Source organism: Balaenoptera borealis (genome assembly GCF_965194805.1).
Source record: "Balaenoptera borealis genome assembly, chromosome: 20".
Taxonomy (NCBI): domain Eukaryota; kingdom Metazoa; phylum Chordata; class Mammalia; order Artiodactyla; family Balaenopteridae; genus Balaenoptera; species Balaenoptera borealis.
The window spans coordinates 29,794,939-29,867,027 of NC_138879.1; the positions used below are offsets into that span (position 1 = coordinate 29,794,939).

Below are 72,089 nucleotides of genomic sequence, written 5' to 3' on the forward strand. Positions count from 1 at the left end.
GGGGACCAGTAGGGGTTCCCTTTTGGCCCATTTAACCTTAGGTAATGTAATATCAAAGCCTTGTGTTTTAATCACATAAATGTCCATTTTATTTATTCCACTCTAAATAATAATCTAAAGATTTCTTTATCCATTTGGGATGTCTTTTTAAAAATTTCTACCTTGTTGGAAAAAGTATCTAAGTTTTTCTTACAGGTTTTTTTCCTGTTAACATTAGTTACTTTTAATTTTTTTTTTTTTAAGCATCTGTATGTCACCTACAAATTGGCACTTGCCATCTACTTCTACAAGGATCAAATTATGAGCCACTGCAGTTGCTGACCACCAGGGAGATCAGGAATGAGGCCCTCTTTGCTCTGTGAAAAACTGGCAGAACAGGTCTTCAGATAGTTAGATATTTTCAGGGGATGATTTTATAAGTCCAATTCTTGCATCTCCTCATATCTAGAAAAGCACTAAAATCCTTCATGGTGATGTCTGCTGCTTGTAACTAGCAGTAACCTTCACGAGCCTAGCAGAAACTTTCTGTAAAAAATACATGATTGATTGCATGTACTCCCCCTTCACCAAAATCACATATATACTGACCTTCCCCCCTACCTCTTTGGAGCAGTTTCTCAGAGCTGTCTGAAATGCTCTCTCCTGGGCTATAGTCTTCATTTTGCCCCAAATAAAACTTAGCTCTCACACTGTGCTTTTTTTTTCCCAGTCAACATGTAAGATCCATTGAGGGGAAGCAAAGACCACAAATAAAGCTTCTCAAACTGTTTTATTTTTTTGTTTGTTTGATTTAAACTAATGGAGTTCTTAGGTTAACCATTAGATATACTTCTTTTTTTTTTCCACTTTTAGTTTGATTTTTGTTTATATAGGTACCAGTAAAACAGTTGTTTATAATGAGAGCTCTCTAAAAAAATTACCAATTTAGAAGATTCTCCAATTTAAAAGATCCATCATTTGGCTATTAACCAATAAGATGCAAGTGGCTTTCACATAAGAGCGTGGGAAGGATGCCACCTAAATAAAAGATCCAGAAAGTGTACTCCCCAAAATAGCGTGACAGAGATCAATTTTTTTTTTTAAACACACACACACACACACACACACACACACAACATCCTAAGAAGATCAGTATAATATTTACATCTCAAAGACACAAGAAGAGAAATGCAAGTTCCCCCTAGAAGGCCTTTGTTTAAAGTCAGAATTCTGAAAATATATTTTTATCAAGCTGGCTTTTAAAACTTAACTGCATTCGCAATAACAGAGCCCCTTCTTTTAGGATGAGATTTCCTTTAATTCCCAATTAAGTAAGTATTTGTAAGTGTAAGTATGTATGTACATAAACCTGGCTGGGGTATTAGTTGGAGGCTGACAATCTGTCGTTCCTTTTTTGTTGTTTGTTTTGAAAGCTTTATTTCTCATTCTGAGGTCGGTTTGTTGATTGATAAACTTGCTAATGCTGATCATGTGGTGGGTCAATGTGCTGCTTAAGAGCTTAACTCCTCTTTTTCCTTTTTTTTTTTTTTTTATTCTTCCAGAGTTGTTTTAGCTCCCTTTTACGTGTCTCGGGTTTTCCCGGTGGCAGCGTAAGACAAGCACAGGTGCTCAGATCACGGAATGGCCAGTTCTTATTCATGTCCCTGGTTGAGCAGGTTGTTAATTAAAACGAGTGGGTTTCCCTACAGGGACGGCTACACAAAGGCATGAGGCCTTTGACTTCACCACTCTTCAAAGTTTCTCAGTCCCCTGAGAAAGCCATTGCCAGCCGGGATGAGAGGATCCCTTCTTCAGAGATAAGAAGTTTTCATAAGATTTAAGTTTTATTTCAACAAACTATATTAATGTAGACAATTCAAGGAAAAATGATAGGCCAGTCTTCCCCCTAATTACCCAGTCCAACCCTATTCAGTGTTTAACTGAGCAAAGTCTTCCTAAGTTTTTTGACTGAGGATAAAACCACTCAGTGTCTAAACTGAGCCTGAATGTGTTTCAACCAGGCTCCCCTAATCTTTTTCAATTAGGGGGCATTTTCTCCTTTTTCAACTGGGCTCCCCTAATACCTTTAAATTAGAGGGTCACTCCCCTATATCTTTCAATTGGGGAGCCAGGTACATGTTAGACATTATCAAATAAAACTCAGGATCATCAACCAAAAATTGGGAGAACCAGGAGAAACTCAATTCTTCTGGACTCTCCAATGAGGCAGATGGGCACAAGAGGCCTCTGCTGGTACCAAGGATCCAGTTCATCATAGAGTTCAGGTGAAGGAGATACATCTGCTCTGGGTCCTTTATTCATGGTATTCAAAACTGTTGACTGAAAAAAAATGTACAACTTAAAAGTTAAGAGTTATGTTTTATTCAGTGGACATTCTTAGGACTTCAAGCCCATCAGATAGCATCTCAAATAACCCTGAGAAAACTGCTCCAAGGATGCAAGGGGGGAGCCAGGATATACCAGTGTTTTTGCAAAAAATACCAGGTAGTTGGAACGTCAAAGATGATTGTTAATTAAAGAAAACCAGATATCTCAATTTAAATAAGTTAGTGCTTTTCTATGTATGGGAAGATGCAAGAGTCTGGGATCACTGAAATCATTCCTTTGATATGCACCTCAGCTATCTGGGGTCAACATCCTTTGTTTTCTCATCCTGAGTTTCCTCAAGCTGCACCATTGTGGGTGGCTGCAATCTGATGACTGCTAAATGGCAGGCATTCCTTGTTTTCATCCTGAGTTCCCTCAGGGCTCACTGTCAGGGGTGGCTGCAATCGCTGATGGCTGTGACATCATTTGTTTACTATATGGCAGGCAGCATTCTTAGTCCACTGTTGCTGTTTCTTCTCCTGGCTTCTTTGTTGGTAAATGAATTTATTTTGTTGTGAATTCATGCATGAGTCCAAGTATGAGGGTCTTTCTGAGTTATGGCTAAACATTTGTAGGAAAAAATGGGAAAATTTATGCTCACTTGAAACACAAGAATTCTCTTTTGGACTTTTTTTTGGAGACCCTGCGGCAGAAGGCAGAAGCAGACAAGAATGACAAGGCCGTCAGGGACCTGGTGGTGCTGCTGTTCGAAACTACACTGCTCTCTTCCGTAGAATAGAATTTGTATCTTTTCAAATTCTATTGTTTGAGTGTGCCACAGTTTATTTATCCATTAACCCACTGAAGGATGTCTTGGTAGCTTCTAAGTTTTGGCAATTATGAATTATGAATAAAGTTGCTATATGGACATAAGTTTTTTGCATGGACATAAATTTTCAACTCCTTTGGGTAAGCACCTAGGAGTGTGATTGTTGGATTATATAATCAGACTATGGTTAGCTTTGTAAGAAACTGTGCTTTCCAATGTTGTTACTGAATTAAGTTGTACGTATTTCTGCTTGGGCCTTAGACCTGCTGAGGCCCTCTGCCTTGGTGGGGAGGTTATTTTTCCATTCCAGTTCATATAGCTGAAAACAAAACTGAAGCTGAGATTGAAGCACCACAAGCTTCATTCAATGGCCAGAGGATGGAGAAGTGAGGTCATGGTTCACAAATACATTTCTCACCTTAATGGAGAGAGGAATTTCCTTTTAAGGAGTAAGGACAATGGAGGGAAGCAGAGAGATTAATGATGGGGAGATATATAAATAGTTTTCTGGGTAAGAGGCAGGGTTTTCCTGGAAATGGGGTGCCCCCCCTTCTCTGTCTTTCTCTGTCAGTGACTTCTTGTCGTGGTCACCAGTTGGTGTGTCATTTAGTATGCTAATGTAGTAAAATCAGTATAAAATGAGACTCGGGGTCTGTTGCAGGTCAGATTCATCATGTTTTTTAAAAAATTTATTGAAGTATAGTTGATTCAGTGTTGTGTTGACATGTGTTAACACCTTCTGCTGTACAGCAAAGTGACTGTATATACAGATACATATATACAGACATATATATATATATATATATATATATATATATATATATATATATACAAACATATATATATTCTTTTTCATATTCTTTTCCATTATGGTTTGTCACAGGATATTGAACATAGTTCCCTGTGCTACATAGTAGGACTTTGTTATTTATCCATCCTATATATAAGAGTTTGCATCTGCTAATCTCAAACTCCCAGTACTTCCCTCCCCCATCCCCCTCACCCTTGGCAACCAAAAGTCTGCTCTCTATGTCTGTGAGTCTCTTTCTGTTTTGTAGATATGTTCATTTTTGTCATATTTTAGATTCCATATATAAGTGATATGATACAGTATTTGTCTTTCTCTTTCTGACTTACATCGCTTAGTATGACCATCTCTGGGTTCATCCATGTTGCTGCAAGTGGCATTATTTCATTCTTTTTCATGGCTGAGTAATATTCCATTATACACACACACACACACACACACACACACACACACACACACACACCATATCTTCTTTATCCATTCATCTGTTGATGAACATTTAGGTTGTTTCCATGTCTTGGCTATTGTAAATAGTGCTTCTATGAACATAGAGGTGCATGTATCTTTTCAAATCACAGTTTTGTTTGGATCTACCCAAATTCCCAGGAGTGGGATTGCTGGATCATATCTATTTTTAGTTTAATGGAAACATCCATAATGTTTTCCACAGTGGTTGCACCAATTTACATTCCCACCAACAGTGTAAGAGGATTCTCTTTTCTCCACACCCTCTCCAGCATTTATTATTTTTAGACTTCTTAATGATGGCCATTCTGACTTGTGTGAGGTGGTACCTCATTGTAGTTTTTATGTGCATTTCTCTAATAATTAGTGGTGATGAACATCTTGTCATGTGCCTATTGGCCATCTGTATGTCTTCTTTGGAGAAATGTCTATTTAAGTCTTCTGCCCATTTTTTGATTGGGTTGTTTGGTTTTTTGTTATTGAATTATATGAGCTGTTTGTATATTTTGGAAATTAAGCCCTTGTTAGTAGCATTATTTGCAAATATTTTCTCCCAGTCCATAGGTTGTCTTTTGTTTTGTTTATGGTTTCCTTTGCTGTGAAAAACTTATAAGCTTGATTAGGTCACATTTGTTTATTTTTTGCTTTTATTTCTATTGCCTTGGGAGACTGACCTAAGAAAATATCATTACAATTTATATCAGAGCATGTTTTGCCTATGCTTTTTTCTAGGAGTTTTATGGTGTCTTGTCTTATATTTAAGTCTTTAAGCCATTTTGAGTTTATTTTTGGATATGGTATATGGGTGTTTTCTAACTTCATTGATTTACATGCAGCTGTCCAACTTTCCCAGAACCAGTTGCTGAAGAGACTCTCTTTTCCCCATTGTATATTCTTGCCTCTTTGGTGGAAGATTAATTGTCCATAGGTGTGTGGGTTTATTTCTGGCTCTCTATTCTGTTCCATTTTATGTTCCATTGCATGTGTGTTTTTGTGCCAATACCATGATGTTTTGATTACTGTAGCTTTGTAGTACTGTCTGAAGTCTGGGAGGGTTATGCCTCCTGCTTTGTTCTTTTTCCTCAGAATTGCTTTGGCAATTCTGTGTCTTTTATGTTTCCATATAAATTTTAAGATTTTTTGTTCTAGTTCTGTAAAAAATGTCATGGGTAATTTGATAGAGATCACATTAAATCTGTAGTTTGCTTTGGGTAGTATGGCCATTTTAACAATATTAATTCTTCCAATCCAGGAACATAGGATACAATTCATCACCATCTTGATTTCACCTGGTTTTATCCAGTTTTTCTTTTTCTCTTCCTATAGCTTCCTTTCTCTGTGTTCAGATTCTGTGACTTAAAGACATATGTTAAGTCCTAATTAAAGAAGAGGTTGGTGGATTTTGAGCAAGGGTCTGTTGGCAACTCTGGCAACAATGTGACTATACCTTTTCTCATTCCCACCAGCAAAGAATGAGAGTTTCCATTGTTCCACATCCTTGTCAGCATTTGGTGTTGTCATTATTTGGGGATTTAGCCATTCTAAGAGGTGTGTAGTGGTATCTAGATGGTGTTTTAGCTTACAATTCCATAATGATATATGACATTTAGCATATCTTTATATGCTTATTTGTCATTTGTATGTCTTCTTTGTTGAAGTGTCCATTGAGATCCTTTGACTAATTTTTAAAACTTTTTTTCTTATAGTTGAGTTTTAAGATTCTTTGTAAGTTTTGGATACAAGTCATTTATAGGTTATATGCTTTGCAAATATGTTTGCTGTCTGTGTCTCTGCCTCTTATTAATTGTGTGACCTAGGCTAAAACTCTTAACCTTTCTCAGCCTTAATATCCTCCCTTCAGAAAATGAGAATGGCAATATCCAACTTACATTTTTTTTTTTTTAATAGATGGAGTTGACAAGTTATATGAAAGAACCCAGTCCACTGCCTGGCTCAATAAAAGTTAGCCTTGTGTCTGTACCTTTTCTTCTCCCATCCTCCAAGCATACATCCATTTAATACTTCTCATGTTTTATATGTGGTTGTTTTTATCAGTACTTTTCACACTTTAATAAGCATAGAAATTGTAGACTCTAATTCAGTAAGTCTGAGGCAGAGCCTGAGATTCTGCATTTCTAGAAGACCTAAATAGACATTTCTCCAAAGAACATATACAGATTGCCAACAAATGCAAGAAAAGATGCTCAACATCACTAATCATTAGAGAAATGAAAATCAAATCTACAATGAGGTATCACCTCACACTGGTCAGAATGGCCATCATCAAAAAATCTACAAACAATAAATGTTGGAGAGGGTGTGGAGAGAAGGGAACCCTCTTGCACTGTTGGTGGGAATGTAAATTGATACAGCCACTATGGAGAACAGTATGAGGGTTCCTTAAAAAACTTAAAATTGAACTACCATATGACCCAGCAATCCCACTACTGGGCATATACCCTGAGAAAACCATAATTCAAAAAGAGTCAGGTACCACAATGTTCATTGAAGCACTATTTACAATAGCCAGGACATGGAAGAAACCTAAGTGTCCATTGACAGATGAATGGATAAAGATGATATGGCACATATATATACTATGGAATATTACTCAGCCATAAAAAGAAATGAAATTGAGTTATTTGTAGTGAGGTGGATGGACCTAGAGACTGTCATACAGAATGAAGTAAGTCAGAAAGAGAAAAACAAATGTGGTATGCTAACACATATATATAGAATCTAAAAAAAAAAAAAAAAAAGTAGTTCTGACGAACCTAGGAACAGGACAGGAATAAAGACGCAGATGTAGAGAATAGGCTTGAGGACACGGGGAGGGGGAAGGGTAAGCTTGGACGAAGTGAGAGAGTAGCATTGACATATATACATTACCAAATGTAAAATAGATAGCTAGTGGGAAGCAGCCGCATAGCACAAGGAGATCAGCTTGGTGCTTTGTGACCACCTAGATGGGTGGGATAGGGAGGGTGGGAGGGAGACACAAGAGGGAGGGGATATGGGGATATATGTATACATATAGCTGATTCACTTTGTTATACAGCAGAAACTAACATAACATTGGAAAGAAATTATACTCCAATAAAGATATTAAAAAAGATAAAGATTGTAAGTGATGTTGGGGTTACTGTTCCATAGAACATACTTTGAGTAGCAAGGGTTTAGATTTCTTTCTCCTCTTATAAATCAATGCTATCAAACTTCTTTCTTGACCTATTAGTGAGATATGAAATCAATTTTGTCAATTGGCAATCATCACTTTTACACACATAGAATACAATAAAAAACATCACAGGGAGTTAACCACTAACAATATTGTTTCATGAAAAAACATTGTGATGCACAATATAAATACTGAGGTCAAAGTAAAGGGTATTTGACGATTTACTGTATTATACTGAAAGAAGGCTAAAATCTTGCTTATTCATACACATGCTGTCAGCTACTGGAACATGTTTTTGCAACTGATAGGTAAATTAATACTTGTTTATTTCAACTGGGATGTAGAGACAGTAAGATGAGTAAGTTTTGTATAGTCTGAATAATCCTCATGATGAAGCAAAGACATGGATTGGTTTTTGAGGAATACATAGGATGCCACTTGGTATAAAGGAAGAGAGGAAGGTGGAAATGACTCGAGTTATAAATAGAAAGTGTACAGTGTGGGCTAGTCTGTGGTGTGGAGCCAGGGGAGAGAATGGTCCAGGTGTGGGAGGAAACAGGGAGCTGAGAACGTCTATAGTTGCGTGTTTAGAATTGAAAGATAAAAGCAGAAGCACACAGTGGTTTAAAAGGAGTGGGGACAGTAAATGGAACTGAGGCAGGAAACCCAGATAAATTTCTCCTCTGTTGTATTAATACAGGAATAAACTGATAAGAGCCTGAGTTAAGTTAATGACAGCAAAAATGAAGATCACAAATCATTCTAAGGATAACTCTGCCCCAACGTTACCCTTTATCCATACTGCTGTGGGGTACCTTAATTAAGTGAAGAAAGTGGACCCCTAAGCTTCTTTGCCTACATTATCAGATGTCATGTGTTGATGGTGATTGATACCCAGCAGGGCTCTGTGGGGCTCCTGGGCACAAAGCCTTTCTGTGTCCCCCTTTTCTTTGATTACAGGAAATAGCCTCCATCAGTCTCCATGACCTTCCCTGAGTTCCAATGGGCAGATTCAAGCAGTTGTTAATTAGGTAATGGAGAGGATATGAGACAAGAAAAAACAAAGTCAAGAGAAACAATAGTTCAGCCTTGCAGCAAGATCCTGGTTCCTCAAAAACGGACACACACAACAATATCTTTGAGCTGTTTTGCAGATACTGAAAGCCCCTCCAGGCAGGAAAAGTTAATGATTAACAATACTGTGCTGCCTACAAGCACATAGACCCCAGACCAGTTGGAACCAGAAGGTTGATGATGCTGACTCCCACTTACCTCACTACCAACAAATCAGAAAAACATCCACGAGCTAATCACGTCTTCTTTGAACCATTTTTATAAAACTTCTCACTACCCTCTCCAAGGGGCACAATTTCTGGAGGTGCTAGCCTGCTGTGTTCCCTCTTTGCCTGGCAAAGAAATACAGCTACTCTTTATCTTTCCCTCAAAATTCTGTCCCTGTGTTTCTGTTCAGCATTTGTGCACAGAGAGCCACTATTTTGGCATCAAATTTTGGGGGGCTCATCCAGGATCTGCTCGCAGGCAAGTGGCCCGACAGGGCCCCTTGGCTTGATTGAATGCTTGGGGATTTCTCTCCATGCCAACCTCCTCCTGGAGAGTGGAGGTTTGGAGGACTTCTCTGAGGCCAGATAGCCAGGGTTCCCTGCTGGAGGACGGTGCCCCAATCACACCAAACTTGCTGACTCGGTTGTGGATCTCCAAGGCTGGGGTGGAGAATGAGGGAGAGGTTGGCCTAGCAGCTGCTGAGGCTTTCTTTGCTTGAGGACATTTTCTCTTGTCCATGCCAGTCCAAACTTTCACTCTGAGAAAGACACCAACTTCTTGAGGACCAGAAAGAGGGTATACAGAAGTTGCCATGCAGCTGTCAGCACCTCTGGTGAGTCTCCTGGAGTGCACACCAGAGACTTTGACTGTACCCATACAGAAACTTCAGTTTCAATTTGCACATTTCCCTGAAAAGGGAAATCCCAGTGTGGAATTCTCTCAGCAAAGGGAAATTCTGATGTAAGACACCACTTAGGGCAAAGGTCCAGGTCTAGTGGGACTTGGAAGTCAAGTTTGTGTGGGTTTCCACCATATGTTTTTCTTTTTCTTTTTGAGCATCTCTTTGCTGTTTCCTCTTATGGTTTATGTTTTATGTGTGGCTTCCAGCTGTCAAGGTGAATGTTTAGGTTTTGATTTGAGCACGTTAACATCTAAGGTTTATAGCCAACTGCTCAAGCCAAAATGGGAAACATTTCCTCTGAGGTTCCACCCCGACCTGGGAGCCCCTTGGGAAAAAAATTTTGAATGACTGGTTGACCTATAGTTATGATCCACTGAAAAAAAGAAAGATTTGTTTTTGACACAGGATAGCCACAGTATTCTTTAGACTCTGGAGAAAATTGGTTAAAATAAAACTTTTTTAAAAACTACAAAATGAGTTCTTTTTGCATGTACAATTAGCGGAAGCTAGCTTACTGAAATACTTTTTCAGAATTCTGACCCTGAGAGGACAAAAATATTCTTAGGAGAAAAACTTGAAGTTAACTCTTATCATGTCCTTGAGATACACAGCCCACTTTGCCTGAAATTTCAGCCTTGAGTAAATTAGTAAAACTTCAAGCCCCCCCCCTCCAAAAAAAAAGAGAGAGACAGAGACAGAGACAGAGAGACATTTTAAGTCTCAAGCAGAAAGCTAGGTCTCTCACTCTGTCTGTCTGGATATATGTATATCTCAGTATGTGTCTTTGTATTTGGATAATATTTCTGAGGTTAATTTGTAAATGAGCTCCATTTAATTGGTTTAAAGAAAAGTAAGCTCTTACAAATCAAGCAATTCTAAATACAAGAGAAATTAAGCTAAATAAATTTCAGGTTCATGTGAACTGGGAAATATTCAGTATTAAATTAATACCTGGTATTAATGTTTAAGTTTGTTGATCTAATTAATATAGACATGTCTTTAGAGTCATCAACATTAAGTATAATATTTTATTGTATCTAGGCTTAATATAAGCTAAATAAGATCTTATTATATCTGTTGCAAATTTTCAGCAAGGAAAGTAACTCAATGTGAAGAAACTTTTAAGGAAAGAAAATGCAAATCAGATAAGAGCTTTGGGTGAAATTTTTAGGAACAATTATGTTTTAGGAATGTCTACTTAAGAATAATCTCTCCAGATATTTGACAACTTGAAATTTTAGAGTTGTGCTAAATTAAGTTAAATGATGGAAATTTATTGAATAACTAGGCCATTTCCAAATAAAATAAGATACTGAATCATTAATTACTGAACACTGGTTTACTTTCACAGATAAACAAAGGTTTAGATTGATTTATAAATCTGTTTCATGTCACACTGAGATATTTTCTATAAGAAAGCACATTTTTCAAGAAATTATTATTTGGTTTTATGTTTACCAATCTACAGATTGCTGATATAAAGGACAGTTCATGGTTGTTTAAGGAAAGAAGGATGTGTGTTTTCAGTAAAGAGAATATGAGGAATGGAATTGCATTGTATTAAGGGAAAAGAAAGTAGGTCTGACTTACAACTGGCTGTTTCTGGATGGAAAAATAAAGTGATGGATACAGAAAGTGATGAAAGTTTTGTGGAAAGTGGACGCCAAGGAAAGAGTTTTGTGCATGGTCAGGGTTGACTAAGTTTAGAAAAAATTTAAGTGAGTAAATAAATTTTAAATGTAAACTGCTGCAAAACTTGAAAGTGGCTTTTCTCTCTGTTCAAAGGACAAGTTTTAAAAAAATGTTGAGCTGCCTTTGATAACAGATTTTAAGTTTCTATACTTTTTAAGTGATCTGTATTTGCCTTTGAAAACTTTTATTGCCACTTTGGCTACAAAAATAACTATTATTTCACAGTGACCTATAATCCTATCTGACTAAGTGTTCTAAATCCTTTTTGATTTTTTTTTTGACAAAACTTCCAAGTCAAACTGTAATGAAGTTTCTTTGACCTCTAGCTAACTTTGGGATGCTTAAAGGGGCCCCTGAAGCATCCCAAAGAGAGATATTAAACTAATTATGTTCACTTGGTATGTTAAATTACATGAGCAGTATTGTCAAATGTGTAATAAATCTGCTTAGATTATATTGTATGGTAAATGTTACTAATATAGATATTCTAGAAATTAGATGGAGTTTCTAAAATTCTGATATGTCTTGGTAAAACGTTATCAGTCATAGTTCTAGTTATTATCTGAAAGTGTTGTATGTCACAGCAGTAACCAAGTTAGTTTGTCAATTGCATTGTAATCAGATTTTAAACGTGCCTTCTTAAGTCTTTCGTCATTATAGACATTTATGGTTTCACCCTAATGCTTTTGCAAAAATTCTGCCTCTTCAAGAAGATTTATAGAAAGGACTTTTGGATAAATACAAGTTTCTGATTTTCAGACCATAATGTTAAACTGGGTAAGAAACTGAAGAATTCTAATGGGAAACCTGATGGCTTCATAAAACTGTTAACAAAAAGGATTAGTTACATAGGCCTGAGTGAACTGGTGAATATGGTTATAATTTTTATGGTTTGTATCTGAAAAATTACTTGTTTGAATTTGTTTTCCAGGTATAAGGAAATCCTTCCCCTCAAACTAATTATGGTTTACAGTAATTCGGTAAATGATACCTTTAAAAGCAGAATTTATCTGCTTTTATCTGAAACATTTATCTTTTTTCTCTATCTGCTCCCTTCAGAGATTGGAAACTCTTAGGTTCACAGCAGCTTTGTCAGATAAATTAAGAAAGCTACCTCACTAACAGGTACAGAATTCTCAAAGTATTTTGGGGACCTTGAAAAGGGAGGAATTCACCTAGTTCTGTTAGGCAAAATCTGTGACAAGCCCTTGGCGTGATTTTCCAAGCCCTGAGAGGTCTTTTAAAAGTTCAGTCTGAAACTCCTTATAAAAGTTTCATCAAAGTAAAAAAAAAAAAAAAGCCTATATGGTCAATTACAGTTATATAAATCAACAGGCCAAGTTTATTGAGACCAGACTTATTTTGCAAACAAACTAGTCTTAATTTTGTTATATTTGGTAAAAATTAGGGTAATTTTAGAGAGAAAAAGATTATGTTTCAGTAAATATTACATTCCAGTTTTGTTAATGGAGGTCTGTATTTACTAAGACTCACCTCCCAGATAGTTCCCCATTGTTGTGTTATATTTGTAAAGTTTAATTGAATTATTAAAGGACACTCTGTTTCTGAAGCTTATTTTAGTAATCTAACTTTGGATGAAGATCAGATGCCTCATGACCTGCAACCAAGGGATTATGCATACTGGAAAAATAATTTAAAGGACTATCTCCAACCTAGACACAAGAACTCTTATCAGGTACTCTTAACTAGCTCATACACCATGAAACTGAAGGGAATTGACTCTTGGATTAATTTCTACTCACAAAGGGCGCCTGCACTGGACTGGCCTATAGAGAGGACTGCTGACCTCAAAATCACCTTAAAACAATGCTCAAACTGAGAAGAAACTACACTCACAACAGGATGAGAAGAAGATGACATCAGAAGTAGACAGCTAGCCCAAGATCCTGGACCTGACTCGAATGATCTTTTATAATGTTTTCTTGACTTCTTGGACCTTTGCATATGAATCAAATGTTTTTCTATTATAGGCATGATTCTATGCTAGTTTTAAAAATCAATCCAATTGTTGGGTTTGTGGCCAGTTACCCATGTCTAGCACTTCTGGGTTACCTTGGTGGATTTCTCTACTCCAAGGCTCTAATTGGTTGGCTCTTAGGAAATTTATTTTAGAAAAAAGAAATTATTGTCCTGCTTAGGCCACTATTGATATTACTAAGTGGGATTGGGATCCCCTCACCTGGCCAATTAATAATATCTGTTCTGACCCTGACCATAAATATGAATTTTCCTCTATTACTCAAGTTCAATCAGAGCAACAAGCAACATTTCAGCCAAGAAATAAAACTTCCCATGATTGTGTGATGGATTTATGTAGTTAACACCAGGCTATGGTAATTTAAGTTTAAAGACACCTCTATGCTGAGAACATTTAAATCATACTAAGGATGATCAGTCTAGTAACACTAGGAAACTGGGCTGGGTGCCTTATGGACAGTGCCAGTATATAATTTCCCTGAAAGATAAGGATGGTACAGAACAGACTAAGTCAGATGACCTGGGATATACTGGGCAGCACCTAATAGAAGTTCTTGAATTACATTCTTACTTATGACCTTACTAACTATATTGACCTTACTAGCTATATTGTTTCCTATATTGCCTTTTTTCAGAAAATTGTTGTTTCTTACATTACCAAATGTGTGACTGAGCCTCTGGTAAAATGACATATAGTTCCATGTGAGATCAGTGATTGTAATAGTGTAACTTTAGATATGGGAAGAAGCAACAAGAGGGAATATTTTCCTGGACCATAAGAGACTAGTAAGACAGGTGGTCCAGAGACTTTTTGCACTGTTAATAAGGACAAGTCCAATAATAGCACATTGAGTGGCCTATAAATGAAATCTTCACCAGACCTGGGAATGAAAGTTCTTAGCACTGTGGGATGAAATGGTCATTAAATGTCCCCCAAACCAGGGTCAAAATTATGACCCTGAAGGGGCCCTGCCAACAGGCAGAAAATTGGCACTTGCCTTCTGCCTCTGCAAGGATTAAGTCAAAGGCTACTGTGTCCACTGACCTTCAACACCCCGTGAAATGAATTCAGGGTGGAGAACAGAAATGAGTCACTCCATGCTCTGAGAAAACTGGCAGAACAGGCCTTTAGATATTTTCAGAAGATCTTATGAGTCCAAATTCTTGCATCTTCTCATATCTAGAAAAGCACTGAAATTAATAACAGTGACATCTGCTTTAACACTGCGGAGGGGAATACATTTGAAAGTCAAAATGGAGTAACTATGGTGAAACTAGGTGACAATTGTGGATATGATTTCAAACGCATTCATTCCTGTATTTTTGCAAACTTGAATTCTCTGAGCTATGCCACAAGGATTTAAATATTCCCCTACCCTCTTCAATGAAATTTGGCTAAAGATTTGAGAGGATTACTCCTAGATCAAGGTTGAATAGAGGCCTTTCCAGTCAGAACAGAAAATGCATCGGAAGTGACAAAAACTCTTTTAAGGACATTATTAAGAAAACTCTCACCAAGCTATGCCAGAAAACTCACCCAAAATGGCACAATGTCTTGCCAATTGCTCTTCTCCATATACTGATGGCTCCTAAAAGCAGGCTAGCATTGAGTCCTTATGAAATTATGTACAGGAGACCATTCTTAGCTCCTAAGAGTAAGGAAAGAGAAACATTTCTAACACAGAAGGAAAAAGGAAAATCAAACAGTATGTTCAACAGATTGGTCAATTGTTAACCGCTATGTATGAGATTGTGTTCCACAGGTCCCGCCTTCACCTAGAAGCTCTTTTGCATCCCCTCAAAGCAGGAGACTGGGTGGTGCTGAAAGTGAAAAAGAGCAATGACCTAAGCAACCATTTAAAGAAAAATGGAAGGGATCCTATGACGTTTTTCTTACTACTTACACCTGTCTAAAATTGGATGGAGTAAAACTGTGGGTACATCACACCAGGGCAAGAAGATTGCCTACAGCCAGCAAGCAGACTCTTGAGAAACAGACATCTCACCCTTTGGGAAACTTAATTATTTGTTCTTACAAGAGGAATGAAAGTTCTGTTGTCTTATCTTTTCTCATAAATTTTACCTATATATAGATTCATATACTGATTCTTTTGGTAATTCTAACTGCTAGATAAGTAGTCAGCTTCTTATTTCTGGATCTTCAGGATTGCCTTGATGGGTTTCCCCATACAGGGAATGGTTTGGAAACAACTGGCTACAATTAGTCTCTCTGAAGTGCTGATTCCAGACTGGGCTTCAGACTTACTCTCCTGAATTCCTAAGGAAATCTATTTAGTCTACTAAAGTTCTAGTTATCACTCTTCTTACCTCTAACTGGGTCTATTGCACCAAAATGGTGGAACAAGGGATTGAGATCTTAATAATATAACACTCGGATCCAGGACTTGAAACTCAAATATTTCTAATTCAGTATCTATTCCCCAAAATTTAGGCAAGACTACACCTCACCTCAGGAGGAAGTAGTTAGAGAAGTCACCACCCCATTCTCTGAAGGAATTGGGGAAAGATAAAACCAAAATGAGGATTAAAACCAATTCTCCCTAAAACCGAGTTTATGATTAACGTCTCTATCCAAAACAATTATTCCCTTCCTTGTCCAACACCTGTTCTCCTCAAGATTGAGGGAGTATCAAAAAAGGGGGTGGGTTCATACTGAGCAGTGCCCTTTGGGGCTCCTGGGCACAAAGGCTTTCTGTGTCCCCCTTTTCTTTGATTACAGGAAATAGCCTTCATTCAGCCTCCATGACGTTCCCTGAGTTCCAGCGGGCAGATTCAAGCAGTTTTTAATTAGGGAAGGGAGGGGATATGAGACAAGAAAGAAACAAAGTCAAGAGAAACAATAGTTCAGACTTGGGGCAAGGTCCTTGTTCCCCATCAACGAACACACACAATATCTTTGAGAAGTTTTGCAGATACTGAAACCCCCTCCAGGTAGGAAAAGTTAATGATTAATGATATATGCTGCCCACAAACACGTAGACCCCAGACAAGCTGGAACCAGAAGGTTGATGATGCTGACTCCCACTTACCTCACCACCAACCAATCAGAAAAATGTCCAAGAGCTGATCACGCCTTCTTTGAACCATTATTATAAAAACTTCTCACTATCCTCTCCAAGGGGGCATAGTTTCTGGAGGTGCTAGCCTGCTGTGTTCCCTCTGTGCCTGGCAAAGAAATACAGCTACTCTTTCTCTTTCCTCCAAAACTCTGTCTCTGTATTTCTGTCTGACATTGGTGCACATGGAGTCAATATTTTGACATCATTATTACTCTACTTCTATCCCTAGGGTAGACCCAATGTGTCAGTGATGGAGGGCACAGAAAATGAGGTGTAAGAAGAAAGGGGTAGGGTGGGAAGTCTGAAATCCATCCGTTTCTTTATCTTTGTAGTACTCTTATCAAACCTATCCTCCACAGTTTCTCACAGCACCAAATAAGTAAAGACCCCATCTAAACCAGCGATTACATACCAAAGTTTTACCGTGTTTACAAGCTTCCCACTATGCACTAGGAATGTAAGAGCTGAAAGGAACCTGAGGTATTTTGCAGGCTGACGATCTAATGTTGCAGAGAAAGAAAGGGAAAGTGAGGGTTCATATAGTCATCAGCATAGCAACTGGCAAGCGACTACTCCTCCACAGATATTTTCTGAATGAAACAAATTAGATATTTACAGGGACAAGATTAGACCCAGAAACTCTGACTTCTGGACCATTATGCTCTTCTGCTTACCCCTCAGCTGGCTCTTCACAAAACTATTATATCTGAGTAAAAATCCAGTCTCTAAATATTGAGACCACACAAGGAAACTAGAGTTCATCCTAAGATTCACTGCGAGTTCTGCCCTTTTAGTAAAAGGCATGGATAGTGTGGAAGACAAGTATATGGAAACACCATGAAATTAGATACATTAAGAGCTCTGAAAAAATCTGGAACCACTTGTGAAAGATTGAAATAGAATAATTGATTGGACTGGCCACCGGGCACCAAATGTTCATAGAGAGGAATAAGTGCTAAAGATACCAAGAAGAAAACCATTTCTAGGAATTCCTCAAAGCCAGTGGTACTTTGTTTCCTACAACTCCACTTTTACCTGGTTGTGTTTTTCACGTTGTTTCAGGTGGGGCTATTTTATTAAGCCCATGGTTCCCTCAGACAGGTTATGTAGCAAAAGGGTGAAATAAAAGGAGAAAAAAATTTGCTACACAAGGAGAAAATAAAGGAAAGGAATATATTTTTGTTGGGAGGATCTGGAAACCTCAGGTCACTATATCTATGCCTACTCCTTAATTTTCTTCCTAGTTTCCAGAAGTTAAAACTACAGGCAATAGGAAGCCCAAAGGGAAGCTTTGAAGAGGGAGTGGCAACACTTCTTGGTGTGTTGGAAATCCTAGAACTTGTGGGTCAGGAGGAAGGCTGAGGGGATCTTTTGGCTCTGGGAAAATAAGATTTACATTCCTGGGTCCTGAAATCAAAAAGACCAATTTTGACTCTTGGCTCTGTGATCTTGGGCAAGTGCATAACTTCCTCATTCAGTTTTCATTTAAAAAATGGAGATAATGATCATGCTTATTTTATACAATGTTTAAGGATTAAGTGGGATAATTTATGTAAAGTGTTGAATATAGTCTGGTGCCCAAGCAACACAAAGCAAATGATGAAAATTATTATGATTACTAGGGATTATTATCATAACTAGGGAGCTTCTTGGAGCAGCTATGGGGTTGGCAGTATTGACAGTGTAGCTGCAGCATTGGCAGCAGATATAGATGGAAGAGGGGAATAAACCAAGATTCTGACCTCCAGAGTTTTGGGTTTCTGTCTTAGCCCTAACACCTTCCAGGTGCATTTATCTTGGAAAAGCCACCAACCCTCTCCAGGTCTTGATTTCTTTATCTCTGAAGCGTGAAAAATTTTAAATAAATGCCCCAGGGAGATTATGGGCTGGATAGAAACTTTTATATACTGAACAGTGAGAAATGGAATATTTCCTGCCATATCAGTAAACTAAAGGATGCCACAGTCATCAGCGGTTGAAGCCACAGCCTATGGTGAGCTGGTAAGCCCTGAGGGAACTCAGGAAGGAAAGAATACCTACCATCTAACAGCCATCAGACTGCAGCCACTCCCTAGGGTGAGCCCTGAGGAAACTCAGGATATGAAAACAGAGGATACTGGCCCCAGATAGCTGAGGTACATATCAAAGGAATGATTTCAGTGAGCTCAGACTCTTGCATCTTCCCGTACATAGAAAAATGCTAAATTCCTTAAATTGATATGTCTGGTTTTCTTTCATTAACAGTAATCTTTTGATGTTTCCAATTACCTGCCCTTTGTTGCAAAACTTCTATATATCCTAGCTCTCCCTTTGCCTCCTTGGAACATTTCTCTCAGGGTTACTTGAGATGTTGCCTTCTGGGCTTGAAGTCCTAAAAACTCCCACCAGATAAAACATAACTCTCAAATTTTAAGTCATGATTTTATTTTATTTTTTTTAGTCAACAACTGTTATACAAGCAAATAATTTTTTGTTATTTGTAGCAAATCTGGTCAGCCTTTTCCCTTGCATACTCAGCTCCCTGCCATTATAACCTTTGAAGCCAATTTTAGAGTTGCTACCCAGGGTGATAATAATCATCAAGGTGAAAATTGACTATGCCTTCCTGTTTGCTTGCTGTGGTGACCCACACTGAGGTTTTGTTCAAATTTATTGTCACATCATACATTCTCCCAGAGGAGATGTGGGTCACTTATCCTTATATCTCCACCTTTCTAACTCTTTCCACCTGCCGCATCCAAATAGCAAGGGGACACTATCCCACTGCCTATGAACCAGACTCATGTCACATGGGAGGAGCCTCAGTCACTCAGAGCAGGAAAAAGGGATGCCTTTCAAGAATGCCAGTAAATTTGATAGATATAAACACTATGCTCTATAGATCACCAGAACTTATTTATCTCGCATAGGCTAACAATACAGTATAATATGCTTAAAGTTTGCTAAGAGGGTAGATCTTATGTTGAATGTTCTTACCATTGAGAAAATCAATCAGTCAATCAATCAATCAATCGGGCAGGAAGAAACTTTTGGAGGTGATGTATACGTCTATGGGTTTGATTGAAACTGAGCAGGACACTCTGGGGCCTTCCCAGGATAGACCCCATCCCCCATATCTCTGCTGTATCTCCTCTCTGAAGTACCTAAATAATGGTATCTGATGTACATTTCCTGAGTTGTTTTACAGATGCTAAAACCCCCACCAAATGGAAGGATTTGACTGCTTGATGACCATGAGCACCTATCTCCCAGGCCTCCTGGCACCTAAAGATTGATAATCTTAACTCCTGTGACGCCACCCTGTTACATCGCCATCAGCCAGTCAGAGAATTGTGCACAAGCTGATCACATACCCCTGGAACTGCCCTCCCTCACCGTGCCTTTAAAAATGTTTTGCTGAAACCTATTGGGGAGTTTGGGTTTTTTGAGCATTAGCTGTCCTGAACTCCTTGTATGGTGCTTTACAATAAACATTGCACTTTCCTTCACCACAACTTTGTGTTAGTAGATTGGTTTTACTGTGTGCAGGCAAGCAGACCCAAGTTATGGTTTGGCAACATGATGGTAGTGATGATTTCATGGTTGTATACCTAGCTTCAAGTCATTGAGTTGTATACATTAAATATGTCCAGGTTTTTACGTGTCAATCATACCTCAATAAAGTAGTTTAAAAAAAAAAAGAAAGAAAGAAAGCCATCCTGTGCTGTGTTTGTAGCAGTGTGGCCTCAGTTCTCCTTGGCTGGTTTATACAGTCTCCTTTAACAGACAGATCTGTTTCTGAGCCCCTGGGAAGGAAAATAAAAGCAGAGAAATCCTGTTAGCCTGGGGGAAGAATCAAACTTGCAGGTTGAATTTTGTGCTCAGGCAACATATTGTCAGCCAAGTCATGCCTATTTGCAAAGGTCCTCAGATCAGAACCCTTAGAGGTGAGTCTGCATAGGATTCATGTCCCAAAGTAAGCATCTGGGAGGTTGAGATGAGCATAAGGCAGAGAGACTGCTTTTTAGACAAGTCCAGCACTCCAGCATCAAAAATAATTGTACCCTTCAAAAAAAGATACTACCAGAGGCTAGTACTTATTCCCTTGTTGTTATACTCACTGTATTAATTCTCACCATGTAAAATATTGGAGATTTTTCCTTTGGTATGGTCCCAGAGGAGGTTATAAATTACAAACAAAAAATGGCTCATCTTACATTTGATTGCCGAATTGTATTGCCCAACTTTATCAATAATGTGACTTATTTATTTTTTTCTTGAAAACAACAATATATAGAACTTATTAAGTATGTTAAATCACTGAGCTATGTGTTTTCCAACAATTTTCAAGGTCGGAACAGTCATCCTGGAGATAATCCCCAGCTTTTAGTTGTCATTTCAATAAGCTTCTCAGTGTAAAGTTGCACTCAGAATTTTTTAATTCCGAAGTTAATAAAATTTCCATTAGGGCAAAGTGATTGTTTCTCTAAGTTTCAATCCTTCTTTGACTGATCAAATATTACCAGAGAATGTGCTATTGGGAATTCCAAAAGCGGTTTTCTAAAATATAGCTGGCTTTATTGGAATAAACTTTTACACTCACATAATGTGTAACCACTTTGAAGGAGGGGTTGCTCATTTCCTACCACATATTTCATGTGTTTATTTGGAAAAATGATTTCCACTTCAATTCTAATCTATGGGTTTTCCTCTTATTCTGTCTTTTTATTTTTAGCCTGAAAATAATTTCTAGAATGTTTGTTAGAGTATATTTATATTTATTCTAGAATATTTATTAAGGTATATCTTGTTGCCTGACTGGTTCAGGGGACAATGATGAAGTCTTCATTAATTCAGCACACTAGTATGCCCAGGTGCATACTATGGCTGCAAGTCATATCCAACGCAGCTTTTCATATCTCCAAGCATCCTTCCAGTTGCCCTTTATCTGATGGTTGAGTAGTCTTCTACCTCAGAGATACTACTGACCAGCCCTCTCACCAAATACAACAGAAAGTCAAGCATGATAAATATCTAAAGATGATGTAAATTGCACCAAAGATCAGCATTACAAGTGCTTACCAAAAAGCATAACCCAAAGTTAATGAAGTAGGTATGAAGGAATCTATTACAGTGCTTGGCACGGAGAAAATGCTATAGATACTGATTTTTTCATTTTCTTTGAATTGTCTGCTTTGCATCTCGTGTATATATGAGCTAAAAGATATATTGTTTCAGGAAAAATACTCTAAGGGGGCATGTTGTACTCCTATAGATATTCTGAACTGTATCTCAGAACCACCTGGATTGTAAATTCACATTGCCTAGCCTCTTGACCAGTGATTATCTACTCTGTTTCAAGAAACTCAAAAACTTCAAAAATTATCTTCCAGAGTTTCATGAAAGCCTTAATGGTTTTAAAAGTCATAGATCTTTAATCCATTTCATAACATTGGGATAAAAATCACTGCTGCTTTGAACCAAACTGTTACGTTGGAAGGACAGGGAGTCTTGAAGATCCAGCTGACTTCAGTTCAAATTCCAGTTTCATTGCTTACCTGCTGTATGATCTTAAGAAATGTATTGTACATCTTTATGCATTATTGTTCCTCTGTGAAATGTAGATATCTTTTTTTATTTCCACTGGGCTGTTGTTACAAGGATACACACACACATATACATATATACACACATACACATGTATATATACATATATATTATATATACATATATCATATATCCATATGATATCATATGTTTATGTATCTATATGTATATTGAGAGAGAGAGAGAGAGTGTGAGAGAGAGAAGATTTGGTAAGTAGATAATGGTAGGGAAGAGAGAAAAAGAAAGACTCTATTCAAGGTATCTGTTTCCCTCATTTATCCTGTTTGCTCTACAACTAGCTCTCTAATTAGTTTGCTCTGCAGCTAGTTCTTTATGCATTCTGGATATCAACCTTTATCAGAAATGTGCTTTGCAGATATATCTTTTCATTTTATAGGTTGCCTTTTCACTCTGTTGATTGTGTCTTTTGATGTACAAAAGATTATAAGTTTGATGTAGTCCTGTTACCAAGTCCAGGCTTGCTCTGCTCACGGCACAACAGGCCAATAAATCAGGAGAGGAGGTGTTTAGGCAAGGAATATGACTTTATTCGGAAAGCTGGCAGACCAAGAAGATGGCAGACTAATGTCTCCAAAAAACCATCTTATCAGGGTCTGGATGCCAATTTTTTTATAGAACACAGAGGGGGAGGAGATGAGGAAGTAAAGTAAAAAGACCATACCTTTTGCAAATATCCCCTGGAATGGCCAGCCTTGGGGAGAGAATGTGTTAATTTCTTCTTTCTTGCAGCCATTCACAGGTGGACAGGCTCAGGATACTTCCATGAACAAAGGCACTTTGGTTTAACTTTCAGGCGGAGGGGCAGGGTTCCCTGAGGCAGGCCATTAAGTATAGACAGTAACCTTTTAGTAAACAAAAGCAATGGGAAGCAAAAGTTAAAGTAAAAGAAAGAGCAAATACGTAGTCAGATTTGGCTCTTCCCTGTTACAGTCCCGTTAACCTATGTTTGCTTTAGTTGCCTATACTTTTGGTGTCATATCCAATAAGTCATTGTTAAACCCAATGTCATAAAACTTTTTTCGATGTTTTCTGGAGGGAGTTTTGTAGTTTTTTTCTTACATTTAGGTCTTTAATCCATTTTGAGTTTTTGTATATGGTGTAAGATAAGGGTTCAACTTCATTATTTTGCAGGTGGATATCTAGCTTTCCAAACTACAAGGCATATAATTTTTCAGTTAGCAGCAGAACTCAAACTGCATGGCTCAAATATCAAGGTTAGAATTTACTTCATCTTGTACATGTGTATTGGGAAATTTTTATATTCTAGTGTCAGGTAGATCTGAAATAGTTGCTACAACAACTTGAAGAGCCATGGATTGAAGTCTACCTATTTCCCTCATTTATGGATTCCAATCCAGCTGGAGTTAACCTGTATATAGAATTGCATACTTCTGACCTTGTTATTCTCCTGGTTTGAGCCTGAATATTTTTGTGTTCCTACCAAAATTTCACATTTTGCCTCTCCCCATTCATATGGATTTATAATTGTAGGTGACGTCTCTGGCCAGTGTCCTGGAACTTTATGTCTTCCGCCTACGTCCTTACTCTTACTATGGACAATTCTTAACTAGAATTCTCCTTTTGACTTTCTTAGATCTTCAACTCCCCAAACATGGAAGCATGTAGTCCTTAAAATAAGGTTGAACATAAGTATTCAAAAGGAGGTAGAGACTTAATAGAGTTAGAAATATTTAGAAAAGCAAAACAGTTTTGAAAAAAAAAAGAGAAAAGAAAAAAAAAAAACCCTTTGAGTCACCCTACATTATATAAGACTAATTATAAACGTATAATACAATTATTCCATAAACTTATATCATGCCACCATTTTAGACCTGTGGCAATTTTAGTTTACACTCAACTTGAGTTCTCATTCAATACAGATATTAACCAGTTGTACAAAATTTAACAACACTGGTATTATTAATTTTATTATTTTGCTTTCATTTCTGTACTAATTCCAGCTTGGCTTACCTCTTGAGCCAGTGTTTCTCAATAAGGGATCCATGGACCAACTGCATATGAATCATCTTGTTACTCATAAAATTCAGGTACTGGGTGGGCTCCGCTACATTCTTCTTGATTTGGAAGAACAAAATATCAATGGAATTTTGAAAACCAGTGTCTTACATTTTGTTTTTTAAAATTTTTTAAAATTAATTAATTAACATATTTATTTATTTTTGGCTGCATTGAGTCTTTGTTGCTGTGCACAGGCTTTCTCTCATTGTGGCGAGTGGGGGCTACTCTTCATTGTGGTGCGTGGGCTTCTCGTTGCAGTGGCTTCTATTCTTGCAGAGCATGAGCTCTAGGCATGCAGGCTTCAGTATTTGCAGCATGCAGGCTCAATAGTTGTGGCTCTTGGGCTCTAGAGCACAGGCTCAGTTGTGGTGCATGGGCTTAGTTGCTCCATGGCATGTGGGACCTTCCTGGACCAGGGCTCAAACCTGTGTCCCCTGCATTGGCAGGCAGATTCTTAACCACTGCACCACCAAGGAAGATCCTTACATTTTGTTTTAGAAGTACCATTCTCCTCAGTCAAAAAAAAAAGACTTGTTCCCTAACTTGAGTTTCATCTGAACTCTAACCAATATTGCATGCATTGATCTTGTGGACTGATCCTTGGCACTTCATCTTCTTTTCCTGCAATCCAGTGAACCCTGATTCCCTAGATCTAAGACAAATTTCTGCTTGTCTACCTTGTTACCAAACCAAAACTTGGGTCTGCTTGTGTGCACACAGTAAAGCCAACCTTCTGACCCAGGTTGTGGTGAAGGAAAGTGTATTTATTACTGTAAGACACCAGACAAGGAGTCCAGGACAGCTAATGCTCAAAAAGCCCAAACTCCCCATTGTGGTTCAGCAAAGAATGTTCAAAGGCAAGGTGAAGGAGGAGGAGTCTCAGGGTATGTGATCAGCTTGTGCACAGTTCTTTGATTGGCGGATGGTGAAGTAACAGGGCAGAGTCAAAGGAGTTAACATTATCAATCCTTAGGCACCAGCAGGTCTGGGGGCCATGTGCACATGGTCATCAAGTAGTTAATTTCTTCCATTTGGTGGGGGATTTTAGTATCTGTAAATCAACTCAAGAAATGTGCATTAGATACTATTATCTAAGTACTTCAGAGAGGACCTAAAGCAGAGGATATGGGGGAGGGTTCTGTTCTGGGAAGGCCTCATAAGGTTCTGCTTGGTTATAATTCCCCCCCTTTACTTTGATACTTCTCAATCCTGAGGGGAATAAGGGAGATGACTTCTCTGGTTATTTCTTGCTAAATGAGGACAAAGTCAAGTTTTCAGGATTAAAGGAGAGAAAGTTGTTGACTTTCATTTCAAAGAAGTATTGAGTCCCAAGCTTAGCACCAATATTTTATATTATGAAAATATTACTCTACTTTTGATTGCTTTATTATAGTACCTGACAGATATTTGAAAATTAGCAGACATATTACAATCAGAATACTGATCAAAATGCATCCTTGTAGTATTTCCCAAAGGAGTCTTCCTATTCTAAATGGCAACCAGGACAAAAAGTTATGGAGTGGGTCCTCTCTACAAATATCTTTTTTTTTTTTTTTTAAACATCTTTATTGAAGTATAATTGCCTTACAATGGTGTGTTAGCTTCTGCTTTATAACAAAGTTAATCAGTTATACATATACAATATGTTCCCATATCTCTTCCCTCTTGCATCTCCCTCCCTCCCACCCTCCCCATCTCACCCCTCTAGGTGGTCACAAAGCACCACGCTGATCTCCCTGTGCTATGCGGCTGCTTCCCACTAGCTATCTATTTTACATTTGGTAGTGTATATATGTCCATGACACTCTCTCACCCTGTCACATCTCACCCCACCCCCTCCCCATATCCTCAAGTCCATTCTCTAGTAGGTCTGTGTCTTTATTCCCGTCTTGCCACTAGGTTCTTCATGGCCTTTTTTTTTTTTTTCTTAGATTCCGTATATATGTGTTAGCATACTGTATTTGTTTTTCTCTTTCTGACTTACTTCACTCTGTATGACAGACTCTAACTCCATCCACCTCATTACAAATAACTCCATTTCATTTCTTTTTATGGCTGAGTAATATTCCATTGTATATATGTGCCACATCTTCTTTATCCATTCATCTGTCGATGGACACTTAGGTTGCTTCCATGTCCTGGCTATTGTAAATAGAGCTGCAATGAACATTTTGGTACATGACTCTTTTTGAACTATGGTTTTCTCAGGGTATATGCCCAGTAGTGGGATTGCTGGATCGTATGGTAGTTCTATTTGTAGTTTTTTAAGGAACCCCCATACTGTTCTCCATAGTGGCTGTATCAATTTACATTCCCACCAACAGTGCAAGAGAGTTCCCTTTCCTCCACACCCTCTCCAGCATTTATTGTTTCTAGATTTTTTGATGATGGCCATTCTGACCGGTGTGAGATGATATCTCATTGTAGTTTTGATTTGCATTTCTCTAATGATTAATGATGTTGAGCATTCTTTCATGTGTCTGTTGGCATTCTGTATATCTTCTTTGGAGAAATGTCTATTTAGGTCTTCTGCCCATTTTTGGATTGGGTTGTTCGTTTTTTTGTTATTGAGCTGCATGAGCTGCTTGTAAATCTTGGAGATTAATCCTTTGTCAGTTGCTTCATTTGCAAATATTTTCTCCCATTCTGATGGTTGTCTTTTGGTCTTGTTTATGGTTTCCTTTGCTGTGCAAAAGCTTTTAAGTTTCATTAGGTCCCATTTGTTTATTTGTGTTCTTATTTCCATTTCTCTGGGAGCTGGGTCAAAAAGAATCTTGCTGTGATGTATGTCATAGAGTGTTCTGCCTATGTTTTCCTCTAAGAGTTTGATAGTGTCTGGTCTTACACTTAGGTCTTTAATCCATTTTGAGTTTATTTTTGTGCATGGTGTCAGGGAGTGTTCTAATTTCATACTTTTACATGTATCTGTCCAATTTTCCCAGCACCACTTATTGAAGAGGCTGTCTTTTCTCCACTGTATATGCTTGCCTCCTTTATCAAAGATAAGGTGACCATATGTGCGTGGGTTTATCTCTGGGCTTTCTATCCTGTTCCATTGATCAATATTTCTGTTTTTGTGCCAGTACCAAACTGTCTTGATTACTGAAGCTTTGTAGTATAGTCTGAAGTCAGGGAGCCTGATTCCCCCAGCTCCATTTTTCGTTCTCAAGATTGCTTTGGCTATTTGGGGTCTTTTGTGTTTCCATACAAATTGTGAAATTTTTTGTTCTAGTTCTGTGAAAAATGCCAGTGGTAGTTTGACAGGGATTGCATTGAATCTGTAGATTGCTTTGGGTAGTAGAGTCATTTTCACAATGTTGATTCTTCCAATCCAGGAACATGGTATATCTTTCCATCTATTTGTATCATCTTTAATTTCTTTCATCAGTGTCTTATAATTTTCTGCATACAGGTCTTTTGTCTCCTTAGGTAGGTTTATTCCTAGATATTTTATTCTTTTTGTTGCAATGGTAAACGGGAGTGTTTTCTTAATTTCACTTTCAGATTTTTCGTCAGTGTATAGAAATGCAAGAGATTTCTGTGCATTAATTTTGTATCCTGCTACTTTACCAAATTCATTGATTAGCTCTAGGAGTTTTCTGGTAGCATCTTTAGGATTCTCTATATATAGTATCATGTCATCTGCAAACAGTGACAGCTTTACTTCTTCTTTTCCGATTTGGATTCCTTTTATTTCTTTGGCTTCTCTGATTGCTGTGGCTAACACTTCCAAAACTATGTTGAATAATAGTGGTGAGAGTGGGCAACCTTGTCTTGTTCCTGATCTTAGTGGAAATGGTTTCAGTTTTTCACCATTGAGGACAATGTTGGCTGTGGGTTTGTCATATATGGCCTTTATTATGTTGAGGAGAGTTCCCTCTATGCCTACTTTCTGCAGGGCTTTTATCATAAATGGGTGTTGAATTTTGTCGAAAGCTTTCTCTGCATCTATTGAGATGATCATATGGTTTTTCTCCTTCAATTTGTTAATATGGTGTATCACATTGATTGATTTGCGTATATTGAAGAATCCTTGCATTCCTGGGATAAACCCCACTTGATCATGGTGTATGATCCTTTTAATGTGCTGTTGGATTCTGTTTGCTAGTATTTTGTTGAGGATTTTTGCATCTATGTTCATCAGTGATATTGGCCTGTAGTTTTCTTTCTTTGTGACATCTTTGTCTGGTTTTGGTATCAGGGTGATGGTGGCCTCGTAGAATGAGTTTGGGAGTGTTCCTCCCTCTGCAATATTTTGGAAGAGTTTGAGAAGGATAGGTGTTAGCTCTTCTCTAAATGTTTGATAGAATTCACCTGTGAAGCCATCTGGTCCTGGGCTTTTGTTTGTTGGAAGGTTTTTAATCACAGTTTCAATTTCAGTGCTTGTGATTGGTCTGTTCATATTTTCTATTTCTTCCTGGTTCAGTCTCAGCAGTTTGTGCATTTCTAAGAATCTGTCCATTTCTTCCAAGGTGTCCATTTTATTGGCGTAGAGTTGCTTGTAGTAATCTCTCATTATCTTTTGTATTTCTGCAGTGTCAGTGGTTACTTCTCCTTTTTCATTTCTAATTCTATTGATTTGAGTCTTCTCCCTTTTTCTCTTGATGAGTCTGGCTAATGGTTTATCAATTTTGTTTATCTTCTCAAAGAACCAGCTTTTAGTTTCATTGATTTTTGCTATTGTTTCCTTCATTTCTTTTTCATTTATTTCTGACCTGATCTTTATGATTTCTTTCCTTCTGCTAGCTTTGGGGTTTTTTTGTTCTTCTTTCTCTAAGTGCTTTAGGTGCAAGGTTAGGTTGTTTATTCGAGATGTTTCCTGTTTCTTGAGGTAGGCTTGTATTGCTATAAACTTCCCTCTTAGCACTGCTTTTGCTGCGTCCCATAGGTTTTGGGTCGTCGTATCTCCATTGTCATTTGTTTCTAGGTATTTTTTGATTTCCCCTTTGATTTCTTCAGTGATCACTTCGTTATTAAGTAGTGTATTGTGTAGCCTCCATGTGTTTGTATTTTTTACAGATCTTTTCCTGTAATTGATATCTAGTCTTACAGCGTTGTGGTCGGAAAAGATACTTGATACGATTTCAATTTTCTTAAATTTACCAAGGCTTGATTTGTGATCCAAGATACGATCTCTCCTGGAGAATGTTCCATGCGCACTTGAGAAAAATGTGTATTCTGTTGTTTTTGGGTGGAATGTCCTATAAATATCAATTAAGTCCATCTTGTTTAATGTATCATTTAAAGCTTGTGTTTCCTTTTTTATTTTCATTTTGGATGATCTGTCCATTGGTGAAAGTGGGGTGTTAACGTCCCCTACTATGATTGTGTTGCTGTCGATTTCCCCTTTTATGGCTGTTAGTATTTGCCTTATGTATTGAGGTGCTCCTATGTTGGGTGCATAAATATTTACAATTGTTATACCTTCCTCTTGGATCGATCCCTTGATCATTATATAGTGTCCTTCTTTGTCTCTTATAATATTCTTTATTTTAAAGTCTATTTTGTCTGATATGAGAATTGCTACTCCAGCTTTCTTTTGATTTCCATTTGCATGGAATATCTTTTTCCATCCCCTCACTTTCAGTCTGTATGTGTCTCTATGTCTGAAGTGGGTCTCTTGTAGACAGCATATATATGGGTCTTGTTTTTGTATCCATTCAGCCAGTCTGTGTCTTTTGGTGGGAGCATTTAATCCATTTACATTCAAGGTAATTATAGATATGTATGTTCCTATTCCCATTTTCTTAAATGTTTTGGGTTTGTTATTGTAGGTGTTTTCCTTCTCTTGTGTTTCTTGCCTAGAGAAGTTCCTTTAGCATTTGTTGTAAAGCTGGTTTGGTGGTGCTGAACTCTCTCAGCTTTTGCTTGTCTGTAAAGGTTTTAATTTCTGCATCACATCTGAATGAGATCCTTGCTGGGTAGAGTAATCTTGGTTGTAGGTTTTTCTCCTTCATCACTTTAAGTATATCCTGCCACTCCCTTCTGGCTTGCAGAGTTTCTGCTGAAAGATCAGATGTTAACCTTATGGGGATTCCCTTGTGTGTTATTTGTTGTTTTTCCCTTGCTGCTTTTAATATGTTTTCTTTATATTTAATTTTTGACAGTTTGATTAATATGTGTCTTGGCGTGTTTCTCCTTGGGTTTATCCTGTATGGGACTCTCTGTGCTTCCTGGACTTGATTAACTATTTCCTTTCCCATATTAGGGAAGTTTTCAACTACAATCTCTTCAAATATTTTCTCAGTCCCTTTCTTTTTCTCTTCTTCTTCTGGGACCCCTATAATTCGAATGTTGGTGCATTTAATGTTGTCCCAGAGGTCTCTGAGACTGTCCTCAGTTCTTTTCATTCTTTTTTCTTTATCCTGCTCTGCAGTAGTTATTTCCACCATTTTATCTTCCAGGTCACTTATCCTTTCTTCTGCCTCAGTTATTCTGCTATTGATCCCATCTAGAGTATTTTTAATTTCATTTATTGTGTTTTTCATCATTGCTTGGTTCCTCTTTAGTTCTTCTACGTCCTTGTTAAATGCTTCTTGCATTTTGTCTATTCTATTTCCAAGATTTTGGATCATCCTTACTATCATTATTCTGAATTCTTTTTCAGGTAGACTACCTATTTCCTCTTCATTTGTTAGGTCTGGTGTGTTTTGACCCTGCTCCTTCATCTGCTGTGTGTTTTTCTGTCGTCTCATTTTGCTTATCTTACTGTGTTTGGGGTCTCCTTTTCACAGGCTGCAGGTTCGTAGTTCCCGTTGTTTTTGGTATCTGTCCCCAGTGGCTAAGGTTGGTTCAGTGGGTTGTGTAGGCTTCCTGGTGGAGGGGACTATTGCCTGTGTTCTGGTGGATGAGGTTGAATCTTGTCTTTCTGGTGGGCATGTCCACGTCTGGTGGTGTGTTTTGGGGTGTCTGTGGCCTTATGATTTTAGGCAGTCTCCCTGCTAATGGATGGGGCTGTGTTCCTGTCTTGCTAGTTGTTTGGCATAGGGTGTCCAGCACTGTAGCTTGCTGGTCGTTGAGTGAAGCTGGGTCTTGATGTTGAGATGGAGATCTCTGAGAGATTTTTGCCGTTTGGTATTACGTGGAGCTGGTAGGTCTCTTGTGGACCAGTGTCCTGAAGTTGGCTCTCCCACCTCAGAGGCACAGCCCTGATGCCTGGCTGGAGCACCAAGAGCCTTTCATCCACACAGCTCAGAATATAAGGGAGAAAAAAGTAAAAAGAAAGAAAGAGGATAAAATAAAATAAAATAAAGCTATAATAATAAAAAATAAGAAAAAAAATTATTAAGAGTAAATGTATTCAGAAAAAATTTTTTTTTAGTTTTTAAAAATAGATTTATTAATTTTTTATAGTATAAAATAAGAAAAAAAATTTTAAGAAAAAATTTATTAAGAAAAAAAAATTTTAATTTTTTAAAATAAAAAATATGAAAAAACTTATTAAAAATTTTTTAATTTCTAAAAATAGAAAATATGGAAAAAATTATTAAGAAAACATATATTAGGGAAAAAAAATTTTTTTAAGTTAAAAAAAAAAAAAAAAATGGACGGTCCTAACCCTAGGTCTAATGGTGAAAGCAAAGCTATACAGACAAAATCTGACCCAGAAGCATACACATATACACTCACAAAAAAAAGGAAAAGGGGAAATTAATATATCCTGCTCCTAAAGTCCACCTTTTGAATTTGGGATGATTCGTTGTCTATTCAGGTATTCAACAGATGCAGGCACATCAAGTTGTTTGTGGAGCTTTAATCCACTGCTTCTGAGGCTGCTGGGAGAGATTTCCCTTTCTCTTCTTTGTTCGTACAGCTCCCAGCGTTCAGCTTTGGATTTGGACCCGCCTCTGCATGTACGTCGCCTGAGGGCGTCCGTTCCCCGCCCAGACAGAACAGGGTTAAAGGAGCAGCTGCTTCGGGGGCTCTGGCTCACTCAGGCTGGGGGAGGGAGCGGTACGGAGGAGGCGGGGCGAGCCTGCGGCGTCAGAGGCGTCGTGACGTTGCAGCAGCCTGAGGCGTGCCGTGTGTTCTCCCGGGGAAGTTGTCCCCGGATCACGGGAGCCTGGCAGCAGCGAGCTGCACCGGCTCCTGGGAGGGGCGGTGTGGAGAGTGACCTGTGCTCGCACACAGGCTTCTTGGTGGCGGCAGCAGCAGCCTTAGCGTCTCCTACCAGTCTCTGGGGTCCGCGCTGATGGCCGCGGCTCGCGCCCGCCTCTGGAGTTCCTCTAGGCGGCGCTCTGAATCCCCTCTCCTTGCGCACCACGAAACAAAGAGGCAAGAAAAAGTCTCTTGCCTCTTCGGCGGCTGCAGACCTCCTCTTCGGCTCCTTCCCGGCTCGCCGCGGCACGCCAACCCCTTCAGGCTGTGTTCACGCCGCCAACCCCAGTCCTCTCCCTGCGATCCAACCGACCGAAGCCCGCGCCTCAGCTCCCAGCCCCGCCCGCCCCGGCGGGTGAGCAGACAAGCCTCTCGGGCTGGTGAGCACTGCTCGGCGCTGAGCCTCTGTGCAGGAATCTCTCCGTTTTTCCCTCTGCGCCCCTGTTGCTGTGGGATCCGCGCTGATAGCCGCGGCTCGCACCCGTCTCTGGATTTCGTTTAGGCAGCGCTCTGAATCCCCTCTCCTTGCGCGCCGTGAAACAAAGAGGCAAGAAAAAGTCTCTTGCCTCTTCGGCAGCTGCAGACTTTTTCCTGGACTCCCTCCCGGCTAGCACCAAAGCCTGAGCCTCAGCTCCCAGCCCCCGCCCGCCCCGGCGAGTGAGCAGACAAGCCTCTCGGGCTGGTGAGTGCTGGTTGGCGCCGAGCCTCTGTGCGGGAGTCTCTCCGCTTTGCCCTCCGCACCCCTGTGGCTGCGCTCTCCTCCGCGGCTCCGAAGCTTCCCCCCTCTGCCACCCGCAGTCTCTGCCCGCAAAGGGGCTTCCTAGTGCCTAGAAACCTTTCCTCCTTCACGGCTCCCTCCCACTGGCGCAGGTCCCATCCCTATTCTTTTGTCTCTGTTATTTCTTTTTTCTTTTACCCTACCCAAGTACGTGGGGATTTTCTTGCCTTTTGGGAGGTCTGACGTCTTCTGCCAGCGTTCAGTGGGTGTTCTGTAGGAGCAGTTCCACGTGTAGATGTATTTCTACTGTATCTGTGGGAAGGAAGGTGATCTCCCCGTCTTACTCTTCCGCCATCTTGCCCCTACCTACAAATATCTTTTAACCAAGTAGACTTTTGAGTTATTCTATTTATTTGTGTTTCAGTTTCTCCAGGGATATTAATATATATCTAAAGAACTTAGTGCATTCTGCTGGGAGACTATAGCCTGAACTGTCTTGTTTGTCACTACTATATCTAACGTAAAAGAAAGAGTTCATGCTTACAAGAGGAGACCTTCAGACAATAAGGTTGCAGTTGGCAGCTGCTAGCAGATATTGTTTTAGAATGCCTGTTGGTGTTTGGAAAATTCAAGTTCTCAGCAATACACAGACGTCTGAAATCACATCCACAGATGGCCACCTAGTTTTACCTTGGATGTCTGAACCATAGCTACTCCATTTTGAATTTTAAATTCATTCCTCTTCTCAATGGCAAAAGCAGATATACAGTGTATGCTTAATAAGCCACAAAACAGTCCAATCTGATCAGTAAAGTTTACGTTAAACCATGTATAAGGCAGAGTGATGTCCCCATTCCTCAATATGTGAAGATTTTTCCATTATTTCCCCTTCTCATTGCAAATCTTTGATAGACTGAAGTACAGTAAGTCCCCTAAATATGAATGAGTTCCATTCCAAGAGCACGTTCATAAGTCCAATTTGTTCCTAAGTCCAACAAAGTTAGCCTAGGTACCCAACTGACACAATCGGCTATAAGGTACTGTACCATAATACGTTTATAATACTTTTCACACAAAAAATACATAAAAGACAAACACAAAATAAAACATTTTTAATCTTACAGTACAGTATCTTGAAAAGTATAGTAGAACAGTACAACAGCTGGCATACAGGGGCTGGCATCGAGTGAACCAGCAAGAAGTTACTGACTGGAGGAGGGAGAGGAGGTGGGAGATGGTAGAGCTAAAGGACCATCAGCAATAGGAGACAGAGGGCAAACTGCAATTTCACTCACACCTGACACTGATAACACAGGTTCTGACTCCTTGCTGGATTCAATTCTTTCTACCCTCTTGAAAAAACAATCCAGTGATGTCTGGGTAGTAGCTCTTTTTTTCTCATTATAGATGACACGGTAGCACTGGATTGCATTCTGAATGGCTGCTGCAACCTTCGGGTACTGTTCTACATTCAGGCCCTGTGCTCAAAAACTAATGGTGCCTCCTCAAATAAAGAAAATCCCCTTGCTATTTCCTGCATTGTGAATGTCTTCAGTTCTTTGGTTACTTCTTCTTCCTCTTGTCTCCCTTCATCCTTTCTCTAGGCCTCCAATTCCATCAGATCTTTATTAGTAAGCTCCTCATGTTGCACAGCAAGGAATTCAATGAAGTTGTCCTCTTGCAGATCTACCTCCAGCTTCTCACTGAAGGTCACTAAGTTGCTGAAGACCTCTTTGGACTCCTCACTCACCTTCTCAAATCCATGAAAATCATGAGCAAACTGAGGGCAAAGACTCTTCCAAACCCCATTCATGGTGATGTCCGTAACCTCACGCCAAGCAAAGTCAATGTTTTTTATGGACTTGTAGATGTTATAGTCCTTCCAAAATTATCACAAAGTTGTTTCTGATTCATCACTCACCATTACTGCTTGATGAAAAGTGTGACATAAATAATATTTATTGAAAATTGTTATAACTCCCTGGTCCATAGGTTAGATGAGTGACATAGTATTCAACTGGCAGATGCACTACTTTCACATTAGGATGAAAGACGTCCATGAATGGGGAGGTGGCCCAGAGCATTGTTGTGCAGCAAAAGAATAAGACATCCTTCTCCAAGCAATATTTCTCTACCTCCTGGATAAAGTAGCAGAAAAGCCAGTCCTGGAAAATGGCTTGTGTAACCCAGGATTTGGGGTTCTCTTCCACAACAAGAAGAGAGCCCTTGGCTATGTTTTTAAGGGCTCTTGGGTTCTCTGAATGATAAACAGAGAGGTTTCAGCTTCATCTCACTGGAAGTATTGCCACCAAACAACCGAGTTAGCCTATCTTTTGCTGCTTTGTAGCCTGGCATCAACATTTCCTCCTTACTGATGTAACCTCAGTCTGGCATCCTCTCTGGTACAGTCCAGTCTTGTCTCATCCACATTAAAAACCTGCTCAGATAAATATGTACTTTCATCAATATTTTCTCGAAGTGTTTCAGGAAATTACTGGGCAGCTACCATATCTGCACTTCCTGCCTCACTGCTTATTTTTACATTGTGAAGGTTGGCTCTAGCCTTGAACAAATGAAACCAGCCATGGCTGGCATTAAAATTGCACCCTCTGATTCTTTGCTGTGTTTCTTCTTCAAGTCTTCATAAAGGCTTTTAGCTTTCTCTTGAATCAGCATTAAGGTGAGTGGGACTCAATGCTGATGGTGATCCTGCATCCACACACTGAGGAGTTTCTGTATCTCCTCCAACACTTTTCCACACTTCAGTATTATTGTCAACATCATTGGTACAGCAGACTTCACATGTTCCATGATCTTGTCCATGTTCTTTAGAATCGTGGCATGGTTGAGTGATTGATGTTATAAGAATGAGCAATGTCTACCATCTTTTCACCTCGCTCCTGTCTCTCAATTATTTTCACTTTTGTTTTCATTGTTATTGCTTGGCACTTCTTAACAGTACCAGTTATATCACCACTGCTTTTATGCTTGCTTCTGGACATCCTGGGCTTGAAATAAATATACTGTACTACTGTACTCTATACAGTACTGTACAGTAAAGTACACAAAAGCACAACCACTTGTGGAGGATGCACACACATGTCAATGTACACAAGACACATGAACTAACTTATGTGATTGGGCATGCAAACGCACATCCACATCTTTAAAAGTTTGTAACTTGAAGGTTCGTATATAGGGGAATTACTGTATCTGTCCCCTGATGCCTGGGTGGCTGCTGTCTTCCCTGGATACATCATGTCCTTCAGTGCTAAGCCTACTTTTTGTTTATATACATATTTGTCTAGTTATCCATGTTGGGGGAAAACTAATCATACATAGTAATTAGCTCAGAGGTATGTTAGCCAGGAAACATTATACAGGCTATACATTTTATCAATTATACCTTATTTTTACACAAGCATTGTACATGTGCTTTCAGCAATAGACTTAAAACAAGCAACATTACAGATCGTGAGTAGTTACTCTGTGACAACTCCACTAGAGAATTCTCTTCACATCCTAAACATTCAGTACAACAGTATGGTTAAAAGTAAAAGAATAACTTTCAATGTTGATAGGGAAAAAATATTTGGCAAACAGTTCAGTTAGATTAGTATAATAGGTCTTACAGCCTTGGTCCAGGCTCCTGGTTCAGCTGTACATCACTGCTGTTTTCTTCTCATCCTGGTGTAGGTGTTTTTTGGGATCAGCAGTCCCTTATACAGATGACTCCAATGCAGAAGTCCTTCTCAAGTGGGAAATATAAGTCCAAGGGTCAATTCCATTCAGTTTCACTGCACATAAGCTAGTTGAGAGTACCTGACAAGGGTTCTTTGATCTAGGTTGGAGACAGTCCTTTAAATGCCCATTCCAGCATGCATAATCCCCTGGCTGCCGGTCATGGGACATCTGATCCTCATCCAAAGATAGACTGCTGTGATTATCTTCAGAAACAAACTTAGAGAATTCTTTTAGTAGCTCAACTAAACTTTGCAATAATATAACAAAGGGCCATCTGGGAAGTGAGTCTTAGGCAGTAAATACTGACCTCAATTAACAAACCTAGAATTTAACATCCATTGAAACATAATTATTTTCCCTCTAAAATTACCCTCCTTTTTACCCATATGACCAAATTCAGGCTAATTTGTCTGCACATAGGCTCTTTTAAATTCACTGTGCTGGAACTTTTCATAGGAATCTCAGATTGAACTCTTAAAGTCACACCAAGAGCTTGTCACAGATTTTGCCTTATAGATTTGGGTGAATTTCTCTCTTTCTGAGGTTCCCAAAATACCTTGAGATTCTTGAGCCTGTTAGGAGGTGGCATTCCTTATTTACCTGGTACTGCTGGGAACCTAAGAGTTTCCAATACCTGGAGAGATTAGGTAGAGAGAAAAGAAAAATGTTTCAATTCTACTTATGAAGGTAAAATTTACAAAGTTGCTGCAAATCATAATTAGCTTAAGGGAAGTCTCCCTGCATTTGGAAGACACAGATTAAAAGTCAGTAAGATTTCAGACAATACCCAATAATTATAAACACATTTATCAGTTTACCCAATTGCATGTAACTAATCCTTTCTGCTAACAGTTTTATGAAATCAGAGTTTCTATTAGACTTTTTAAAGTTCTTACCCAGTTCAGAAGTATGATCTGAAAGTTATCAGAAACCTGTAGTTGTCCAAAATCCTTTCTATAAATCTTCTTGAAGATGAAGCATTTTTGCAGAGCATCAGCTTAACTGTCTATGAATGACAAAATACTTTAAAAGGCAAGGTTAAATATATGATTACAATGTTTTTGACTAAGAGGCTTAACCAAGTTTCTGTGACATACATTTTAAGATAACTAGAATTATGACTGATAAAATTATACCAGGGCATTTCCAAATTTTGGAAACAATATAATTTCTAGACTGTCTATATTAATAACATTTACCCATACAGTATAATCTGAGAAGGCTATCATTCATTTGACAATGCTTCCTGTGTAATTTAACATAGCAAAAAAAACCTAGTTTATTATTTCTCCCTGAGATGACTTAGGGGTCCTCTGAAGCATCCCAAAGTTAGCTGGAGGTCAAAAGAACTTTAATTAGAATTTGATAGAAAGTTTGCCAAAAATATCAAAAAGATTCAAAACTTCATCAAATAGGATAATAGGTCACTGTGAATATTTATTCACTTAACCAAAGTGACAGAAGATTTCAAAAGCAAATATCACTTAAAAGCAAGGAAAACTTGCTTTTAAGCAAGATCACTTAAAAGCAAGAAAATTCACACAATCTGTTATCAAAAGCATTATTCTAAGAAAACTTTGTTCTCTTAACAGAGAGCGGAATCAAATCTAGTTCTGCATCAGCGTACTTTCAATAACGAAATCCATTTACTTAATAAATTTAATCTAATCACAGCCCAACCATGCACAAAACATCTTTATCAGTGCTCCCTTTCCACAAACCTTCCACAACTTTCTGTATCCATATTAGTTTGTCCCTTATTTTTCCATTCAGAAACAACCAGATTTAGGATAAATCTACCATTTTTTTCCTTTGACAAAAATGCACTTTCATTCCTCACACCTTCATTTACCAAAAACACACATCCCACCTTCTTGGCATACTAAAATATTTCCCTTATTATTTTAGTAGCTTTAATTACATATAATTTTAACCCCTAAAAACCTTAATCTCTAGCAAACACCAAGAAGCAAGCAATTGTGAACTCTCTGTCATACCACCACTTCCTGATTGGAACTTATGAACATATTCTATAACCTCTATTTGAAATGACCTAGATGTTCAATGAATTCTCATCATTTAACCTAACTTAGCAAAACTCAAGTTACCAAAAATCACAGAAAATATTTTAAATAGACATACCCAAAACATAATTATTCCTAAAAGAGTTCACCTGAAAAATCATGTCTCATATACCTTTATTTTATGACTTATGAAAATCATACCAATTTAATTTTTGTGGGTTTTTTTTTTGGTTTTTGTTGACAAACTCTGTAACAGGAATAACATGAACTTATTGGTCTTTGGTAAACCTAGGTTCAATAAAAGTAAGACATGTCTTTGTTAAATAAACCAACAAGTTTAAACAAGGTTTAATATCAGATATTAATTTAATATTGAGAATTTCCTAGATCAAGTGAACCTGAAATTTGTTCTGGCCAGTTTCTTTTATATTTAGAAGTATTTAATTTGTAAGTTTAAAACACTCTCTCTGTTTTTCTCTGTCTTAGGGACTACACAAGATCAGATGAGTTCCTGAGACCCCAGGTAGAACATTTACATTTTAAAGGCATGGGGAAGGAAATGCAAGTTCCTCCCAGAAAACATGCTTCCTCTAACTACATATGTTAAAACCAGCCATCATGGTCATTTTCAGGGATTAAAAAAAAAAAAAAAACAGTAATAGAAAATAATACATATTATTCACTCACATTCACATGCCTCACTTTCAGAGAAACATGAATCAGCATTCAAGTTACTAAGACCATTTAATGAAGGTCAAAACCAGGAAAAGAGAACAGGATTTGGACTCAGGTAACAAGACATACACACACACACACACACACACACACACACACACACACACATGCTCATTCTGATATAATAGCAGAGCCATTAGGGGACATTTTTCTCTAGATCTCAGAGAGTCCTGAGGCCAAACAGTGTTACAATAAAAATATCATTTTCTTTCATTTATGGGAGTATAGCTAAGATCTCCCAGTTTTGCAAAATATACCTTAAGGGGACTAGCAGCTGGAACAGAGCTCTGATTACCCATAATTAATTACTTAGGGCTGGTGTCAAATATCAAGCAAACAAACAAACCAATGCAATGCAAAGTTGTCTCTCAGGGTCACAGTTCCTTAGTCTCAGTAAGAGAGATTCCCAATCAGTGCCTCATCAGTCAGAAGCAAAACCAAAAACAAAGCTTGAGTCCAAAGTGGAGAACCCCAATCAATCCCCCATCAGAGATGAAGTTGATGACTAAGCCTTAGTCCAAAAAAGAAAATAGCAACCAATGTTCCATCATAGGCAAAGTCAATGCAATATGGAAGGATACCCTAATGTTGTCACACATGAGCTGTGTTACTTACCAAAAAAGTCTCAAACAGCCAATTCCAGTGCCTTGCTCCCTTTACCACAAAAATGAAAAGCATCATGGCCAACAATGCCTGGTCAGCAGTGAGTACTTGGAACTGTCCTTGGCACAAATGTGCTCAGGCAGCTGCTGGACAAGGGCTGGTGTGCTATGGGTGAGATGCCCACTTGGAACTGGGCTCCATGTTGGGCACAAAAATTGTTACTGAACCAAAACTTGGGTCTGCTCATCCATGTGCAGTAAAGCCAATCCACTGACCCTGGGTTCTGGTGAAGGAAAGTGCAGCATCTACTGTAAGGCACCATAAAAGGAGTCCAGGACAGCTAATGCTCAAAAGCCTGAACTCCCCAATGGGTTTCAGCAAAGTATTTTTAAAGGCAAGGTGAGGGAAGAGGAGTCCCAGGGTATGTGATCAGCTCATGCACAATTCTGAGTGGTTGATGGTGAGGTAATAGGGTGGTGTCAAAGGGGTTAATGTTTTCAATCCTTAGGTACCAGCAGGTCTAGGGGCTATGTGCTCATGGTCATCAAGTAGTTAATTTCTTCCATTTGGTGGGGGTTTTAACATCTGTAAAACAACTCAGGAAATGTGCATCAGATACTATTATCTGGGTACTTCATAGAGGAGTTAAAGCAGAGGATATAGGAGAAGGTTATGTTCCAAGAAGGTCCCATACAGTCCTCCTTGGTTACAATTTGTTTCACACAGTGTATGCTCTACTTTAACAGGTCTCTGCTATTTCATCTTAGTAAGTGTTGGTGACATCTCCATCTCTTTACTGGAGATGGCATTAATTGTCAGTGCTGCACAGACATTTACTGATTATTGAATAGCTATATATACTCCTCTATATTCTTCAGCCCCCTTGCAGTTAGGTATGGTCATGTGACTTCTTTGGCTAATAGACTGTGAGGGAAATAATAAATGTCACTTTCAGGATGAAACATTTAATAGTTGGTGCTCAACTCTTCTTTTCTCCTTTTCCTATAGAAGCAACATGTTGGTATGGCAGACTAACAAATTCAAAGCAGCCTGAATCAAAAAATCACTTCAAACAGGGCAACATCACTAGAGATCTCATCTTCCAACTCACATCAGAATTTGTATAAGCAAGCAATAAATCTTTATTGTGTTAAGGAACAGAGATTACAGGACTAAGGTTATTACAACTCAGTCTAACGTATACTCCTTAACATAGTTGGTGTACATATGAATTTATTTGGTTTGCCACATTGTGCTTTGTGGTTCTAGTGAGTTTGTGATACAGATGAGTTTTTTCTCTCTTTATTGACCATTTGACTTTGAACTCACGAGACATAACCTGTCTACAAGGTATTTCTAGTGACTAAGACTTGTAGTCATTTAGGATCATATTAGGCCTTGTCCAAGCCCATGTAGACTGTAGCATTGGTTACAAAACTTCTTTCTTTTTGTTTATCTGGGCTCCTCCATGTCTTTACTGAGTGCTGCCTTCTGTGACTCTATTTTCAAATTTTAAGAGAAATTCTCTCATTGCCATTGAAAGAAAAAAGAAACAGTATAGAAAAAAGGAGTCAGTTTTACCCAAGGGCACATTCTAGAAATTAGGTATCCTGATGAGAGTAACATTTCTAGTAATCGGGTCATTTTTACCTCTCTGGTATGGATCCTAGTACAGTGACTTAGAAACAATAGGTGCTTAAAACATGTTTATTGGAATGAACTTGTAAATGTATTCATATTTTCTTTTGCATTATTTGCCTCTTGAGAGTAAAGGCTGTGTCTTGTTTCATTTTTGAGCTCTATACAATGCTTTGCTCATATTAGAATCTTGGCAAACATTTAATTCAAATTTAGCAAGTAAGTCTGACAGTGATCAAATTGGGGAGGTGTAGTTCTTGGGCCATCAGATATGACTAGTGAGCTTCCACCTCTTTTTCACTCTGATTGATTAGTGTTGATTAAATATTCAGCAACAATGTCTCAGTGAGCCATTAATTTACTGTATTTCATGCTCCTCCCACATTCAATATTTAGTCATAACATTTAATGGACAATAATACTAGCAAATAAATATTCAAGGCCTCTAATTTCAGCATAGTTTGCTTCTGAAAATTAACACTATGATTTTTAAATGTCAGTGAGATCAGTACAGTCTCTCATAACTATCTTTCATAAGATGAATGTAACTCTTGGGTAAATACCAATTATATATATACATATGTATATGTATTTCTTCAAAATAAATTAATTATGCTTTAACGTTCCCCTTTGTTACAGGAAAGTTTCCACAATGAAAATATTATTCTTCTTGGGAAAAAAATGACTGCACTTTTGGTATTTGAAATGATTTGCAAATTATTGTGATTAATTGTTGGTGCACCTGGAATTACTTTGGTCATGTTTTCCTCATGTAACAAGATATGTTTTCCTACTTATCTACTGAATGTCCATTGCTCTGTTGATGTGAATATCATAATTAACAATTCAATATGTCTCCTTTATCTAGAATCAATTAATTATAGTATTTGGTAATGTGTTTGTTTTACTCTACTTTGGGATGTTCTTCCTGCTTGATGAGTAGTGGTGTAAAAAACAAAACAATTTATGTTTTTTTATATAATGTCTACTTATGTAGGGCTTTGCAAAAATTATAATATTCTAACATGAATCTTAAAAGTCTGGATACTGATAATTATTTTTAAAAATAGAACTTTAAAATATTTCTTGGTAGAGTTTCTAATATTTTCAAAGTTTAAACATCATATTGTTGATTCTTCAAATTAACTCATGTTTAATAAATTAGTATTCGTCACCTAACAGTGTGCTAGGCTCCAGAAATGCAAAAAAAAAAAAAAAAAAAAAAGGATTATACAGAAACCACTACTATCAAGGAACTCATGATCTAGTCAGTAAGATATGCATAAATTCAAAATGTCAACATCATGGTGAATACTTTTATTAGGTTACTTAGGAGGAGAGAGGAGAGGTTAGACCTAATACCACTTATAGACAGGTTGGGGCAGAAGGGAGTGAGCAAGGAGGAAATAAGTTCAGAAAAATCTAAAACTGAGTTATTTCTTAAAAATGTTACCACATGGAGAGTGCAAGGCCTTGTGTAGCATCCCAGGCATAGGGAACAGCATAGGAGGCATACACAGCTTATGTTCCTTGATATACATTCATTCCTATAAAACCATGTTTCAGGATATACAGGAGAAAGAAGGAGATTAGACTAGAGAGAGATGCAGGGTCAGACCACAAAGATATACCAAATCAGAGTTAAGCCTTTGCCTAATAAGAAATACACAAGTTGTGAAGGGTTTTTAAAAAAAGAGTTGCACAATCAATTATAAAAATTTGTAGCATGAAGTTTCATAATTAGGGAAGAGAATCTTATAATAAATTACTGTTTTCACAATCTTTAAGCCTTATTAAATTTAAGTTAATTTTAACTCAAATATTACAAATTTTACAGCAGGTGATTTAAACTGTGGTCACATTTTACAGTAAGAAACTGAATCTAAGTGTTCCACATCTGTACACCCTAACTATTAGGTAGGCCCTTATTTCTAGAAAATTCCTTCTGTTAATCTTGATAATCCAGAGGGCTTTTTAGGTATTTTCCCCAATTTTGGTAACTAGCTAAGGCTACTTCCTTCTATTGCAGTCTCTGGTGTTTGGTTAACACCATAGGGATGTCTTGCTAACTGGTGTTCTATGGCTCCTCTGATCATATGCCCAGTGCTACTTTGCTGGTTTCAGACCATCTTCCCCATCACTGCTGTCTTCCCTAGACTGCTATCCCCAAGCAGTCCTCAGATGTGCTCACTCTGTATCACCAAATTCTTTCCCATTTCTGTCTACCTTTCATTGAGGGGTGCAACAGCAAATCTGCTTGGGATCTTAAGGACAGTTATGTTTGCATGTGATAGTTATTCTCTTTTCAGAGTGATAGGGGTAGATTAGAATAGTTACACAGGTAGTTTTAGAAATCACACTAAGGGATTATAGATAGGGAAATTTAGGGAATCTGGGGAAAAAACTGTTAAACCATTAACCTGTTCCCAAGTTAATGATTACTTGGGAAAGCTATCAGAATATCATGAAAGGAAGCAGGCTTGCTCAACAATAAAGTCATAAATAAAAGCACAAGATATGCCCCAGATCATTAAGTAAAAAAATAGGACCTGCATCCTGCTGGTTGAGGTCAGCAAGATAATGATCCTAAGGACATGCACTTCTGCACATAACAAGGACAGGAATATAAGGGAAAGGTGACATTTCAAAGTAGAAGACCCTCATTACAGTGAAACTTGAGATGATTTAACATATTTTAGTATATGTAAGCACCCTCCTGCTGATTTAAATAGTACCATGACAGTCTTGGTTTGACCATTTAGGGTCAAAAACTCTCCCACTTGATGTGAAGGAGGAGCTAATGATGTAAGCCTGCTATCTATTCAATGAATGAGGGAGAAATTGGTCTTGTTTCCCTCCCCACTTTTCCTTTAATTATAAAAATTAGTTCTCAGGGTAGAGCCCTCTTACCTGCCAACTTGTATCCCTCACAAACATCCTATATTAATAAATCTACTTCTTACCTATCACTTTACCTCTTGCTGAATTCCTTCTGTGCCAAGACATAAAGAACCTGAACTTCATTAAGTCCTGAGACAAGTTGTGTGGTTTCAGTTGGAACATTGTGGGTTCGAGTCCCATCTGAGGTATGACTGCATTCAAGTCCCATGTGATGTGTGGTTTCAAGAGTGCACAAACACTTATAATGGTAGGGCTAGTCAGAGAATAAGCATAAGCTTGTGTAGTAATGCAGGCCAGGGAAGTGAATCTGCCTGATCCTGACAGTCTTGAGGTAGAAGGTAGATGAGCTTCAGGCTGAGCAGATGGAGTTTGTGACGATATGCAATTGGAGCTTGTCTCCTCCTGACATTTCAAGAAAAACAATAAAGGCAGGAGCAGAGAGGAACTAAGCTCTGATGGAGTAAGAAGATAAGATGGCCATATCTTTCATTGAGGTCAAGGAGACCTCCCCGACTTCACATGCACAGAAATCCTCCTCAGGGGTAAAAAAGAGAGGGAGTGCTAGCCCATAATATCTTCTGTGATATGTTCTGTCAACCTCCCAGAAACCTCACCCTGGAATTCATCTTGGCTGAAGGATGCATGCACACATAAGGAAGGGCCCTGAGTCAGATCAGATACGGGAACAAACAAGACGATTGGCCAGAAAAACAAAGACCTGGAAGACGGCCCCTATATAAGCAATTTAAACCATCCTTTTAGTGCTCCTCATTAGTGAGGACGCCCATACTCTTCTTCTCTCTGACTTCTTCTCTCTGTGCTCTGCTTTGCTTCTGTCCTAAATAAACTGCTTCTTTGTGTGCTCTCCTATATGTACTATGCTTCTAATAAACTCCATGATTGTTTTACAACGATCTACCTCTTTGTAAAATTCACTTTTCAAAGAAGACAAGAGCCAGGTCTCTGCTTCTAGCCTCTGGTGGTGTAGCAGTTAGGATTCCTGGTTTTCACCCAGGTGGCCCAGGTTCAATTCCCAAGCAGGGAATTAAGATCTCATTTCAAGCCACCACTCACTGCTGACACCCTGAGGTCAGTCTATAGTTTAAAATAATATTTGTGTGTTTGCACACTTTTCCAGTTGTGGAAGAAAAATAAGAACACAGTTTATCAAAAGGAACGACAATTAAAGATAAATTTTACCTTTTTTTCCATATGGTTCCTGGGCTCCAAATCGAAGCAATGAATTTTTCTGTTACCGATTTCACTATTTCCATAACTGCTTGAAAGTTAGGATATTCTAAGATGTCTTAGAGAGAGGTTTTACCTTAGTCTACGTAATGGCTAATTTAGCTCTGGCTGAGCTAACAAAGCCTAAAATATAACACAGCTGATAGACCTAAGATGGTTATTAGTCATGGTATTTTAAGAAATATTTATTAAATGTACACAGTGTTAACCCTGTGTTAAGTAGTGCTTCTATTGAGTAAGATGATTGTTGGGGATCTTCATCTTTTCCAGTAGATCACTTCTGAGGGAGAGAGCTCCAAGGGTGGGAAGAATATGTTTTGTTCTTATTTCTCTCCTTCCCTTATTTTCTGAAGGTAACTTTGTAACTGAGCATAACATTATGGGGCATTCCCGATACAGACCCCTCCCTCCCATGTCCTCTGCTTTAGTTCCTCTCTAAAGTACCTAGATAACAAGGTCTGCAGTGTCTGATGCATATTTCCTGAGTTGTTTTACCGATGCTAAAACCCCCACCAAATGGAAGAAGTTAACTACTTGATTACTATGAGCACATAGTCTCCAGGCTTACTGGAGCCTAAGGATTGATAATATTAACCCCTGTTGCCTTACCATCAGCCAATCAGAGAATTGTGCACAAGCTGATCACATACCCTGTGACTTCCCTCCCTCTCCTTGCCTTTAAAAAATGCCTCCCTGAAATCCATTGGGAGTTCAAGTGTTTTGAGCATTAAGTATCCTGGACTCCTTGCTTGGCACTCTGCAGTAAGTGCTGCAGGTTTCTTCACCATAACCTGGTGAGAGTATATTGCCTTTACTGTGCACAGGTGAGCAGAGCCAAGTTTTGGTTCAGTAACAATTATAAGCAAATCCCTGGGATGTGTGCATTTGAAATGATATAGAAAAGTATATTTTCACCCCTCAGAAAGGGTAGGGTTTACCACTAATGACTAAAAACAAAGAAAAAATTTTAAATGTGATAGATACTAGCTACTTTTCGGGTTTATTCTGTCCTTTATGCCTTCCTTTTTAGAACTTTCCTTATTCCATGTGATCCTGAGGGAAAAGCCAGGCATGTAACATCTTATTTCCTAAGATAAAGTTGAGCATATGACACACATAGGCAGGAGTGTGCTGATAATCTGTCTTTCCACACAAGAAAGTCCTAATATTTGCATTTGCATTTGTAGCCTCTCCCACTCTCCCACCATGGCTGACTTTAAGCTCCCAACATGACATCACTAAATGTGGAGTTGTGGAGAAAATTATAGTATTGGCTCTGTCAAGTTGATGTAAGCCCACTTCATCAAGTCACTGCCCACAGGCCAATCCTGATACATTATATCCCTCTGGACACAGAGACTGGTTCAGAATCAAGTACATAAATCCAAACAATGCTGATAAACACCATTGTGGAGGTTTGGTACTGAAGCTTGTGGGGAGAAGGTCATACATGTCCCTCTGTGATGAAGACTGTGAGGAATATGTAAACATAGAGCTGCTAATCACCACTTTTGCTACCATATGAAGAAAGTATGTAAAAATAAAGTGGGACAATTGTAGAGACAAGAGGTGGAGAGAGAGAGTCCTGTTGGCAATTTGAGGCCCTTGTTCTGTTTTTACCTGGCCATATTCAGCCCTCTGGGACTTTCTAATTATATAAGCAAATGAATTCACTTTTCACACAAGCTAATTTAAGTCAGTTTTCTGTCACTTGCAAGCAAAATTAACCTTCATATTAAAGGGTAAAGAATGTCTTAGAATAGGAAATCTATATTTTTGTTCTGAGATTGGAAATATTTGAAATCTTCAGGGACCCAGATAAGGATGGTTAGGCTTTCCTTATATAGAAGGTGTGCATAAGAAAACCCAAAGTTTCCTTGGGAAGCAAAATAAGTGAGGAGACTGCAGAGCAAATAGGAGACTGGCTTAGAACAAAAAACTCACAGAGAAATATCACTCAAGGGAAGGGCCATGGGCTTTGTGTTTCTTAACACAAGAGTCTTCTCTACCCCTTTAAATCAACTGTATGTGCATATAGGAGAGGGGTGATGACAGTCTTCTCGGTGCTAAACTCAATCTACTATGAAAATTCTATCCTTCACATTATTGCGAGAGTTATCTTTATGACTGAACATCTGATTACTCCATCTGAAATGTAAAATGCTTTCATTACTTCAGTGGAGAAAACAAAACTCTTTTGCATGGAATGTCAGACCCTTTATAATTTCTTTTTGAACTTTAACCCTATTTCATTTTACTCTCCTCTAAATACCTTCATTCCCATAATTTTGAACTTCCTGGATCCCTAATAGATCTCGTTCACATATGTCTTTAGATATTTGTGTGCCTAAAAGGTGCTCACCCTATTGTTGGCCTAGTTATACCTCCTTATCATCTGTGTCTTAGCAGTTTATCATTTTCTTTAAGAAGCATTTTTCGATTCCTCCAGAAGATATCCATGACTTCCTCCTCCATTCTCCTTTACCATGATATTTATCTCTCTATTGTGGCAATTAATAGTTTGTTTGACTGTTCTCACTAGACTGGAAGACCCTTTAAGATCGGTTCCTATCGACTAAATCTCTTAAAAATGTACTAGAGTAAAGGATGTTTGCAAACACAAGCAAAGTTGTAAGTTGTCTCAGACTTTAGATTAGCAGACTGATTCTGTTCCAGAATATTTATTGTCAGACATTCTTCAAGGAAGTAGAAATATTAGCATGACATGGCTTAAGCTCTTTACATTCTAGACAGGTAGAGAGGTAGAGAGGTAGATAGTTAGATAGATAGATAGATAGATAGATAGATAGATAGATAGATAGATAGATAGATGATAGATAGATAGATCCTTAAGGAGTATAGGAGGTGGGTACCAACTGCAATGATACCCTAGGAGACACTGCAACTAGAAGAGCTGCAGAAGGCTGCACGGAGAAAATAACATTTTAATTGAGTCTTGAAAGGTATATAGAAACTCTTCCAGAAGGAGTGGGTGAAAGGAAGAAAAATAAGCTCATTACAGACAGAATTTTACTGTACATGTAAAATCACAGTCAAGCACAGAACAAATGTAGTTCATTGTGTATAAGCAGATTGCAATGGCTATTATAATAATATTTAGCCTAGTTTCTGGCATATAGTATGTGCTTAGTCTATATTTGGTGATGAATAAATGTAGGCTGCATGAGTAAGAGCAATTGGAAAGTATGTGCAAGGTAATTTGGTACCTAAATAAAAAGGGTCTTAATATGTTAAGGACGGAATTAGTACTTCATCCAGACTTAAGGCCGTATTTCTAAGTGGTTAAGACCAGTTGATAGTCAGACTGCTGGGTTTGCATGTTAGATACATTATGTACCAGCTTGTAGCTGTAGGAAAGCCTAAACCTTAGCTTGTCCACCTATAAAATGGGGTTAATATTTTGTAGAGTTGCTGTGAGGTTTAGAATTAAAGCATTTAGTACAGAGCTTCACACATGTGAGTTTACAATAAAGGTTAACATAACATTACTATTAGCTCTTTATACCCTGGAAAGTTTTTGAAGAATGTTAAGGGAGAGAGTGACATGAGCAGGTTTTGTTTCTTTAAGATGCTACAGGGTGATTGGCATGCTAGGCTCGAGAGAAAGTCATTTTTCCTGATTTTTTTTCTGACCTCTTTTGATTGGGAGGGAGAAAAAAACCCTCACAATTCCATGAAAAACATTGGTGATTTCAAACAGGTGAGAGGCATAACGAAGTATCAGTTAAGGTCTGCGACTAGATAATGATATATATCATTGCTTGAAGAGACTGTTTTAGCCTTGGAGGAGGAACACAAGTAGCTTGGTAATGGGACTGAAGTAGGACCCTTAAGAATGAGAGTTAGAAAGGCTAGTATTAAATAGCAGGTTTAACTGGGTATAGGAGAACAGGCAAAGAGAACTAGAGAAAATGAAAAAAAAAATGGCTAAATGACAAATAACAGTTACCAGAGGAGGAAAATGCATTGAAATGTGTAACCATCTCACTCTCTCTGTCCACTTCTAAGCTTTTTAAGAGCAGTCTAAATTCTCATATACTGTCATTTAGGATAAGTGCAGCCCCGGGTGGAGTGATTTTGGCCTGAAGCCTGATTCAGAATGAGATGGGGAAGAATGGGAGAGCAGGTAGGGAGATTTCCAGTCCCTTTCTGCAATGTTGACTTGATTATTTTGCCGGTTAGTTGGTGTTCTGGTACGTGAGATAAACAAAGATCATTATTCTTAGCAACTACATGTCTACATCTATGAATCACCTTGCACACCAATGGGATCTAGTTGTAGGAATTTATAGTTCACTTGCAGCAAATAGAGTAACACTTGGAGTAGTGTTGTCCAGGCTATTCCTTTGAGGTTTTGTGAGATATTAATACATGGTCTGTGAAGAAGTGTTTCTCTGGTCCTATTAGTCTGGAAACAGTGACTTAAGCAGAATGAGATCAGTTTAATCACTGTAGGATTTCTCAGATGCTTACTATGCTAATGTTTATCATTAATCTCCTAGAGGAAAGAGCTAGGAAGAGGGCAAGATTGCAGGACAAGGAATACAGGGTTCTGCTTTCAATGTGACCAGTCTAGTGAGAAAGACAGAGAAGAGTAATCCAATCAGAGCAATAGTCTGCAAATACTTCTGCTGAGTGGAATATTCTGCTTACCACTTAGTCACTTCACTTATGCCATTTCACTTTCTCAAAGCCAAAATCGAACCACTGACTTTATCTCACTGCTACTTACTTCTTCTCTGGCTTGAGACATCAGGAATTGGCTTAGATATCATCATGTTCAATCTTAATTTTATAGCAGAGTTTTACTAAAATATTTGAGTAGGCCTAGACATTTCTATCATGCATAGCTTCCCAAGTTGTGCACTGCATGAGTGCAAGGTGTCTTTCACTAGACTACGATGTGAATTGATTGTGAATAGCACCCCCAAAGTAATCTATGCAACCATAGATAGTAGCCCTTATTAGACATAACAATATTTAATTTATTTTCCCCTAGAAGTGGTAGCTACATGTTCTAAGGAGGCTGAGAATAGTGATTAAAATGTAGTAATCAAAAAAGTATAAATCTTAAAGCCTGAAAGGTATATTATGTCTCTAAAACACGTTTCATTATAAAATAAATTGCTAGGATGACTATGTTACAGTTATCTAGTAAAAACCTATATTATATCCCTAATTTCAAAACTTCATCTTCTTTATCTAGTAAATAATTAAAAACTAGTAGAAAAAGAGGGTGGGGACAGAGGAGAAGCAATGAGTGACACTGAAGTATTCAGAAAGAGGATAGAGGCAAAGGAAAAACTACTCAGAGCAACATCTAATGGAAACCAGGTGTCAGAATAATAATGAAATATATATATATATATATATATATATATATATATATATATATATATATATATATATACATATGTAAAATCTTAGGTTTATGTAATACTCCTTAGTGAGTCATCTCATGTGGCTTGCTAAGTTGCAGGAAGAGTAACACAGTATTTTAGTTTTATAGGTGATAAAAGAATTGAAGGAAGGAAGTCTTGTGTTTTCTGACACCCTTTGTGATTAATTTCCAGAATGTCTAATCTCGGCAGCATCACCCTTAAATCCCAGTCCCACGCCTGCTTCAGCCATATGACCTGCTTCCACTTGACTTGTTGAGGAGTTCAAAAACATATTTAAATAGCTCCCAGGAATAGCAACTTTGTTCTTTATCTCACTATGAGGTTTACCTTCTCAGGTAAGACTTAGACCTTAGACGTTGGAGGGAATTTCACAGCATTGCCAGGTTGTTTTTCTTCCTTCACTTGATTTACTTATTTATCCTACTGGACTATGACTATGTTGAGCATAGGGAACTCTGTATTCCATCTTGAGCATCGCTCATCTCTAACACAGTGCCTGCCTCAGAGTAGACAGTCAATAAATAATTGTCGAGTGAGTAACAGTCATGGCGTCTCTCACCTATCATTTGAGAATCTCAGCTTCAGTCCCTGTAAATTGTTTCATTATGCCAGTTATGTCTCAAGCCCATTAGTACTCTACATGTTACAAAAGGCTATTTTAACCAAGATGGATGTTTGCACAGCTTCCTCACTCCCTGGGCAAGTGTGGAGTTTAACAATCCTAATAATCATTCTGAATCAAAATCAGGAATTCCTGTTTGCTTAGGTTCCAAGAGTAAATCTTCCTGTACATAGAAATGTATCATGTTGATGCTCTTGATAGGCAGGCTGCCCAGAACTTCATTGAGTTCTACTTGATCTATCAAGTAGATCATGTTTCCACTTGATCTATTGACCATGGAGGCTTGAAAATAAACAGCTTTGCCAACTCCAAATAGCTGGTTTAGAGACTGGGAAACCAGGAAAGCTTTGCACAAAGCTAAGAGCTGGCACAGGGCTTGGAGTTTTGAGTAAGTTTCTGCAGTTGGCTTCAGGAGGGGAAAAAGAAATCTATATTCTAAAATCAGAGCAGGAAATTAGACCTTGAATTCAATCAGTGTGTTTAGGGAGCACTCACCATATGCAAGTATTCAGATGGCACGGTATAAGAATGAGAGGGAAGTGGATGTTAATGTTACCGAATCCAAGCTCTTACCCTTGCCATGTAACAGGCCAATAAATTGAGAGATGAGGTGTTGGAGTAAGGAATAGTGGCTTTAGTTGGAAAGCCAGCAGGCCAAGAAGATGGTGGACAAGTGTCTCAAAGAACTATCTTACCAAAGTTAGAATTCATATTTCTTTTAGAATAAAAGAGGAGGGAGTGTGACTGGTTGTTGCAAACTATTTGGTGCCAGTCAGATCCTGGAGGGGATGTGATAACCCTTTGTTCTTGCAGCTGTCCAGGAAGGTCTAGTCATGCTGTTCCTGTAGACCTCCAACAAGATGAATGTTATTCTCTGTTCTGCAACTTTTTATCTCTACATGAATGAAAAGTGTTACACCTTTAAAAGTCAAACCTGGGAGAGAGGCTTGAGAAGGGTCTATTATGTATATTTTAGACTATAGGAAATATTATTTTACAAAGGTACAGCGTCAGCATTACCAAGCACAGGCAACAGGCACACAGGTTAGAGCTAAAGGAATAGATCAACTATGGAGTCAGTTTTCTTCTTCTCTATTACATTAAGACTGACTCTACCATTTGGGCAAGTCATCTGACCTTTGTGATATCAAATTTCTGAATAATTTCTGTATCTCTGATAAGGATATGGTGACAGAAAAGATGACATGATAGAAAGGGAAATACTATTATTGGAGTGAAATAAGCCTGCATTCCATTCATAAACCTACAAAGCTCCACCTGTGAAAACTAAAAATGCTACTCAGCCTTGATTTGATTTCTTCATCTATAAAGTGGTAATAATACTACAGGTTAGCCAGAAATAATAAGTTTGATAGTCACGTGTCAACATATATAGAGCTCAGACATTTAACACTGAATGAGGAAAGCAAGAATCAGAATACACCTAATGTGCTCTCTCCGTGTGTGTATTAATATGTATGGTGAAAATTGGAGCAACACCCTTTAAATGGACTAGAGTGAAGGTCTATGGTCAAGGAGGGGAAAGGAGTGATAAAAATAATGAAGGGTAAATGTAAAACAAAAGAATCATCTGTCATGGACCATGGACAGATAAATATACTCCTGAACTGAGTAGTATAATTGACTCAATTCTGTGGTCCATGAAGGGGAAAAAATAATCATACATATAAATATATAACTACAAATCATAATAACTGATGTGAATACAAGAAAAATATGTTATTATTAAGAAGAAGGGGAGTAGGGGAGCTCTAACATAGATGTTAAATTGAGCCAGGTGAAAGCGGAGGAAAGGACATTTCAGACCACAGAAACAGCCTGTATAAAGTCCATGGTCCTCTGAATAGACTGATGCATTCAAGGGACCGAGAGAGCCACATGGCTGGTGAATGAGAACCAGAGTAGTTAGAGTGAGCCTGAAATGATAGACAGAAGCTAAGTTATGCAAGGCCTTTTGGACCACATGTAAAGGTTGCATTTTAACTTAAATACAATGAGAAGCCATTAAGGGGGTTTAAATACAGAGGCTGGTGGATAGTAATTTATTTGGTAGGAAGAGAATGTATGTGGCATGCTCAGATTTTTGTTGAAAATTCTACCTGCTGCCAGGGAGCCCAAGTGGATGTAGATAGATCTATTAAGAACTTTCTTGCAGCAAACCAAATGAGCCATAAGAATGGTTTGGACAACAGTGTGGGCAATGGGAATGTAGAGAAGTAATTTTTTGGAAAGATACTTGGAGATAGTATCAACAGGTCACACAAGACCAATATGTCTTTGACATGGATTATAGATATGTTCAAATTCTTTGCCACTCCTTTTTGTTGCAGGATTATACATCCCTTTCTGGGATGTATTAACATCAGAAATAGTCATGGTACTTTTACTTTAGACAGATTATGTAAATTTAAGTATTATGTGTCAGTTCTAGGTGGAAGTTAAGAGACAGAGGATGCTTTGCTACATTCTTTGTTTCCTCTGACATGAGACTAGCAATGCCCCAGATAGAAGATGCCACATCAACCTGGATCTACAAAGCTACAGTAATCAAAACAGCATGGTACTGGCACAAAAATAGCCACATAGATCAATGGAACAGAATACAGAGCACAGAAATAAACACACACACTGAAGGTCAATTAATCTAAAACAAAATAGGCAAGAATATACAGTGAAGAAAGGACAGTCTCTTCAGTAAGTGGTGCTGGGGAAACTAGAAAGCTACTTGTAAAAGAATGAGATTAGAACATTTCCACACACCATATACAAAAATAAACTCAAAATGGATTAAAGACCTAAATGTAAGAGCTGAAATCATCTAGAAGAAAACAGAACATTCATTGACAGATCATAGAAATATTTTGGGGGGATTTATTTCCTAAGGTAAAAGAAATAAAAGCAAAAATAAATGTAATCTAATTACATAAGCTTTTTCATGACAAAGGAAACTATCAACAAAACAAAAATACAACCTACTGAATGGGAGAAAATATTTGCAAATGATATGACTGATAAGGGGTTAATATCCAAAATATATAAACAGCTCATACAACTCAATATCAAAAAACCAAATAACCCATTTTAAAAAATGGGCAAAAGACCTGAGTAGATATTTTTTTCAAAGAAGATATACAGATGGTCAACAGACACATGAAAAAATGCTCAACATTGCTAATCACCAGAGAAATGAAAAATAAAACCACAATGAGGTATCACCTCACACATGTCAAAAAGGCTATCATCAAAAAGATTACAAATAACAAATGTTGGTGAGAATGTGGAGAAAAGCGAACCCTAGTACACTGATGGGTGGGGGAGGGTTGTAAATTAGTGCTGCCTTTATGAAAAACAGTATGAAGGTTCCTCAAAAACTAAAGATAGAACTACCATATGATTCAGCAATTCCATTACTGAGTATATATCTGAAGAAAATGAAACCACTAATTTTAAAAGCTACAGGCACCCAACGTTCATTGCAGCATTATTTACATTAGCCAAGATATGGAAGCAACCTATGTGCCCATCAATAGATAAATGTATAAAGAAGATGTGATACACACACATGCATGCGTATGTGGGCACACACACACACACACACACACACACACACACACCGACAATGGAATATTACTCAGTCATAAAAAAGAATTTAATTCTGCCATTTGCAACAACATGGATGGACCTGAAGGGTATTATGCTAAGTGAAGTAAGTCAGAGAAAGACAAATACTATATGTTTTCACTTATATGTGGACTCTAAAAAATAAAGTAAATTAATGAATATAACAAAACAGAAACAGACTCATAGATACAGAGAAGAAATTAGTGGTTACCAGGGGTGGAAAGTGGTGGGAGGAGGGGAAAGATGAGGGAAGCAGGTTAAGAGATACAAATTACTAGGTACAAAATAAATAAATACAAGGATATATAATATTATACAACATGGGAAAATATAGCCATTATAATAACAAAATGGAGTATAATCTATAAAAATATTGAATGGCTATGTTGTACACCTGAAGGTAATATAATATTGTAAATGAACTATACTTCAATTAAAACAAACTTGATTGTTTGGCTGATTATGGTAATCAAATTTGTTTGTCTTCCAAAAGGATCTCATAAAGAACTGTGCATGAAATGAAGTTACAGAAGACCCATACAGTCTCTGGGAGAGGGGACACTGAAAAGGGTAGCCTTAAATGGAGGATTTGGTCTCAAGATACATGACATAATATAACTTCTGTTCTGGGTGGGCCTCCAATGATGTCTGGAAACTCTTTCACTAGACCTTGGTTTCCTCCTTCTGCTCTTCACTGTGAATCTTTTAAACATTTTCTGTTTCACCCAGCCATCAAGTCTCCTCTCATACCTCCCTCACTCTCATCAGAAGACCTTGCCTCCTACTTCTTTGGGAAAATACCTATAGAACTTGAGTTTCTGAATCATATTCCCTCTGGTCTGAAATGTAAGTATCCTTTAAATTTTCTTTCTTCTTCCCTCTTCAAAAGAAGATATTGACATTTTCTTTCTAAAGCTGATGCCCTATCTATGTTTGCAACTTTTCCTTTCTTAAGTACTACTCCATCAATTATACTGTCTGTTAGATATTTCAGACCTCCTGCATTGACTTCTTCCTGGGGTCCTACAGACGTATTCAAATATCTGCTATCCTTTAAAAAATCAGAATAAAACCTTGTCTCAACCCGGTTCTCCCTAAAGTTATTCTATCTCTCTCTCTCCTTGTCTTTCCAGGTTCCTTGAAAGTCAATACTTTTTTTGTGTGGATGAAAAACGTTGCCTGCATGTCAGTAAACAAAGGATATTGCAGCCAACAGCCACTGTATCCACCCACAACTGTGCATCCTGTGGGGTTTCAGGATGTAGAAAAGCAGGATACTGACCCTAGATAGTTAAGGTGCATATCAAAGGAATTATTTCAATGAGCGCAAACTCTTGCATCTTGCCATACATAGAAAAGTGCTAAATTCATTAACTTGAGATGTCTGGCTTTCTTTAACAGTAATATTTTGATGTTCCTACTACTTGATTTTTGTTACAAACTCCTATATATTCTGGCACCTCCTTCACCTCGGTGATCTGGGGAGAAGTCCTCAGAAAATCCACCGAATAAAACATAATTCTCATTTTAGGCTATGAATTTTTTTTCAGTCAAAAGTTTCTATATATTTCTCTCCTATTCTTTATTTAAAACACTGTATTTTAGCCTTTACTCCAATGACTTAGTTGAAACTTTTTTAATAGGCTATTAACAACCTCTAATTATTGAGCTCATTAGCATATCCTTTTCTGGATTTTCTATTGCATATTATGCTATCGAATACATCCCCCTTGAAACCATCTTTTCCCTTGGTTTGGTAGCTTTGCTCTTAGTTTTCTTCCTATTTTTGTGATAGTCATTGCCCTCTTTTGACTCATTTTTCTTTGTTAAATTATTTAAATAAGAATATTTAAGATATACTTTCTCTTTCCTCTCCTTGCCCTGGTCAAATAATCAATTTTTGTAATGTTAATTATCTCACTTTTGTTTAGATAATTCACAAAGGTTTAACAATAATTTTAAGTGCTCCAAGCTCTAAGCTAAGCCTCTTTTTGTATTTTTTTAAAACATCTTTATTGGAGTATAATTGTTTTACAATGGTGTGTTAGTTTCTGCTTTATAACCAAGTGAATCAGTTATACATACACATATGTTCCCATATCTCTTCCCTCTTGCATCTTCCTCCCTCCCACCCTCCCTATCCCACCCCTCTAGGTGGTCACAAAGCACAGAGCTGATCTCCCTGTGCTATGCGGTTGCTTCCCACTAGCTATCTATTTTACCTTTGGTAGTGTATATATGTCCATGCCACTCTCTCACTTTGTCACAGCTTACCCTTCCCCCTCCCCATATCCTCAAGTCCATTCTCTAGTAGGTCTGTGTCTTTATTCCCATCTTGCCCCTAGGTTCTTTATGACCTTTTTTTTTCCCCCTTAGATTTCATATATATGTGTTAGCATACTGTATTTGTTTTTCTCTTTCTGACTTACTTCACTCTGTATGACAGATTCTAACTCCATCCAATCACTACAAATAACTCCATTTCGTTTCTTTTTATGGCTGAGTAATATTCTATTGTATATATGTGCCACATCTTCTTTATCCATTCATCTGATGATGGACATTTAGGTTGCTTCCTGTCCTGGCTATTGTAAATAGAGATGCAATGAACATTTTGGTACATGACTCTTTTTGAATTATAGTTTTCTCAGGGTATATGCCCAGTAGTGGGATTGCTGGGTCGTATGGTAGTTCTATTTATAGTTTTTTAAGGAACCTCCATACTGTTCTCCGTAGTGGCTGTATCAATTTACATTCCCACCAACAGTGCAAGAGTGTTCCCTTTTCTCCACACCCTCTCCAGCACTTATTGTTTCTAAATTTTTTGATGATGGCCATTCTGACCAGTGTGAGATGATATCTCATTGTAGTTTTGATTTGCATTTCTCTAATGATTAATGATGTTGAGCATTCTTTCATGTGTTTGTTGGCAATCTGTATATCTTCTTTGGAGAAATGTCTATTTAGGTCTTCTGCCCATTATTGGATTGGGGTGTTTGTTTTTTTGTTATTGAGCTGCATGAGCTGCTTGTAAATCTTGGAGATTAATCCTTTGTCAATTGTTTCATTTGAAAATATTTTCTCCAATTCTGAGGGTCGTCTTTTGGTCTTGTTTATGGTTTCCTTTGTTGTGCAAAAGTTTTTAACTTATATTAGGTCCCATTTGTTTATTTTTAATTTTATTTCCATTTCTCTAGGAGCTGGGTCAAAAAGGATCTTGCTGTGATTTATGCCATACAGTATTCTGCCTATGTTTTCCTCTAAGAGTTTGATGGTGTCTGGCCTTACATTTAGGTCCTTAATCCATTTTGAGTTTATTTTTGTGAATGGTGTTAGGGAGTGTTCTAATTTCATACTTTTACATGTACCTGTCCAGTTTTCCCAGCACCACTTATTGAAGAGGCTGTCTTTTCTCCACTGTATATGCTTGCCTCCTTTATCAAAGATAAGGTGACCGTATGTGTGTGGGTTTATCTCTGGGCTTTCTATCCTGTTCCATGGATCTATGTTTCTGTTTTTGTGCCAGTACCATACTATCTTGATTACTGTAGCTTTGTAGTATAGTCTGAAGTCAGGGAGCCTGATTCCTCCAGCTCCATTTTTCGTTCTCAAGATTGCTTGGGCTATTTGGGGTCTTTTGTGTTTCCATACAAATTGTGAAATTTTTTATTCTAGTTCTGTGAAAAATGTTAGTGGTAGTTTGATAGGGATTGCATTGAATCTGTAGATTGCTTTCGGTAGTAGAGTCATTTTCACAATGTTGATTCTTCCAATCCAAGAACATGGTATATCTCTCCATCTATTTGTATCATCTTTAATTTCTTTCATCAGTGTCTTATAATTTTCTGCATACAGGTCTTTTGTCTCCTTCGGTAGGTTTATTCCTAGGTATTTTATTCTTTTTGTTGCAATGGTAAATGGGAGTGTTTTCTTAATTTCACTTTCAGATTTTTCATCATTAGTGTATAGGAATGCAAGAGATTTCTGTGCATTAATTTTGTATCCTGCTACTTTACCAATTTCACAGATTAGCTCTAGTAGTTTTCTGGTAGCATCTTTAGGATTCTCTATGTATAGTATCATGTCATCTGCAAACAGTGACAGCTTTACTTCTTCTTTTCTGATTTGGATTCCTTTTATTTCTTTTTCTTCTCTGATTGCTGTGGCTAAAACTTCCAAAACAAAGTTGAATCATAGTGGTGAGAGTGAGCAACCTTGTCTTGTTCCTGATCTTAGTGGAAATGGTTTCACTTTTTCACCATTGAGGACGATGTTGGCTGTGCGTTTGTCATATATGGCCTTTATTATGTTGAGGAAAGTTCCCTCTATGCCTACTTTCTGCAGGGCTTTTATCATAAATGGGTGTTGAATTTTGCTATAAACTTCCCTCTTAGAACTGCTTTTGCTGCATCCCATAAGTTTTGGGTCATCGTGTTTTCACTGTCATTTGTTTCTCGGTATTTTTTGATTTCCTCTTTGATTTCTTCAGTGATCTCTTCGTTATTAAGTAGTGCATTGTTTAGCCTCCATGTGTTTGTATTTTTTACAGATTTTTTCCTGTAATTGATATCTAGTCGCATACCGTTGTGGTCAGAAAAGATACGTGATAAGATTTCAATTTTCTTAAATTTACCAAGGCTTGATTTGTGACACAAAATATGATCTATCATGCAGAATGTTCCATGAGCATTTGAGAAGAAAGTATATTATGTTGTTTTTGGATGGATTGTCCTATAAATATCAATTAAGTCCATCTTGTTTAATGTATCATTTAAAGCTTGTGTTTCCTTATTTATTTTCATTTTGGATGATCTGTTCATTGGTGAAAGTGAGGTGTTAAAGTCCCCTACTATGATTGTGTTGCTGTCGATTTCCCCTTTTATGGCTGGTAGTATTTGCCTTATGTATTGAGGTGCTCCTATGTTGGGTTCATAAATATTTACAATTGTTATATCTTCTTCTTGAATTGATCCCTTGATTGTTATATAGTGTCCTTCTTTTTCTCTTGTAATAGTCTTTATTTTAAAGTCTATTTTGTCTGATATGAGAATTGCTACTCCAGCTTTCTTTTGATTTCCATTTGCATGGAATATCTTTTTCCATCCCCTCACTTTCAGTCTGTATGTGTCCCTAGGTCTGAAGTGGGTCTCTTGTAGACAGCATATATATGGGTCTTTTTTTTGTTTCCATTCAGCCAGCCTGTGTCTTTTGGTGGGAGCATTTAATCCATTTACATTTAAGGTAATTATCGATATGTATATTCCTATTACCATTTTCTTAAATGTTTTGGGTTTGTTATTGTAGGTGTTTTCCTTCTCTTGTGTTTCTTGCCTAGAGAAGTTCCTTTAGCATTTGTTGTAAAGCTGTTTTGGTGGTGCTGAACTCTCTCAGCTTTTGCTTGTCTGTAAAGGTTTTAATTTCTGCATCACATCTGAATGAGATCCTTGCTGGGTAGAGTAATCTTGGTTGTAGGTTTTTCTCCTTCATCACTTTAAATATGTTCTGCCACTCCCTTCTGGCTTGCAGAGTTTCTGCTGAAAGATCAGCTGTTAACCTAATGGGGATTCCCTTGTGTGTTATTTGTTGTTTTTCCCTTGCTGCTTTTAATATGTTTTCTTTATATTTAATTTTTGATAGTTTGATTAATATGTGTCTTGGTGTGTGTCTCCTTGGATTTATCCTGTATGGGACTCTCTGTGCTTCCAGGACTTGATTAACTATTTCCTTTCCCATATTAGGGAAGTTTTCAACTATAATCTCTTCAAATATTTTCTCAGTCCCTTTCTTTTACTCTTCTTCTTCTGGGACCCCTATAATTCGAATGTTGGTGCATTTAATGTTGTCCCAGAGGTCTCTGAGACTGTCCTCAGTTCTTTTTATTCTTTTTTCTTTATTCTGCTCTGCAGTAGTTATTTCCACCATTTTATCTTCCAGGTCACTTATCCGTTCTTGTGCCTCAGTTATTCTGCTATTGATCCCATCTAGAGTATTTTTAATTTCATTTATTGTGTATTTCATCATTGCTTGTTTCCTCTTTAGTTCTTATAGGTCCTTGTTAAATGTTTCTTGCATTTTGTCTATTGTATTTCCAAGATTTTTTATCGTCTTTACTATCATTATTCTGAATTCTTTTTCAAGTAGACTGCCTATGTCCTCTTCATTTGTTAGTTCTGGTGTGTTTTTACCTTGCTCCTTCATCTGCTGTGTGTTTTTTTGTTTTCTCATTTTGCTTACCTTACTGTGTTTGGGGTCTCCTTTTAGTAGGCTGCAGGTTCATAGTTCCTGTTGTTTTTGGTATCTGTCCCCAGTGGCTAAGGTTGGTTCAGTGGGTTGTGTAGGCTTCCTGGTGGAGGGGACTAGAACCTGTGTTCTGGTGGATGAGGCTGGATCTTATCTTTCTGGTGGGCAGGTCCACATCTGGTGCCATGCTTTGGGGTGTCTGTGGGCTTACTATGATTTTAGGCAGCCTCTCTGCTAATGGATGGGGCTGTATTCCTGTGTTGCTAGTTTTTTGGCATAGAATGTCCAGCACTATAGCTTACTAGTCATTGAGTGAAACTGGGTCTTGGTGTTGAGATGGAGATCTCTGGGAGATTTTCATCGTTTGGTGTTACGTGGAGCTGGGAGGTCTCTTGTGGACCAGTGTCCTGAAGTTGGCTCTCCCACCTCAGAGGCACAGCCCTGATGCCTGGCTGGAGCACCAAGAGCCTTTCATCCACACAGCTCAGAATAAAAGGGAGAAAAAACAGAAAGATAAAAAAAGAAAGAGGATAAAATAAAATAAAGTAAGATAAAATAATTTAAAAAATTTTAAAAATAAAAATAATTAGTAAGAAGAAACATTTTTTTTTAAGTTAAAAAAAAGAAAAAAAATGGACGGACAGAACCCTAGGACAAATGGTGAAAGCAAAGCTATGCAGACAAAATCTCACACAGAAGCAGACACATACAGACTCACAAAAAGAGGAAAAGGGGATAAAATATATCTTGCTCCCAAAGTCCACCTCCTCAATTTGGGATGATTCGTTGTCTATTCAGGTAATCCACAGATGCAGGTGCATCAAGTTGTTTGTGGAGCTTTAATCCGCTGCTTCTGAGGCTGCTGGGAGAAATTTCTCTTTCTCTTCTTTGTTTGCACAGCTCCCAGGTTTCAGCTTTGGATTTGGACCCCCCTCTGCGTGTAGGTCGCCTGAGGGCGTCTGTTCTTCACTCAGACAGGACGGGGTTAAAGGAGCAGCTGCTGCTCACTCAGGCCACGGGGAGGGAATGGTATGGATGCAGGGCAGGTCTGTGGCGAGAGAGGCCTGCATGACGTTGCAGCAGCCTGAGGAGCACCGTGCGTTCTCCCGGGGAAGTTGTCCCTAGATCACGGACCCTGGCAGTGGTGGGCTGCATAGGCTCCCGGGAGGGGCGGGTGGATAGTGCCCTGTGCTTGCACACAGGCTTCTTGGTGGCGGCAGCAGCAGCCTTAGCATTTCATTCCCGTCTTTGGGGCCTGCGCTGATAGCCGCGGCTCATGCCTATCTCTGCAGCTCGTTTAGGCGGCGCTCTGAATCCCCTCTCCTCGCGCACCAGGAAACAAAGAGGCAAGAAAAAGTCTCTTGCCTGTTCGGCAGCTCCAGACCTTTTCCCGTACTCCCTCCCAGCTAGCTGTGGTGCGCTAACCTCTTCAGGCTGTGTTCACGCCGCCAACCCCAGTCCTCTCCCTGCAATCCGACTAAAGCCCGAGCCTCGGCTCCCAGCCCCCGCCCACCCCGGCAGGTGAGCAGACAAGCCTCTTGGGCTGGTGAGTGCTGGTCGGCACTGCTCCTCTGTGCGGAATCTCTCCGCTTTGCCCTCCGCACCCCTGTTGTTGTGCTCTCCTCCATGGCTCTGAAGCTTCCCCCCTCTGCCACTCACAGTCTCCGCCTGCAAAGGGACTTCCTGGTGTGTGGAAACCTTTCTTCCTTCACAGCTCCCTCCCACTGGTGCAGGTCCCGTCCCTATTCTTTTGTCTCTGTTGTTTCTTTTTTCTTTTGCCCTACCCAAGTGCGTTGGGAGTTTCTTGCCTTTTGGGAGGTCTGACGTCTTCTGCCAGCGTTCAGTGGGTGTTCTATAGGAGCAGTTCCACGTGTAGATGTATTTCTGATGTATCTGTGGGGAGGAAGGTGATCTCTGCATCTTGCTCTTCCGCCATCTCTTCCTACCCTCCTCTTTTTGTATTCTTATGCCAAAGTCATCTCAAACTCAGTGTATACAAATCTTAAACTTGCAATGTTCCCTTCAAGCTTGTTTTGTAGGTTTTCTGCATCCAAATCAGAACTAGATAGGTCATATCTCTACTTGAAAACCTTACCACCTTAAATGTTTTGCATTGCTGGGGCAGAGACATTTTAAAAAAATTTTATTGGAGTATAGTTGCTTGACAAAGTTGTGTTAGTTTCTGCTGTACAGCAAAGTGAATCAGTTATACATATACATAAATCCACTCTTTTTTATATTTCCTTCCCATTTAGGTCACCACGGATCATTGAGCAGAGTTCCCTGTGCTAAACAGTAGGTTCTCATTAGTTACCTATTTTATACATAGTACTGTATATATGTCAATCCCATTATCCCAATTCATCCCTTCCATTTCCCCCCTTGGTAACCATGTTTGTTGTCTACATCTGTAACTCTATTTTTGCTTTGCCAATAAGTTCATTGTACCATTTTTCTAGGTTCCACATATAAGCAATATAATATGATATTTGTTTTTCTCTTTCTGACTTACTTCACTCTGTATGACAGTCTCTAAGTCCATCCACATCTCTGCAAATGGAATTATTTTGTTCCTTTTCATGGTTGAGTAATATTCCATTGTATATAGGTACCACATCTTCTTTATCCATTCCCCTGTCAATGGACATTTAGGTTGCTTCCATGTCTAGACTATTGTAAATAGTGTTGCAATGAACACTGGGGTGCATTTATCTTTTCAAATAATAGTGTTCTCTGGATATATACCAAGGATAGGGATTGCTGGATCATATGAAAACTCTATTTTTGGTGTTTTAAGGAAACTCCATAATGTTCTCCATAATGGTTGTACCAATTTACATTCACACCGGTGGTGTAGGAGGGTTCCCTTTTCTCCACACCCTCTCCAGCATTTATTGTTTGTAGATTTTTTGATGATGGCAATTCTGACCACAGTAAGGTGTTACCTCATTGTAGTTTGATTTGAATTTCTGTAATAATTAGAATGTTGACCATCTTTTCATGTGCCTCTTGGCCACCTGCATGTCTTCTTTGGAGAAATGGTTATTTAGATCCTCCCTCCATTTTTTGATTGGGTTATTTGTTTTTGTGATATTGAGCTGCATGTGCTCTTGGTATATTTTGGAGATTAATCCTTTGTTCGTTTCTTCATTTGCAAATATTGTCTCCCATTCTGAGGGTTGTCTTTTTTTTTTGTATATGGTTTCCTTTGCTATGCAAAAGCTTTTAACTTTAATTAAATCCCATTTGTTTATTTTTGTTATTATTTTCTTTACTCTAGGAGGTAAGTCAAAAAAGATCTTGCTGCTATTCATGTCAAAGAATGTTCTGTGGGGCAGAGACTTTTATCCTGGGCATAAATCTTGACTATGTTCCCCTGTGCCCCTTTCAGGTAGATATATAGTCTTATATTTTAACCAATAGAATATGGATAGAAGTAAAGTGCCCTACACCTAGGACTGGCTCATAAAAACATTATGTACTAATCTTTTACTGTCTCTTTTTTTCTCCCTCTGCTGGGTAGGTGTCAATGTCCAGGAAGCTGAAGATTGGCAGAACCTATTTTAGTCTGAGCCCCAACATAATTGTGCAGAGCAAAAGATCTTCCCCCACCACTAATCTAGAACACTTAGTCAAATGTAACAAGTCCAACAAATAGACTTCTACATTTTTTTAAAAATTGGGATATAGTTGCTTTATAGTATTGTGTTAGTTTTTGCTGCACAAAGAAGTGGATCAGCTGTATGTATACATATGTCCCCTCCCTCTTGGACCTCCCTCCCACCCACCCATCCTACCCATCTAGGTCATCACAGAGCACTGAGCTGAGCTCCCTGTACTTTACAGCAGGTTCCCCCTAACTATCTATTTTACACATGGTAGTGTATATACGTCAATCCTAATTTCCCAATTCATTCCACCCCCTTCCCACCCATGTTGACATGTCCATTCTCTACATCTACATCTCTATTCCTGCCCTGAAAATAGGTTCATCTGTACCATTTTTTTTAGATTCCACATACATGTATTAATATATGATATTTGTTTTTCTCTTTCTGACTTACTTCATTCTCTATGACACTTTTTAGGTCCATCCAAGTCTCTACAAATGACCCAATTTCATTCTTTTATAGCTGAGTAATATTCCATTATATATATGTACCACATCTTCTTTATCCATTCTTATGTTGATGGACATTTATGTTGCTTCCATGTCCTGGTTATTGTAAAAAGTGCTGCAATGAGCATTGGGGTGCATGTGTATCTTTGAATAAAGTCTTTCTCTGGGTATATGCCCAGGAGTGGGATTGCTGGGTCATATAGTAGTTCTATTGTTAGTTTTTAAAGAAACCTCTATACTGTGCTCCACAGTGGCTGTATCGATTTACATTCCCACCAACAGTGCAAGAGGGTTCCCTTTTCTCCACATCCTCTCCAGCATTTATTGTTTGTAGATATTTAATGATGGCCATTCTGACCAGTGTGAGGTGATAACTTGTAGTTGTGATCTGCATTTTCCTAATAGTCATGTTGAGCATCTCTTCATGTGCTTTTTGGCCATCTGTATGTCTCCTATGGAGAAATGTCTATTTAGATCTTCCCCCCATTTTCTGTTTGGGTTATTTGGGTTTTTTTTAATATTGAGCTACAAAAACTGTTTGTATATTTTGGAGATTAATCCCTTGGTTGTTTCATTTGCAGATAATTTCCCCCTTTCTGAGGGTTAACCTTTTGTTTTGTTGATGGTTTCCTTTGCTGTGCAAAAGCTTTTAAGTTTAATTAGGTCCCATTTGTTTATTTTTGTTTTTGTTTTCACTACTCTAGGAGGAGGGTCAAAAAAAATCTTGCTATGAATTATGTCAAAGAGTGTTCTTCTTTTGTTTTTCCCTAAGCGTTTTATAGTGTCTGGTCTTACATTTAGAGTTTTTTGAGTTTATTTCTGTGTATGGTGTTAGGGAGTGTTCTAATGTCATTCTTTTACATGTAGCTGTCCAGTTTTCCCAGCAAAACTTATTGAAGAGGCTGTCTTTTCTCCACCGTATATTCTTGCCTCCTTTGTCATAGTTTAGGTGACCATAGGTGGGTGGGCTTATCTCTGGACTTTCTATGTTCTTCCATTGATCTATATTTCTGTTTTTGTGCCATACCATACTGTCTTGATTACTGTAGCTTTATAGTATAGTCTTAAGCCAGGGAACCTGATTCTTCCTGCTTTGTTTTTCTTTCTCAAGGTTGCTTTGGCTATTCGGGGTTTTGTTTTTCCATACAAATGTAAAAATTTTGTTCTAATTCTGTGAAAAATACCTCTGGTAATTTGATAGAGATAACATTGAATCTGTAGATTGCTTTGTGTAGTATAGTCATTTTCACAATATTGATTCTTCCAATCCAAGAACATGGTATATCTCTTAATTTGTTTTTGTCATCTTTGATTTTTTCCATCAGTGTTTTACAGATTTCTGAGTACAGGCCTTTTCTCTCCTTAGGTAGGTTTATTCCTAGGTACTTTATTCTTTTTGTTGCAATGGTAAATGGGATTGTTTCATTAATTTCTCTTTCTGATCTTTCATTGTTAGTGTATAGGAATGCAAGAGATTTCTGTTCATTAATTTTTATACTACAACTTTACCAAATTCATTGATTAGCTCTAGTAGTTTTCTGGTGGCATCTTTAGGATTCTCTATGTATAGTATCATGTCATCTGCAAGCAGTGACAGTTTTACTTCCTCTTTTCCAATTTGGATTTCTTTTATTTCTTTTTCTTCTCTGATTGCCATGGCTAGGACTTCCAAAACTATGTTGAATAATAGTGGTGAGAGTGGACATCCTTGTCTTGTTCCTGATCTTAGAGGAAATGCTTTCAATTTTCACCATTGAGAATGATGTTGGCTGTGGGTTTGTCATATATGGCTTTTATTATGTGGAGGTAGGTTCCCTCTATGCCCACTTTCTGGCGAGTTTTTATTATAAATATATGTAGAATTTTGTCAAAAGTTTTTCTGCATCTATTGTGTTGTTCATATGGTTTTTATTCTTTAATAACAAATATATCACATTGATTGATAGATATTGAAGAATCCTTCCCTCCCTGGGGTAAATCTCACTTGATCATGTTTCACAATCTTTTTAATATGTTGTTGGATTCAGTGTGCTAATATTCTGTTGAGGGTTTTTGTGTCTATGTTCATTAGTTATACTGGTCTGTAATTTTATTTTACTTTTTGATATCTTTGGTTTTGATATCATGGTGATGGTGGCCTCATAGCTTTCCCTGTAATTTTTTGGAAGAGTTTGAGAAGGAGTTGTGTTAGCTCTTCTCTAAATATTTGATAGAACTCACCTGTGAAGCCATGTGGTCCTGGACTTTAGTTTGTTGGAAATTTTTAAAATACAGTTTCAATTTCATTACTTGTGATTGGTCTGTTCATATTTTCTGTTTCTTCCTGGTTCAGTCTTGGAAGGTTGACTTTTCTAGTAGTCTGTTATGAACCTTTGTATTTCTGTGGTGTCAGTTGTAATTTCTCCTATTTCACTTCTAATTTTATTGATTTGAATTCTCTCCTTTTTTTTCTTGATAAGTCTGGCTAAAGGTTTACAAGTTTTGTTTATCTTTTCATAGAACAAACTTTTAGTTCCATTGATTTTTGCTATTGTTTTTTCATTTCTATTTCATTTACTTTTGCTTTGATTTTTATGATTTCTTTCCTTCTTCTAACTTTAGATTTTGTTGTTCTTCTTTCTCTAGTTGCATTAGGTGTAAGGTTAGGTTGTTTATTTGAGATTTTTTTCTTGTTTCTTGAGGTAAGACTGTATTGCTATAAACTTCCCTCTTAGAACTGCTTTTGCTGCATCCCATAAGTTTTGGGTTATTGTGTTTTCATTCTCATTTGTTTCTTTGTATTTTGTTTCTTTCCTCTTTTATTTATTCAGTTATCTCTTCGTATTTAGTAGTGTATTGTTTAGCTTCCATTTGTTTGTGTTTTTTAGTTTTTTTCCCCTGTAATTGATTTCTAATCTCATAGCATTGTGGTTGGAAAAGATGTTTGATATGATTTCAATTTTCTTAAATTTACCGAGGCTTGATTTGTGACCCAAGATATGATTTATCCTGGAGCATGTTCTGTGTGCACTTGAGAAGAAAGTGTATTCTGCTGCTTTTGGATGGAATGTCTTATAAACATCAATTAGGGCTCTCTGGTCTATTGTGTCATTTAAAGCTTGTGTTTCCTTATTAATTTTCTGTCGGAATGCTCTATCCATTGGTGTAAGTGGAGTGTTACAGTTCCCCACTATTATTGTGTTACTGTCAATTTCCCCTTCTATGGCTGTTAGCATTTACAATATGTATTGAGGTGCTTCTATGTTGGGTGCATAAATATTTACAATTGTTATATCTTCTTCTTGGATTGATCCTTTGATCATTATGTAGTGTCCTTCCTTGTTTATTGTAATAGTCTTTATTTTAAGGTCTATTTCATCTGATATGAGTATTGCTACTCCTGCTTTCTTTTGATTTCCATTTGCATGGAGTATCTTTTTCCATCCCCTCACTTTTAGTGTGTATGTGTCCCTAGGTCTGAAGTGGGTCTCTTGTACACAGCATATATACAGGTCTTGTTTTTGTATCCATGCAGCCAGTCTGTGTATTTTGTTTGGAGCATTTAATCCATTCCCATTTAAGGTAATTATTGATATGTATGTTTCTATTACCATTTTCTTAATTGTTTTGGGTTTGTTTTTGGGGGTATTATTCTTCCCTTTTTTTTTCCTGCCTAGAGAAGTTCCTTTAGCAGTTGTTGTAAAGCTGGTTTGGTGGTGTTGAATTCTCTTAACTTTCGCTTGTCTGTAAAGGTTTTGATTTCTCCATCAAATCTGAATGAGATCTTTGCTGGGTAGAGTAATCGTGTTTGTAGGTTTTTCCCTTTCATCACTTTAAATATGTCCTGCCACTCCCTTCTGGCCTGCAGGTTTTCTGCTGAAAAATCAGCTGATAACCTTATGGGGATTCCCTTGTATTTTATCTGTTTTTTTCCCTTGCTGCTTTTAATGTATTTTCTTTGTATTTATTTTTTGTTAGTTTAATATGTGTCTCGTCATGTTTCTCCTTGCATTTATCCTGTATGGGACTCTTTGCACTTCCTGGACTTCGGTGGATATTTCCTTTCCCATGTTAGGGATGTTTTTCACTATAACCTCTTCAAATGTTTTCTCAGGTCCTTTCTCTTTCTCTTCTTCTTCTGGGACCCCTATTATTCAAATGTTGGTGCACTTAATGTTTCCCAGAAGTCTCTGAGCCTGTCCTCATATCTTTTCATTCTTTTTACTTTATTCTGCTCCTCGGCAGTTATTTCCACCATTCTGTCTTCCAGCTCACTTATTCGATTAGTTCTTCTGTCTCAGTAATTCTACTATTCATTCCTTCTAGTGTATTTTTATTTCAGATATTGTATTGTTCATCACTGTTTGTTTGTTCTTTAGTTCTTCTAGGTCTTTGTTAAACATTTCTTCTATATTCTTGATCCATGCCTCCATTCTATTTCTGAGATTTTGGATCATCTTTATTATCATTACTCTGAATTCTTTTTTTTGGTTGGTTGCCTATTTCCTCTTCATTTATTTGGTCTTGTCAGTTTTTACCTTGCTCCTTCATTTGTAACATTTTTTTTGTCATCTCAGTTTTTTGATAGGTGGGGCTGTGTTCCTGTCATGCTGTTTGTTGGCCTATGGTGTCCAGCACTGGAGTTTGCAAGCAGTTGGGTGGAGCTGGGTCTTGGTTCTGAGATAAGGACCTCTGGGAGACCTCACACTGATTAATATTCCCTGGGACCTGAAGTTCTCTGTTAGTCCAACAGCTTGGACTCAGAGCTCCCACCACAGAAGCTCAGGCCTGACTCCTGGCCTTCGAACCAAGACCCCAAAAGCCACGTGGCATTGTGAAGAAAATTTTAAAAACAGGCAACAATCAGAAAAGAGCAGAACAATAACAAAGAATAAAAAATAAAATTAGAAAAATAAAAAATATATTAGAAAAATAACATTAAAAATGAAACAAGAAAACAAAATAGAACCACAGTAGCAAAAATAATAATAATAATAATAAAATAAAAAAATTAAAACTAGAAAAATAAAAATAAAAGATAAAATAATTTAAAAAACATTTAAAAAGTAAAAAAATTCCCTGGTGCCTCTTCTATCAGTGTCCTTGTCCCCATGGTGAGCTACAGCCAACCCCCAACTCCCCAGTAGGCCTCCAAGACCTCTAGGTAGGTCTCTGGACCTGCTGTGTCAGCCCCACTTCTGTGTGTGTTCCTCTCATCAGTGCCTGTTCCTAAAGCTAGCCCAGAGCACACGTGCCTGCACAGTTCTACACAGGAGTGTCTGCAGAGGCTGGCACAGCAAGATCAGGCCTTGTATGGGTGCAGTGTTCAGCCTGCCTGGGCCCACATGACCAGAGGAGGCCCTATCAGTGACCACCCTTAGGCTGCCAGGACCCACACAGCCAGAGAAGGCTTTGGCAGAGGCAGGGCTCAGGGCTGGGACCTGTGCGACTCTCAGAGACTTTGATGGTGGTGGGTCTCTGGCCCAGTTGCCACACAGATGGAGAGCTCCTTGGTGGGTGTGGGGTTGAGGTCTGTGACCCACTTGGCCAGAAGAGGCTTTGTCAGGGCAGCGCATGTGCTGTCAGGACCTACATTACCTGTGCAGGCATGGTGGGGAGTGGTACACAGGTCTGCAAGGACCTGCACAGCCAGAGGAGGCACTGTTGTGGCAGGGTTCAGGCCTGGGACACCCCAGGTCAGAAGAGGCTTTGGTGGGTGGGGGGGTTAAGGCCCAAGACCCACGTGGCTGGAGGGGGCCCAGGGGTGTTTGAGGCCTGGAGCCACACCAGGCCCAAGCAGGCAGGGGAGACCCTGGCCTCGTTACCTTCTGATCCCCTGATACCCCAAAGATCCTTCTCCATTCCCGCTGATCCCCTTTCCATGTGTGGACCCCTCTGAGCATGGGAACCTCTCCTTTTCCCCAGTACCCCCTCAGGGGTGCTGGTCCTGTCTTGCCTCCACTTTTTTCTCACCCTCCTTCCCTCCCACATCTTACGTGGTAACTCGGGGATTCCTCCTGTCCCCTTAGGTGTCTGAAGTCCCCCACCAGTGCCTAGTAGGTGCCCTACTTGTGAGGAGACACAAACTCTATGTCCTCCTACTCTGCCATCTTGACTTTTCTCCTTCCACATGTTTACTTAACAAGTTTCCAGGGTTTATTTGCAATCACCTTTGTCTATAGCCCAAACTCTCATAAAATAGATATAATGTATTCTTAATTTATTTTCATCTCTATCTCACCACCTCATATAATCTATACTTCTTTCCTTTCTCTAATTCTACCATGCTCTTTTATACCTTTTACCTTGGCATATAGTATATATTACAGCAACATGGACATCTCTTTAATCTTCTTTTCATATTGCATATATATATTCATTTTTTTCATACACAGTTAAAAAATATGTT

General features: G+C 38.2%; 1 long non-coding RNA gene across 1 annotated transcript; it reads right to left on the reverse strand.

Moving 5' to 3' along the window:
- Positions 1-7,065: 7,065 nt before the first annotated feature.
- LOC309618330 lies at positions 7,066-49,146 on the reverse strand. The gene is made up of 2 exons (XR_014238419.1): positions 33,128-49,146; positions 7,066-25,476 (listed from the first exon to the last, which is right to left on the reverse strand). It is a non-coding gene; the product is annotated as an uncharacterized lncRNA (long non-coding RNA).
- Between the last annotated feature and the right edge of the window lie 22,943 nt (positions 49,147-72,089).